At 38.8% G+C, this 72,089-nt stretch overlaps 3 protein-coding genes across 3 annotated transcripts in view; all 3 read left to right on the top strand.

Annotated features, from left to right (window-relative positions):
• The first annotated feature begins 14,401 nt into the window (after nucleotides 1-14,401).
• On the top strand, nucleotides 14,402-16,800 carry LOC125415734 (uncharacterized). Its single transcript, XM_048458229.3, has 2 exons — nucleotides 14,402-15,223; nucleotides 16,640-16,800. The coding sequence occupies exons 1-2, from the start codon at nucleotides 14,668-14,670 to the stop codon at nucleotides 16,642-16,644; spliced, it is 561 nt and encodes a 186-aa protein (XP_048314186.2). The 5' UTR covers nucleotides 14,402-14,667; the 3' UTR covers nucleotides 16,645-16,800.
• Nucleotides 16,801-26,200: 9,400 nt separating this feature from the next.
• LOC146889204 (uncharacterized) lies at nucleotides 26,201-58,218 on the top strand. Its single transcript, XM_087902544.1, has 4 exons — nucleotides 26,201-26,389; nucleotides 48,620-48,824; nucleotides 51,729-51,849; nucleotides 58,099-58,218. The coding sequence occupies exons 1-4, from the start codon at nucleotides 26,201-26,203 to the stop codon at nucleotides 58,133-58,135; spliced, it is 552 nt and encodes a 183-aa protein (XP_087758670.1). The 3' UTR covers nucleotides 58,136-58,218.
• A 10,009-nt stretch (nucleotides 58,219-68,227) lies between these two features.
• Nucleotides 68,228-72,089, top strand: part of Pwwp3b (PWWP domain containing 3B) — a 4,860-nt gene continuing 998 nt past the window's right edge. The window contains exons 1-2 of the mRNA XM_048458043.3: nucleotides 68,228-68,388; nucleotides 69,210-72,089. The exon at nucleotides 69,210-72,089 is cut by the window's right edge and continues 998 nt beyond it. Of these exons, the coding sequence (XP_048314000.2) occupies nucleotides 69,422-71,476 (2,055 nt within the window). The 5' untranslated portion in view covers nucleotides 68,228-68,388; nucleotides 69,210-69,421 and the 3' untranslated portion in view covers nucleotides 71,477-72,089. The remainder of the gene's footprint in view (nucleotides 68,389-69,209) is intronic.

Genomic DNA, 72,089 nt, shown 5'->3' with positions numbered 1-72,089 from the left:
TCTTTGAACTTTTAAACATTGTTGAGACTGTGATAGCCTACTGGAACTTTTGAAGTTGGACTGAATGCAGTTTTACATTACAATATGGCCACCAGTATAGGAGGACCAGGGAGTGGAATGTGTGGTTTGAATAAAAATGGCCCCCCAAAGACTCATAGGGAGTGTCTTGTTGGAAGAAGTGTGTCACCATAGGTGGGCTTTAAGGTTTAATATGCTCAAGCCAGGCACAGTGTCACCCTCTCTCTTCCTATTGTCTTTGGATCTAGATGCTGTGCTCTCAGCTACCTCTCCAGTGTTACATCTGCCTGTGTGCTGCCATGCTTCTGCTATGACGATAATGGACTAAGTCTCTGAACTATAAGCCAGCTGCAATGAAATGTTTTCTTTTATAAGAGTTGCCATGACCAGCAATTGAAACCCTAACTAGGACAGAAGTGGGGGAAACTGTAAGGAAATGGAGAGAAATTAAAACAACATCCCAGAGTTTTCCTATACACATGAATGGCTTTTGTTACTAAAATGTTAAAGCAGCATGGAAAACAAACCTTATATCTGAAAATATGTTACACTTGCTTGTACCAAAACCTGTCATGGATAGATAAAGCAAACCAATAGACCAGGGTATTCTTAACAAGCTAGCCACATTGAACCACTGAGTCCACATAAGAGTAGTCACTTGACCTTAAAATAAGAGATGACACTTTTTCCTAGGTGAAAACTTTACCTGTCCATTCTCAGGGCACAAAGCTCTTCTCTTAATAGAAACTTATTTTACTATCAATGCCCTGCAATCTGTAAAAGGATATGGTCCCAGACTCAGGCCTACTTAGCTACCTATGCTTTTCTGTACACTTCTAGTCCTCCTCTAGTTGCCTTCACTTAGAAGCTGCTTTATTGGAGGCCTTCAACAAAGAGCTGCCTCTGGTACTTCTGCCAAAACATCGTTAAGAAGGATGGAGAGTCTCTACTGTTTCTTAATTCTGGCTCTTTAATCAGTATTTTTATGCAGCTAGCTTTTCTCCCAGACTCCAAGGTCCTAAAATAAGCAGGGACGTTTTTCAGGGCACCATGAACATTGAAAAAAAATTCTCTTGTGTGAACTGATCCATTTGCTTTTTTTTACTCGCACCATTATACAGAGAAAAACAAGAACTGAGGGGAAAGAGCTGGTTCTTTGTTGAATTTGTCCTCTTGCAATAAACAATTAAAGATTCTACAGTTAATTTAATCTTGGCTTAAGCTATTCTTGTAGCTATTCTGATACATTGTAGTTCAATATCCTCTCCACTACAGATAAGCTCCTAACATAGAAATCCTTAAGTAAACCAAAATTCACATAATATCACAAAAGTTCCTAAAACTAAAGAAAAAAAAAGATTACACACAACATACAGAAATCATGGCTAATGGTATACATAAATCCAATAAGATCAATAAGAACATTAAATGTAAAAAGTATTTTGATCACAAAGCAGTAAGTCTTAGATTGGATAAAATGCGCAGTTTAATCATATGTTATATATAAGAGAGTTTACAATTAAAATACACATAGAATTAGAGTAACACAATAGAAGCAGATGAATCACACAAATGGCAACCATAAGAAAGTTGTAAAACCTATACTAGTAAGAGACAAAATAGACCTTCAAAAAAATTTTGACTAGAGAGTATCCCCCTTGGTAAACCCATTCTTATCCTGTTCTATTTACTTTCTCTTTCAGAGTGCCTTTATTTCTGCTCTAATAAATCTAACTTTGCTTCCAAAAAGGTAAATAAATAGAAAATCTTTTATAAAAAATAAAGTATAATTATTGTGAACAAATCAACAATTACATAATGGGCTCTCTGTTCCCTCCAGACCCAACTCTCAGGCTCACCAGATGCAATCAAACACCAACAGCCTCCTTCCCCCTCCCCAGTCCACACATCCCGTGGGTCCAACAGACTATATCACCTGGCCTCCCCTCCCCTCCTGTCGCTGTGTGCAAGCCCCAACTCAGGGAGACTACCCTGACTCAACCATAGGCCACACCTGTTAACAGACAACATAGGCTGCCCTCTGACTTTTCTGCTTCTGTTTGCATAGCAGCAAACCTAAGGGTAGCCCCTATGCAACAAAAGACTATCTCTCCCAGGCCTCCCCTTTCCTCAAACCAGCAATGCTTCTAAAACCAGCAAACATTCCCTATGAACACACCAGCAGAGCAGGGCAGTAAAGTAGGCAACACACAACCAACACACACTCTGAAAATCTAAAACAGAAACAGAAATCAAGGAACAAAACCCCCAACAACAACAAAGATAACAACAAAAAAAGAAATCAGCAACTGGACTTTAATAAACCCCATCCCATAGGCCTAGATGTCAGCCTAAGAACACAACCAATAGCAGCCAGGGTAATATGTCTCCACCAGAGTCCAGCTACCATACCACAGAAGACTCTGAATATTCCAAAATAGTTCAAGTACAAGAAAAATACCTTAAGACAAACTATATGAAGATGACAAAGTTCCTTAAAGAGGAAATGATCGATCTATTAAAGAAATCCGGGAAACACAAAACAATTGGAGGAAATTAATAAATACGTTAAGGAAAGCCAAGAAAAGAAAACAGTTGAAGGAAATAAATAAAACTGTTCAAGACATGAAGGTGGAAATAGAAGCAATAAAGAAAACACAAACAGAGGGAATTCTGGAAACTAAAAATTTAGGAATGCGAACAGGAACTATAGAGGCAAGCTTCACCAAATAACTACAAGAGGAGAAAGAATCTCAAGAATTGAAGACGCAATAAAAGAAATGGATACCACCGTCAAATAAAATGATCCAACTAAAAAATTCCGGACAAAAATCTTCCAGGAAATCTGGAACACTATAAAAAGACCAAACCAATGAGTAAGAGGAATAGAGAAAGAAAAATCCCAGCTCAAAGACCCAGAAAATATTTTTAACAGAATCATAGAAGAAAATGTTCTTAGCCTAAAGAAGGAGAGGCCTCTATAGGTATATGCTGAGAGCTGATGTGGGAGTATACAGCAGGTGACGACTAGTGTTCAACATACTGGTGTTCTCAGTCACAAAGACAGCTAATTTTGGACTTCGGAGCAGACTGAACAGACTGAACAGAACAGACTGGTTGCCCCTGGAGATGAATATCTGTTTGCCCCTTGAGATAAATACACAAGGCCATTTTCCCAGGTGTTTGTTACTGACTCAAGGTCAGAGCTTGAAGTAATTTTAGTAGAAAAACTTTCTCAGCAATTGACTTTTTGCACATAATCTCAGCCTCGTTTTATATTAAAGGTTCAAAGTTCAGTTAACTAATTGTATACTTTCTGTTTGGGAATACTCACCAACTTAGAGCTACATGCATGACCAAGTGTTACTCACTGGTTGGTCAATGTGACCTCTCTATCTTAAGAGAAACTATGTGGCTTATCTTGTGCTATGAGAATGGGTTTGGCCCTGGAAATGTAACAAATAATTGTCCAGAGTTTGGCTGTGTTGAGCTATGTAGGGAGCTGCTGGAAAAAGCTGCACAGGATGTGGATAAGAGGATGCATGTGCTGAAAGGGAGATGCGAGAAGAAATGTGAGGGTATGTAACTATGTGGAGAATGTATGAAGAATATAACTGTGTGGAGATTTGTAACTGTGTAGAGACAAGGAAGATGAAGCAATATAGGAAGTAGATGTTATCTGTGTAAAGAGATGTTTGGCCATCTAGGACACAGATGTATGTATGTAAAGATATGCAGCTATATGTACAGAATATAGTTGTGTGGAGACAGAGAGAATCTCAGAGAGGAATATTTAAGATCAAGTAAAGGAGAAAGTTATCATCAGAAAGCATGTGTTTCCTTATTTACCCCTCAGATAGAAAAGTCTAGCCCTCAGTACATAAAAATGAATACACAGCACACCCAAATTTATGGGACACAATAAAAGTGGAGCTACAGCACGAAGTGTCTACATAAAAAAAAAATCAGAGAAATCTCATACTAGCAACTTGACAGCACACCTGAAATCTCTGCAATAAAAAGAAATGAACACACCCAAGAGGATTAAAAAGCAAAAAAACAGGAAGTGCTGAAATCAACCTAAATAGAAACAAACAGAACAATATGTAAAATCTGCAAAACAGAGAGTTTGTTCTTTGAGAAAACCAACTAAAATCAGGAACAAAACCACACTGTCCACTCCATATATCTACTCAATACAGCACTTAAAAGTTTTAGTTAGAACAAAAAGACAATTGAAGGAGATCAAGGGGATACAAATTAGAAAGTAAAAAGTCAAAAAAGGATCATCATTTGCAGATGATATTATAGTATACATAAGTGACCCTAAAAATTCCACCAAATAACTCCTACAGATTATATACACTTTCAGCAAAGTCACTGCATACAATATCAACTAAAAAAATTAGTATCCTTCCTATATACAAATGACAAATGAACTGAAAAAAGTCAGGGAAGCAACATCCTTCACAATAGCCTCAAATAATATAAAGTATCTTGGGGTAGCTCTAACCAAGCTGGTGAAAAACTTATATTTTAAAAACTTCGAGTCCTTGCAAAAAGAACTGAAGAGAATATCAGAAGATGAAAAAAATCTCGATACTTATGGATCAGTAGGATTAACATAGTCAAAATGGCCATCCTATCAAAAGCAATTTACAGGTTCAATGCAATCCTCATCAGAATTCCAACATAATTCTTTTTTTTAATTTTAATTTATTTATTAAAAATTTCCACCTCCTCCCCTGCTCTCATTTCCCTCTTACTCTTTCCCCTCCCCCTCCCCCTCCCTCTCCAGTCCTAAGAGCAGTCAGGGTGCCCTTCCCTGTGAGAAGTCCAAGGCCCTCCCCCCTCCATCTAGGTCTAGGAAGGTGTGCATCCAAACAGACTAAGGTCTCAAAAAGCCAGTACATACAGTCGAAACAAATCCCAGTGTCATTATCATTGACTGTTCAGTCAGCAGTCAGCCCTCATTCACAGTCACATTCAGAGAGTCCAGTTTGATCACATGCTTGTTCAGTCCCAGTCCAGCTGGCCTTGGTGAGCTCCCATTAGATCAGTCACACCGTCTCAGTGGGTGGACGCACCCCTTGCAGTCCTGACTTCCTTGCTCACGTTTTCCCTCCTTCTGCTCTTCATCTGGACCTTGGGAGATCAGTCCAGTGCTCCAATGTGGGTCTCTGTCTCTATCTCCATCCATAGTCAGACGAAGGTTCCATGGTGATATGCAAGATATTCATCAGTGTGGCTATGGGATAAGGCCAGTTCAGGCACCCTCTCCTCTGCTGCCCAAGGACCTAGCTTGAGACATCTTCTTGTACACCTGGGAACCCTTCTAGAGCCAAGTCTCTTGTCAACCCTAAAATGACTCGCTTAATTAAGATGTCTTTTTCCCTGCTCCCATATCCACCCTTCCTCCATCTCAATCATCCCATCCCCCCAAGTTCTCCCCAAACCTCCCCTTCTCCCTTCTCTCTCCCCATCTCCCATTCCCCCCATCCCACCCCCACCCCCGTGCTCCCAATTTTTGCCTGGTGATCTTGTCTACTTCCAATATCCAGGAGGATAACTATAAGATTTTCTTTGGGTTCACCTTCTTATTTAGCTTCTCTAGGATCACGAATTATAGGCCCAATGTCCCGTTTATGGCTGGAATCCACTTATGAGTGAGTACATACCATATTCATCCTTTTGGGTCTGGTTTTCTCACTCAGTAAAGCCAACACAATTCTTTATACACCTTGAAAGGACAATTCTCAACTTCGTATAGAAAAGTAAAAAATAATCCAGGATAGGTAAAACAATCCTGGACATTAAAAGAACTGCTAGAGGTATCACCATCCCTGATTTCAAGTTTCGCTACAGAGCTAAGTTAATAAAACTGCATGGTGCTGGCATAAAAATAGACATATTGATAAATGGAATCAAATTGAAGACCCAGACATAAATACATACACATATGAATACTTGATCTTTGATAAAGAAGCCAGAAATATACACTGGAAAAAAACAGTATCTTAAACAAATGGTGCTAGCCAAATTAGATGTCAGCATGTAGAAGAATGAAAATAGATCAGTACCTAGCCCCCTGCACAAAACTCAAGTCCAAGTTGATCAAAGACCTAAACATAAAACCAGATACACTGAACCTGATAGAAGAGTAAGTGGGGAATAGCCTTTAATGATTTGTCACACGAGACAACTTTCTGAACAGAACATAAATAGTGCAGGCATTAAGATTGTCAATTAATAAATGAGTGATGTGCGAAGTTTTTCTGTCTATGTATTGCTTTTATTGGTTAATTAATAAAGAAGCTGCTTTCAGCGGATGTCTTAACAGAATATAACCAGGCTGGAAAGATATATAGAGAGAGTAGGCAGAGTCAAGAGAAGCCTTGTAACCCCGCCAGAGACAGACACTAGATGCCGCATGGAACTTTACCCAGTAAGCCACAGGCCCATGGCGATACACAGATTAATGGAGATGGGTTAGTTTAAGAATAAGAGCTAGATAAAACTATGTCTAAGCTATTGGCCAAACAGTGTTGCGAATAATATAGTTTCTGTGTGTTTATTGCAGGAGAGAAAGAATGTGGGTAGAGATAGCTGGGATTGGGAGAAACTGGCATTTAGAGGGCAGCATGAAACCCAGTACAGTGGAAACTCTCTGGAATCTATAAGGATGACCCTAGTGAGGACTCCTAGGAATGGAGGATAAAGAGTCTGAACCAGCCATCTTTTGTAGCTAGGTAAGGCCTCTAGTGGTGGGAATGGGTTGCATTCAGTAGAGTTGTTGGCAGAGGAGTCCAATAGAGATCCTTAAACAAACAAGGCTGATGCTAGGACAGAGGAATGCTCCCAAAAAATTGACAGTGGGGCCCATTGCTGAGGATAATATCCATAAAGCTTATTGAACATGGAGAGGTTGAGCTGGTGCCTGCACAGAGCCTTCACCCCTACATTCCAATCTCTTTGGTGTGGGAAGGTACTCTACAGGCTACAGAAAGACAAACCTGGACACCAATCCAGCAACAAAACCTTCCCACCTACAATCTATCCTGACAGCAAGATATAGTGGGGCAATGGTGGCACGCAACTTGTGGGAGTGGGCAACAAATGGTCCATTTAACTCAAGGCTCATGCCATGAGAGGGAGCCCATGTCCTATAATGCCTGAATGGCCTGGACTAGAGACTGGATAGCTCAGAGACCAAATGGGTCCAGCCAAAATCAACCAACCAAACAAACACATATAAATAATTAATGAAATGACTCTTAATTGTATTCTTCTATAGTCATAGGTTGGTACCTCATCTGGTCATCATCAGAGAGGTTTCTTCCAACAGCAGATGGGAGCAGCTGCAGAGACCCACAGCCAGACATTAGGCAGAGAGAGGGTCTAAGTTGAAAATCTCCATCTGGTCTCTCCCTCCAGATCTCTGGAAACCCCACAGAAGAGGTGGGGGGATATTGTAGGAGTCATAGAGGATGGAGGATACCAGAAGAATATAGCCCATTGAATCAACTAAACAGGGCTCACATAGGTTCACAGAGACTGAAGAGGCAAGCATTGCGGTTTGCGTATGTCTGCACCAGGTCCTCTGCATCTATGTTATGGCTGATAACTTGGTGTTTTTGTGGAACTCCTGACAGTGGGAGTGTCTCTAACTCTTGTCTGCCCTTTGACGTTTTTTCCTCCTATTGGGTTATCTTGTCTAGTCTCGATATGAGGTCTTTTGCCTTGTCTTATTCTCTTAGAGGCCTGCTCTTTCTTGGGGGGAAATGGAGTGGGAGTAGATCTGTGGGAGAGTGGAGGTGGGGAGATGAGAGGAGTGGATGGAAGGGGAACTGTGATCAAGATGTATGAGATGAAAAAGAATACATAAAGCCAATTTTGACAAGAATTAATGGAGAAATAGAAATTTCAATAATAACAGTTGGTGAATTTACTATTTTTAGCATTGGTTAGTACAATTAGGCATAATATTGGTAAGAAGATAAATATTTAGGCAAAAACAGATGAGTCTGGAGAAATGGCTATGGTTAAGAACACTGGCTGCTCTTCCAGAGAAGCCAGGTACAATTATTAGCATCCACATGATAGCTCACAAACTTCTGTAACTCCAGCAAACGTGAAACCTTCTTCTGGCCTTTGTTGTCACCAGGCTTGAATGTGGTGTATAAATAAGCATTTATACACATTAAAAATAAATAAAAAGAAACCAACTAGGTCTAACACATCTGCAAAACACCAAAACCAGAAAATAGTCTTATCAGGTACCTTGAGAGCATTCTATAAGAAAAATCATAAGTAGGCAAAGACTGCTTCTTCATTTCCTGACTTCTCAGACCCAAATAATCACACAGAAACTATATTAATCACAACACTGTTCAGCCTATTAGCTCAGGCTTCTTATTGGATAGCTCTTACATCTTAAATTAACCCATTTCTATTTTTTATATTTTATCATGAGGCTTGTAGTTTGTTACCTCTTGCTTATTGGGTGGCTTCATGGTGTCTGCCTCCTTCAGCAGCTACATGGTATCATTCTGACTCCACCTACTCTCTCTATATATCTCTTCCAGCCTGGCTATATTCTGCCTTGCCATAGGCTGAAACATTTTTGTGCATTAATTAATAAAAACAACACATATACAGAAGAACATTGCACATCAATCATATGATACTATAATACGACTAACCTTAATAAAGTTATAAGAATAAAAATTGCACAAATATGTTATTTTACTATAACATGAAACAAAATTAGGAATAATTAGGAATACTATTCTACCTAAAACAAGTCACAGATGTGTGCAAGATAAACAACACACAAATAATTAATAGTCAAGGAGAAAAGTCAGAAGGAAAATTAAAAAAAACGTTTTAAGATCCATGAAACAAAACATGACATACACAAACATAGCAATTTTAAGTTAAGTGGTGCTTAAAGGAACAATCATTGTAAATGCCTATATTAAAAGATAGACCTCAGAACAATTATTGACCCTTCCATTTTAATATGCTAAAAAATTTAAAGAAAGTTTAAGCTAAAGACAGAAATAAATAAATCATAACTTTTAAAAAAATAGAGTATAAGGCAAAGGATAGCTCAATCAGAAAAGGATTTGTTTTGCAAAGCATGAGAATCCAGAACTCACATAAAAAATACTGAATATACTGGTCTGGATGGCCAGGAAATGAAAGAGCAGTCTTCGTTTGTAGTAAGGAGCTGCGGGCAGGCCTGCTTTCATCCCGCCCGGCTCCCGCATGGCTAGCTTAGCCCCAGAAATAACAACACACAAATTGTATTCATTTAAACACTGCCTGGCCCATTATCTCTAGAGAGTTAGTTACTGACTAACTCTCATATCTTGATATTAACCCATTTCTAATAATCTGTGTAGCACCACGAGGTGGTGGCTTACCGGGAAAGATTCAGCATGTCTGACCTGGTGGCTGGCTCCATGGCGTCTGCCCCATTGCCCTCTTCCCAGCATTCTGTTCTGTTTACTCCGCCCACCTAATTTTCTGTGCTATCAAAGGGCCAAGGCAGTCTCTTTATTGACCAATGAAAATAACACAATAGACAGATAACCCTCCTCCATCATTCGTTTACAATATATGGCCTGTGTTTGTCATCTAGGGTTCACCAGTCAGTCAGTCTAGCCTATTTAGTGAAATATAGGTAAGTAAGAGACCATGTCTCTGAAAACTTGATTGCTCTCTGGGCTCTATATGCATGAGCATACTTAGGGACTGGCAGACACAGACATACATACATACACAAAAACAAACATACACACATTTGCAAAAAAACTGTAAAAACAAGTATCTAAAAAACAAAACAAAAGCAATATAACCAAAGAACTATTATTGAAACAAATTATCTATAAATCAATAAAAAGTAAAGTAAATATAGTAAGGAGAGAGGTAAGGGGAGAGTTGGGGAAGAGAAAGAGAGAGGGAAGAGAGAAAGAGAGATTGAATTATTTCAGTTTTAAAAAGATAAATATTATACTGTTTATTCAAAAATTCAAAGATCTGTCATCAACTTTGGAAAGCAGTTTGGTATATGGTGATACCAACCTACACTCTTTCACTTGAGTTTGATTGTTGGTTACAGTTCATTGCAAACCACAATGATAATGATAGGTTGGTAGAACTATTATGAAGCTAATAGAGGTCTTTTAAAGCAGCAATAGGAGACATTATGCACCATTGAAAATGCTAGCATTGCACTCCACTCGCAATGGCCAACTGCCCATCGAAACATGTTTGGCTATAGGTTGTAGTGATATTTAATTTGTGTTTTAATAAATAAAGCTTGCCTGAAGATCAGAGTGCAAAACAGTCACACTAGTCCGCCATACAGGCCAGGCAGTGGTGGCACAGACCTTTCATCCCAGCAGCCACACTAGTTAGTCATAGAGGCTGGGTAGTGGTGGTGTACAGCTTTAATCCCAGCACTAGAGAGGAATATAAGGCAGGATGAGACTAGAACTCTCGCTCTTTCTGTCTGAAGCTTTCAAAGTGGTAAGAGCTCTCTAGTGGCTTGGTTGCTTTGCTTTTCTGATCTTCTGATTGAACCCCAATATCTGTATAGGGATTTTATTATTTGTTCTACAATAGGTAGTTGAGGGGAGAAGTAATGGTTACCAGATTAGTTCAAAGAGACTATGTAGCTAAGGTGGAGACTAAATAGCTAGGGTTTAGATCTTTACTGAAATTCTATAGAATCATTGTTTCCTGTAGTCTACAGTAAGGAATTTAAGTCACTAGGCATATGCCTCTTCCACAGTATCACTTTTCTTTTTGGCCATACTAAAGTCAACTGATTTCCTCCATTACACATCCTAAACATGATTTAATCTTTCACCACAGGCCCAAAGCAACATGACCAAAACCATGGACTAAAACCATACGTCAAAATAAACTCTCAACCCTTGCTAAATATTTATCTCAAGCATTTTATCACAGGAATGCAAAGCTGACAGACACACTACCATACCACCTGAGGTAGAGATCTGTGAAACACAGGAAGTTTCTAAAATGATGAGAAATAAATGTTTTCTGTTTCTTGGCTCCAATATCCCAGAATTGTTAATCACCCTATGGTTTACTTTAGTTAAGCGGCCAAAGCAAGCATTTGCCACCTTACTGATTTTGTCATTCTTACCTGATTTCTAAGAAAATTCATATGTATCTTCTGATGCCTGAATAGCCTTGGAATATGTCATGCTGGTTATATGGAGTATGTCATGCAGGCTGTATGTTCTGTATCTACATAGGAACAGTGCCTATGCTGATTACCAAACCAATGTAAAGCTGACACAAATCAAATGCAATAATTAATTTCAGGCTAGAGTACCGTTACATTGTGTTACATGCTTGCATATATTGTAGATATAACACAGATGGGCTTTAGGTTGTCAATTTGAATGATGTCTATAACACGAGTCATTTGCAAACTTTCAGACTGACAAGAACAACACCACTAGACAAGCAAACATGGAAGGGGGACATCTCACAGGGCCCCAAGCCTAGGCAAAGAACTACAGGAAACTAAGAAATATTGAGAGAGGAAGACATAGTCTTCCCCTGGGAGGAGCACAGCTTATCCAATAACCAATAATCAGTCCTGGAAAATAAATCATACAAACACAAGTAACTTTATACAGATTAAGAAGGTTGTATTTATAAAATTAGGAATACATAAATTAAAGAAAAAGAGGCCAGAGTCCCTGGATCTGAGAGAGAAAAGAATGGGATACATGGAAGGGGGGCATTGTAGAGAGGAAAGATAAAGGGGAAAGTAATATAATTATACTTTAATTTTAAAAATAAAAATGATTTTAAAAATTCTTTAGAATGAGGCAGTTTTATTTATCTTTCACGTTAATATCAGTATAATTATATCAATGTGTGTTTCTTTTCTTTCTTTTTTCTTTTTTTCTTTTTTTTTTTTTGGTTTTTCAAGACAGGGTTTCTCTATATAACAGCCCTGACTGTCATAGAACTCACTCTATGGATCAGGCTGGCCTCAAACTCACAGAGATCTGTATCTGCATCTTGAATGCTTGGATTAATGGCATGTGCCATCACTACTTGGCATCAATATCTAACCATTTATTCTATTTTTATTCTCATATTGATTCATATTTATATAAAAGATTCTTATTGAACTTAATTTCAGAGCATGCCAAAGGAGACTTGAAGGAGGCATGAGGATTGCACCCAGTTGAAAGGGATCCTTTAGTTTATTCAGGATGCCAAGCAAAGTATCATAGACTGGGTGCTTTTACTCAATAGAAACATACTTCTCAGAGCTCTACAGGCTGAGAATACCAAGTTCAAGAAGCTAAAGGATTTAGTGTCTGAGAGAAAATACTTTCAGGTTCCCATATGGTGGCTTCTCCTTATGTTCTCATGGGGAAGTGGCCACTTCAATACCTCTTTTGGAAGGGCATTGGCTCCATTCATGAGGGTATTTCCACCAGGACCTTATACCATTCCAAAGGATGCAGAATTTACCTTCATCACCTCAAGGAATAGGATCCCAAAATAAGGTTTAGGGGAACACAAACAGAAACAAAAGCAGGGGCTTTGCGCCTGTTTTGTGGAAAGTCTTCACATCTAGTGGCATGTAGGAAGGAAGGTAGCACTCTGAGAAGTAGAGAGATGATATTCCTATTTTCTATGGTGGAAAATGAAATATGTACTAAAGTGATGCATGTATGTGCCACAATTGCAAGGCAAGTCTTTGGCCTCATTTGAAATCTTGAAAACCAACATAAGTCTTTATTTCTATATCCCACTCACTGGTACTCTGTCCTGAGTTTTCCAAATAATTGTTTATTACTTAAAATGAAAATAAAATAACATCATTTCTCCCTTTCCTTTCCGCAATTTCTAATCCCTCCAGTGTATACCCCCATCTTGCTAGCTCTCCTATTCAAGGCTTCTTTTTCTTTAATAGTTATTTGTATCTAACACTAGACAAAGAACTCTGGGCAACTAAGGAGTGCTGAGAATGGGAAGAAAAAGTGTTTTCCAGAAAAGAGCCCTCTACCCTGATATTTTATAGACAAAATAAAATACTTGTGAAAAATCTTTCTGCCATAAACTAATTGAGGTTCAACCATTACCCCTACTGTGATTTTGAAAAGCTCACTCTACAGCATGCTTTTAAACCTCTAACGCTGTCTCTCATCAAAGGTGGAGAAAGATTGGTTAGGCCCACTGAGGGCCATGACCCTTCTTTGTATTTAGCTAATTAACCTTCTACATTTTCTTTGATATTTATGTGTTTTATGAAAAAACCATGTTCTCTTTTTGAAGTGGAAAGAGTATGCCAAATTGTCTTTAACACCTAAATTTTGTGGGAGTGATTAAAGAGGTTGGTGGGTGTCATTTTCCTGAAACAGAACATTTTTATGTTTAAAGATTTTCACTATAAATATGAAAAGGTGTTTGATTTCTTCCTAGTAGAAAAATGCTTTATGCTTTGGAATGCTTTATTCTTGTCTAACTGGGAAGAAGAAAACAGAAAATCTTAGTTTTTCTTAGAACACCTTGGGAAGCCTTTTAATTTCTGACATATTTCCCTCTTTTTGTATGCATGTATGGAAGGACAGATATGAATATGGCAGTGCAAATTAAATACTGTCCAAGTTCTGGTTTGTTTTGTTTGCTTGGGTTTTTTTCCATGTTCAACCCTTTGTTCTGATTGTAATCATTTCAACGTTTCAGTATTTGTCTCTTTTCTGTCTCTATTTTCACCGCTACTGAAATCTGAGCTACACAACAATTGGGTTTTTCAATTTTTTATTTTTATTTTATGTGTGTATAAGAGCATTTTATTGCATGTCTGTGCATCACGTGTTTACAATGCCCAAGAGATTTACAATGCCAAGAGATTCAAAGGCACCAGATCCCCTGAAACTGGAGTTACAAACGGTTCTTAACCACCATGTGGGTGCTGGGAATTGAACCTGGGTCCTCTGGAAGAGTAATAAGTACTCTTCTGAGCCATCTCTCTTGCACCTCTACAACTGTTTTATAACTCTGTCTATATCAGCATTACTTATGAGAAATACAGAACAGTGTGGACAGGCTCATTCATATTGATACACTATCATTTTGCTGGTAATATAAAATTTAAAAGACAAGGTTCCTATCACTTTAAAAGGTATCCTGAGACAATAAGGCCTCAACTGAAAAAGGTGTGATTCTGAGCAGTCCCTAGATTTTAAGGACCTTTGTCGCTCATTGGACACAATGTATGTCAATCACTACAACTCAGCAAATGAGCTTATAGCTCTGGTGACGCATGACAGGGACCATTATTACTCCTCAAGGCCCCGCCCCCTTATACCTGATCCTCAACCATCTTGGTGCCAGGCTCAGGAGGCTGCTCCTCCTGGTGCTATCTAATCCTTCCTTTATAGGTTCTCCACAGGTACCAACTCCATCAACTCACTAGCGGAAAACCTTCACGACTGCTCTCACTGCCTCCAAGGAGGTACTTGCAGCCAATAGCCTCCCTCTATCTACTTCGCGGTAGTCACCCTGACAACGCCTCATCGCAACCAATGCCTTCAAAGCTTGAAGTTTCAATAAGATCTTGACTGGCAAGGATTTTATACAATGTCTGCTATTGTTGAACAGGAACCTGAATTACCTGACCAAGAGCAAGAAGGTGGCAGGATGGAGCGCAACACCAGCCAAATTGTTTTGCATGCGCTGCCGATGGAAGAGGCTGTCGATGACATCAATGAAACCGCAGCATTTCTAGTTTCACAGGCAGTCGTGAGAGCCATTACTGAGGAAGATTGTGGGCAAGAGGAGATACGACCTAAAGTTGAGGAGACCTGGCCTCGTGTGGAAGATGTCTGGTCTCATATGGAGGACATCTGGAGTGATGCCGAGGAGGTCTGGCCAGACATTGGCGAGAACTGGTATATCTGGAACAGTGACCAGGAGAGTGATGACCAGGAGCTTCAGGACGAAGCTGGAGATGACCAGGACTACAATAACGAAGATGAGGAGGAGGAGGAGGAAGAGGAGGAGGAGGAAGAGGAGGAAGATGAGGAAGATGAGAACGACGAGGATGACGACGAGGATGATGACTATGAATACGAAGAGGAGAATGAAGAAGATCAAGATGAGAACCATCAGGGGGAGAAAATTATCCTGCGTGCCTGTGAGTTCACCTAAGGGGGGGGGGTGGTCCCTATAGAGAATCGTGTTTCTCTTAAATACACCATGCCACTAAAGTGTGTATACATGCTCTTAATGGCCACATTCTGCTCCACCCGAGGCAAGATGAGTAAAGTTCAGTCTTTGGAAACCCACAGATTTAGGAAAGGAAAGGACTCTCCAAGAAGTCCGGAACCTGGCAAAGGAAACATAGAATTGGGATGGTGAGTGCCAAATAGAAGGCGCTACCTCCAGGATGTCTGTCTTTTATAACATCCCCAAAGGGATCCCAAGGTACATCACACAACTCAGAGAACTATGAGAACATGTTCTAGTACAGTGAGTTCATGACTAGCACTTCTGTATTCTATCAGATGCTGATCTTTGCAACCAAGGGACAAAGGTCACTGTGCATCAGCAAATTCGTTTACCATTCAGCATCTGTTGGCATTGGTAGCTCACTTGCAGGCCATACTATGAAAACATGGGGTAAAAGTAGAAACCCAATTCTATCAATACCTTGCTATTGGGGAGCTTGAGGGGAGGGACTTGCTTTTTTTGCTATTCTTTTAGATAAGAATACAAATTTGGTGTACAATCCTGCAGTAGATGACTGTTGCTGGTTAAGGAATGTTTAGGAAGAAGCTTTTCAGGAAGGAAGAGACCAGAGGGAAACAACAAGTAAATGATATATATTGCTCTTTTGGATAAAGGTTTTAAAAATGCAATGATCTAATGTAGGACAATCCAAAACAATGAACTGTTATGAGAATACATGAAAACTGTAAAATTCAGATATGAAGAGGTTGGGGAAAACAATGAGATAGATGCACTAGAGAATTTGATTTCAAATATAGCAAATGATTTTTCAATAAAGCTCCAAAATATTTAAAGTTCAACAAGGTGGAAATGATTCTAATTCCTTCCAAAGGACCAGAAATACTGAACAGGACAGGATATTCATGCTATTAGAAGAGGGGGAAATCATGCTAAAGGAAAACATGATGCAGCAGAAATATGAAGTTAATGAAAGTATCTACCTCTGGGATGTTGCCAAGACTATTGGATTTTGTTTGCTTACTTCTTTAAATGGAAGGGCATGGAAATTTTTAAAAATTACGGTTTATTCGAGGACAGAATATTTTAAAATAGAGTTTTATTTGTATCTTTGCAAGGTCATGGAATATCTACAGAAAAGAAAACTAGGCCTTTGTGGTATTAGGGAACCTATCATGGTCAACTAATTGAAGACATTGGATGATAAAAGAGTATCCGGATACACGAGTCTGAGTTTCAAGAAGAAAATATGTTCATTACTTTTGTTAAAAAAGCATGTGACCAACTATTTTCTTAAGATATAAAAATTAGTGGTTCATGTTACTGTTTTATAATTGTTAATTATCTCTTATTCTTCATGCAGATTGAGGGCAAAAGAAGCCATGTATGAAGACAGAATCAGTGAATCAGTTTTTTTGTGGATTTGAGATCATCTAACATTTATTAACATATGAAAAATTATCATCAGTGATTCTGTTCTAAATTTTTTCAACCAAATATATTCACTGAAAACTTTCCCCACTGTTTAAGTGTTCTTTCCATTAAAAATAAAAATAATTTGAAATGAATAAATGGGAGAGTCTTTTTATATCAATAATACTAACTCAAGTCAATTGACATGTTTCTTTTCATTTTAGCCTACCAGTCATTGAAGCAGATCACTTTTAAATGTCTTAAGCCCTCTTACTATACTCTCTATAAATTGTATTAGTAATTTTAAACCATTTATATAAAAACAGATTGAGGTCTAGCACAGTCTGAATCTTACTCACAGGAACGGAAAAGTGATCCAGCTTGTCTGGAAGCAAGACTGGACCCTTGAACACATGGAGCAGCAGCAACAGCAGCAATACCTGGGAATTTGTGAGCAATACCAACTTCTTAGCTGCATTCAAGACGTACTAGATAGCAAATTCTCAAATTGATCTGGCAGAGATTCTGAAGATCTTTAGTTTATTCTTAATATCAGCATAGTTTGAGAACTAATAATTTAGAGTAATGGTTCACTATAATTGGACCAGCATTATATCACTGATTTGAGACCCTTAAAATAAATTGAATAAAACAATAAATACTGGGTGCTGTATGAGGGGTGGTGCAGGAAGATACTACAATTCTTAGAGGTCTAAGACACAGAGAAAGACCTAAAAAGGCAAATATTGGGCAATGTAGTGGAGAAAAATATATAAGGAAAAAAACTAACTTTGTGATGCATTATAACATGCATATAAAGTTTAAAACATAAAACAATAACTACAAGTATATATACACATACAGTAAAGTGAACATGTGTGATCCATATTTATATATCATGCAGAGAATCTTGTATGAGATTGAAAATACTTATTTAGGATTTCTAGATACATTTTTAAGGAAAGAGTATCTAATTGGGAAGGGATACATGGTGAACTTCAACTGCATAATAGTTTATTGCTTAGGTTAGCTCTAGAGTGTATATATGTAGGGACACACTACACCTTCCTGTAGGTTAGCGGCATTTCCTGAAGAAAATGAAAAATATAAAGGGTAAATTAAAATTAAAATGGTTCAACAACTATAATCTCCTTAAAGAAAAAAGTTGGGTGTGACTAGAATAGAGAATCAGAGAAGAAAGGACAGGATCTTTGAGGGTGGGAAGGTATGTGTTTCCAGTATTTAAAGCTTCAAAGGTATTCATTTGCCTTAATTTCTTCTGCTGTGTTGTTCTGTGGGAGCACATCTCATTTTACAACATTAAGTAGCATTATCACATGTTTACCTATCTCATTCTCTAAAGGTCAAGTTTCTAAATTATTAGGATATTACAAATGTTTGAGTTATGTATCTTTCTTAAAGCACTTATCGTTGTGTTTTTCACTTGGTAGGGGCTTGATAAACACTTCTTACCAAAAAGGCTGATTTAATGCACACAGAATTCCATTTTGGGTCACCAATATTGACATTTAAAAACACATGATCAGTGATGAGATAATCAGGACTAAGACACAAATAGACAGAAGAAATTCATTATAGTGTTATATAGCACAAAAGTATAACTATACAGGACTGGAGCTATGGCTCAGAGGTTAAGAACACTGGTTGTTCTTTCATAGGACCCGGGTTCAATTCCCACATGGAAGTTAACAACTGTCTGCAACTCTTGTTCCAGGGGAACACCTTCATACAGACACACATGCAGGTGAAAACACCAATGCACATAAAATAAATAATTTTAAAATGTAATAAAAATGTAATTTAAAAAGTGTAACTATAGTTTAAAATAATTTATTCTATATTTTTAAGAACTGGAGGAGGAAGGCTTTAAGGTGTCTGATACAGAAATGCAAATGTTTGATAAGAGTGTAGATTACCTTGACTTCATCATGAAACATTGTACATAAATATATGTGCCCTATCACAATAAATGCAACTAAATATTCATTAAAACTAAAGTAAAGATAATATACTCTACATAGTGCATATTATCAGAAATTTGACATATTTATGTCAAGCAGATGGTACAGAGACATACTGTAAGTCCTTTATCACACTTAGAGTGGAGAGTCCCAATAGCAATTTATCTTAGTGTCATTGAAGAGCTGTCCATTGATTTTAATTGTTTGGTTGGAATTTCTGCTAATATGACTTAAGACTAACTTATAAATATTCTATGAGTTATATTGACAGTCTTTCCATTCTACAGGAAATATAGTCACAAATCTTTTGGTCTCTTCTGAGATTACTTAGGGACAGACCTTCCATTTAGGCAATCAAGTATTTTTTTTAAGTTTATCCTTTGGTAACTTCATAAATGTATACGATGCATTTACATTATATCTACACCCCACTCTTCATTTCTACCTTCTTCCAGGATCCCCAACATGCCTCTGCTAACTCCAAGTCCTCTATTTTTATAATCTGCAGAATCATGATTGTGGGGCCACCTATTGCAGGCCACACCCTAAGGAAAACAACTGTTCCTCCCCTAATGGTCATCAACTGCCAGTAACAAATCAGTTAGAAGTCGGGGCTGGGAGGCCCTCCACAATCCCTGCTGGAATGTTGACTGTCTTAATTCTGTGCATGTCTTATGAAGGCAACCACAACTGCTTTGGGTCCATGTGTGCAATGACTTTGTCATGTCTACAAGACATTATTTTGAAGCAGTCCTCCCTAATTTCTAGCTCTTACAAACTTTCTGCCCCTCTTCCATTATATACTCTGAGCTTTGGGTGGGGAAGAGAACAGGATATAATTCTCCCATTTAGGGATGGCCACTCCACTGTCACTACTTCTCTGAACTTTGACCTGTTGTAAATCTCTGTGGTATTCTCTATCCACTACAAAAAGAAGCTTCTCGGATACAGGGTAAGAAGTATACTGATCTATGGGTGTAAAAATAAGTATTTAGGAGGTGATTTGATACTCTTCCATTTAGCAAAGTAATAGTGTAGGTTTACCCCTAGGCCCTATGACCTCCCTAGCCATGGATTCTTGGCCAGACATAAGCCCTTCTGTGAATTGGGTTTTTAATTCCAATTAGTTGTGGGTTACCACCATAACATTCATGGCACTCTGCACCAATGAACATTTCTAGCTAGGACAGTCATTATGGTAGATCACAAGGTTCACAGCTGGGTAAGGTTCCTGGTAACTTTTCTCCCCTGGAAACCTACATAGCCCTTTCTAGCACTGTGTAAGTTAGCCAATTGAGGGGAGAGGGAGCTTCCAGGTCAATATTACCGTGGGTTTTGTTTCGTTTGTTTGTTTTGACTTGTGTCCTATGACCAAAGTGTGTGAAGTCTTCAACATTAGGAACTTACCTTTATGTTCTGATGAGTGACCAATAGCAATGGCAATCGGCTGAGCTGACTGAGGAGTTTCTGTGATGTCTATGACCACAAATGGTAGTGTTTATCTCACACTTGACACTGGGCTTTTTGATTGATACCCTATGGTTTCTCAAAGCAGCATTATTCCCTAACATAGGGCAACCCCAATTAAAATTATTTTTCGCATACATATATTAGGAAGCTTTTAAAATAGTAGGTTTCTATAGGACCCTTTACAGCTTTCTTACTGATAGCTATCCCTTCAGCTATGCCAACCTGTGCCCTATTCTTCCATCCATCCCCTCCCAACTTAAACCTCCCCCATTATTCTCTTTTTCCCTTCATGTGAACTTGTACCCCATAACCACCTGCCTTAATCTTTTTCTCACCCCACCCCAAGGCCTCTCTTTCTAGTTTCATGGCTTTTATGGGATTTCCAAGTTAAACACACAAATCTGAAACTCTGATGCTAGGAGCCACATATAAGAGACAACATACAACATTTGCTCCTTCTGGACCTGGCTTGCCTTCCTCAGTACACGTTTTCCAGCTTCATCCATTTCCCTGGAAATTTTATAGTTTCATTTTTATTTACAGATGAATAAAATTACGTTGTATGGAGGTACCACATTTTCATTATCCAGTCATAAGTTGAGGGATATTTAGTCTGTTTCCATTTCTTGGATATTGTGTATAGAGCAGCAATTATAGATGGCCAAGTATCTCTGTCGCTGGATATACAGTATGCCCGGGAAGACGAGAGCTTGTCCACATGTCAAATCTCTTTCTAAGAGCCCACACTGATGTCGTCCAGTGTGTCTGCATTGTTTTCCAGGCCCTAACAGAGAATAAGGGTTGCTCCCCCCCACAGCCTCACCAGCGTTTGATGTCATTTGATTTGCAATCAGTTCTTAAGCCTTTTTAACTAGAGTTAGAGAATTAAAAAAACAAGATTTTTTTAAAAAAATTACATTTCTCTGATTTCTAAGATGTTGAACACTTTTTAGTATATTTCTTAACATTCTGAATTTATTCTTTCGAGAATGCTGTTAAGAGTTAAAGCCCACCCTTTCACTGAGTTGTTTGTTTTCTTGATGCTTTATTTTTTGATTTTGTTTATTCTAGATATTAATCCTGTAACAGATGTATGTCTGGAGAGGATTTCTTTCCCAGCTCTATGGGCTCCCTCTTCCCTCAACTGTCCATATTTTTTGCTGTATAGAGATTTTTACACTCCAGAAGGTCACATTTGTCAATCAGCATTAATGTCTGAGTGAATTCAAAGTTTTTAATGTAGTGGTTTTTATATCTTTGATTAGGCTTATTCTATTGGCATCCTAAGACTATTATGAATGGAATTGTGTCCCCGATTTCTTGGCTAGGGTTTGTTATTGGTATATAAAAAGGCTACTAGTAGTTTTTTGTAACTTTATTTTGAATATATGTTATTCCTTCTCCTGTTTTAGCAAGAACATAAAACACTGTTTTGAACAGGAATGGAGACAGTAGACAGTCCTATCTTGTCTGATTTTAATAGACTTTTCTCAAGTTTTTTCTTTTCATTTAGGATGATGTTGGCTATGGATTTGTCATATATAAATTTTTCTATGCTTAAATACATTCTCTTGGGCCTATTTCTCTAGGAAATTTAGCAAAATATGATGCTCATTTTTTATCAAATGTATCTATTGAGAAGACCTATGAATTTGGTCTTTAAGTTCATTTGGATGATTTATTATATTTACCAAAATGTTTATATTATCATACCTGCATCGCTGGGACAGCAACAACTTGATCATGGTGGATGGCCTGTTCTATATTTGTCTCAGAATTTTTGCATCTATGTTCATAAGTGATAGTGATCTATTGGTCTCTTTTTGTGTATGTGTTCATCTGGATTTAGTGTTAGAGTTTTATAGAAGAAGTTTGGAAGTGTTCCTTATATTTCTATCCTTTTTAATAAGGGGGAATACTTCTTGCAGTTCTTTAATGGTGTGGTAAATTTTTGTTCCACATCCATCTGGGCCCAGGATGGTTTATTTATTTATTTTTAAGTCAGAGGACTTTTGTTACTGTTTAAATCTCACTTTTGCTGTTGAGCTCTTTAAATACTGATTGTCTTCTTTGTTTTAAGTTGATGGTTAAGATTTATTTAGAAACTAATCCATTTCTTTTCAGTTCTCCAGCTTGTTTTTGGTCTGAATGACCTGTCCACTGGTGAAATCAGGGTACTGAAGTCACATATGTATTTAGGTTAATAAAGTCGTTAATATCTCCTAGTGCTTCTTTAATGAACTTGGACATACATAAGTTTTGTATATATGAGGCAATAATTGTAATCTCCCCTTGGTGGACTAGTCTCTTGAAGAGAATTAAGTGATCATCTTTTAATTAGTTTTAGGTTGAAGTCTAGCAAGTATGGGAATCAGCATGGTAGTTCCTTCTGAAGGTAGGAATAGATCTACCTCAAGATCCAGCCACACCACTTATAGGACTCTACATCTTATTACAGAGATAATTGCTCATCCATGTTCATGGTTACTCTATTCATAATAGCCAGACATTAGAAACAGCCCAGATGTCCATCAGTGGATAAATGGATGCAAACAATGTGCCACATTTACACAATGAAATATTATTGAGCTGTTTAAAGAATGAAATCCTCAGAAAAACCCTCATCTTGAGTGAAATAATCCAGACCTCAAAAGACAAACATGGCATGTATTAGCTTATATGTGGATGTTAGTATTCAATAAGCAGGCTTCAACCCATATAACCACAGAGGTTAGTGATAAGAGTAATAAACTAGGGAAAATGAAAGGATCTCCATAGGAAGGGTAAGTAAAATATATAGTTATGGATGGGTGGAGGTGTATGGGGGAAGACTGGAATAGGAAGACAAAGTAGGAGGAAGCACATATGGGGCAGAATAAGGGTAGGGACAGCTGGAACCAGTTGGCATTTCATGGATATTAGAGACCCCTAATACAGTAGAAGCTACTTAAAATATATACATATATAAAATAAATCTAAATGGAATCACCAAATAGGAGAGGGAAAGTCTCAATTAGACATCTCTTGCCACCAAATGAAACCTTCAGTGCTGGGGATGGGTTATATCTAATTTGGCAATGTTGGCCAAAGGAAACTCATGGATACTCCAAACAACCTAGCCTTTGCTAAAACTATTGGTCACTCTCCGCAAACTGAGGGTAAAGCCCTCTTCCTGAGGATACTGCCTACAGACTCATTGAACACAGAGAGGTTGAGCTGCTGCCTACCTGGAGCCTTCATCTCTACTGACTGGTGTTCACAGTCCTGAAACGAACTCTGATTACTGCTAGAGGCCTTCTAGATACAACGGAACTGATACGCAAAGGAACTCACTGAGACTTTAGGAGCATGCACAGGGCCTTCACAGGTCTAAGCCAGATGGGGTTCCAGCACAGAGAGGGTAAGTGAAGACAAGGTCCCATCCTTAACCCAGAAGCTAATTCTAATTAATAACCACTCACATATGAAAAATAAGTTTTCTCCAACAGAGTCTTACTAGGTATATGAACCACACTTAATTAAGGACAGGCCCCATGCCCAGAAGTAGGTAGCCAACACAAAACAAACCCAATGGTATGGAAGGGTCGTTGTCTCATAATGCTTTGTCTGGACATTTTTTTATCTTGCTTGTCTTTTGCTTATATATTATGGTTTTTGTCTGGTCTCATGCTTTAATGGGATTTCTGTGTGTGCAAATATGGGTTTCTCTGTGTCTGTGCGTATTTTTGTGCTTTTTCTTTGCCTCTTTTATTCTGTTTGTTTTGTTTTATTCTGGTTTGTTTGTTTTTATTTTATCTTATTTTACTTTTTGAGATGTCTTTTTTTTTTAAAAAAAATAAGATGAAGAAAGGATGTGAATTTGAGTGGGCTCAGCAGTGGGAAGGATCTAGGAGGAGTGGGAGGATGAGAACCCATATTTAAAATATATCATATGAAAAAATTTATCTTCAAAAAAATGAAATAAATAAATAAAGCATCTATTTTGTCAGATATTGGAATAGCGATACCTGCCTGCTTCCTGGTTTCAATTGCTTGGAGTATGCTTCTCAATCTCTTCACTCTAAGATAGTAACTTTCCTTGAATTTGAGGTAAGCATTTTGTAGACAGCAAAAAGATGGTTCCTGTTTTCTGATCCATTGGGTCATTTGGCATCTTTTGATTGGGGAAATTGTCCATTAATATTCAGAATTATTATAGCAAGGTCTATATTCATTTATGCCATTTTCTCGATTTTGTGGTCTTTGCTTCCTTATTCCTAATTTAAATAATTGCTTTCCTGGCATTATTTGTTTTCCACCCATAGACCCTTCTTTGTGACTATCCTTATTTTCAGTCCAAAACAGCCCATCTGGTAGTCTTAGTAGTAATGAGTTAGTGCTCATAAATTCCTTTTAGTCTGCTTCTCTTTGGGAAAGCTTCTTTCACCCTTCCATTTTGATGGACAATTCTGCCAACTAACATAGTTTAGGTTGACATGTATGCTCTTTTGGAACTGCTCTAAGCTCTTCCGGTCTTTAGAGTTTCTGTTGAGAGATTAGTTGCTATGATGCGCCTGCCTTGATATGTTACTGGAGCCTTCTCTCTTGCTTCTCTTAATACCCTTTCCTTGTCCTATTTATTTGTACTTTAACTATACTATAAGGACTATAAAATGAGGACTTTCTTTTTTAGTCCTGTTTGATGCTATGTGTGCCTACCGTAGTGAATAGGCTTCTCTTTCCCTAGATTTGGGAAGATTTTTTGGCTATGACTTCGTTGAGGCTTTGTTCTATGTCTATGCCTTGAAATTATCCCTCTATATTTATAATTCATAGGTGTGGCCTTTTGTGCTGTGTAAAATTTCCTACATATTGTTTACATTAATTTTTTAATTCATAATTTTCTTGGATGGAATGATACAATGTAGGAATGGAGGAAGCATAGCTAAACAAAATTTTAAATGGAGAAAAAGTTAAAGTTGTCTCACAAAAATCAAAACCATAATAGGGATGACCAGTATTTCCACCCCTATTTAAAATGGTGCTTGAAGATCTAGCTAGAGCAATGGAAGAAATAAATAAAAGGTATGCGAATATGAAAAGAACATGTCAAATGATCCAATTGTCTACTGTGTCTTCATGCTTTTATATTCTATTTTCTACGTGGTGAGGGTTTTCATTGGATTTTATTAGCTTTATTGAGGTCACCGTTTCCAGATAAACCTCAGTTTTGTCTGTCTTAAGTATTTCCATCTATTGAAGTCAATGTTCAGATCCTGAATTGTCCCTATAATTTTATTTATCTATATTTGTTTGTGGAATTTTTTGTACTTCAACTGTGAATTTATTCTTCCCTATTAAAGCTCATGCCAATATTTGTGCCCACTTTTAATTTTTTGAACTCTTGTACATATTTATTTATTCTTTGGAACTCTATGCCTTGAGTTTATTCTTGGGATGTTCTTCTTAGGGGCATTTACTACAGGCGTGAGTGATTTTTGTGGGAGAAACATAGCCTTGATTTTTCATGTTGGTTGTGTTTTGTGATGGGACCTGGGAATCTGGGGTTTTGTTGTTTTTTGTGTCTTCTAATAAGAAGTTGTGGCCTTCCAGTCCACAGTCTTCACATATGGTGTTAGACTTGGAACTTTGAGAGAGTTCCAAAGAAAAAGAGCTGGAGGAAGCTGGTCTCTTGCCTTGAGGATAGTGTATGCACATAGGTTTCAGGGTAGAATAACTTGCAAAATTTCCAAGGGGGCAAAGCTTGAGGGAGCAAGATGCTTACTAGGAAGCCTGGGTGTCTTAACAGTGTAGTGAGGTCTGAGTAGCCTTGGAGAGTCATAGGGGTGGGGTTCAAAAGAGTGCTTCTCTTGTCAGGGTTGGTCAAGTAGGTTGGGACTTGTAGAGGCTCTCAGTTAGGTGGGGCTCTAATTTAGGAGTGCAGCTAGGTCAGCTATCTTAAATAAGTCTTGCCCCATGTGTGGACAGTGTCTGAAGAGCCTTTGAATCTTTGGGATGGGGTCTAGGTAAGGGTAGATGGGTTTTTATGATCTAGGAAATATGAGAGAGATGTACCCAACATGCATGTTCAGCTAGAAGTCCCAGGGAATGCAGGCAGGGAGTTTAAGAAGAAATGGGACTTAGCAGACGGTGGTTGGTGTAAGGTCTCTGGGAGAAGTGGGCATGTGGCATCTGTTGGAGGCCTAAAAATGGAGGGGAGTGAATCAGGAAGCTGGGTAGCTTATGGGGAAGAAGGAATGGGGCCTACGGTACCTAAGTGCTGAGTTCTGCTTTGGTTTTTGGTTTTTGTTTGCTTGTTTAGTTGTTTGTTTTTGTTTTGCTATTAATTTGTTAGTTGTTTTTTTTTTTTTTTTGAGACTTGTTCTCACGGATCCCAGGCTAGTCTTAAGTTCACAGTGCAGCTGATAATGGCCTTGAATTTCTGACCCTCCAGCCTCCACCTCTCAAATGCTGGGGTTACTGTCATTCCCCTTCACATCTGACTGAGAAAGCTGTTTACTGATTACTTCTAGAAGAGAGAGATCCTTTGTATTTTGTTATGCAACAATAGAAAATTAATGCACGGGGCTTACCAGAAGGGGCAGCCTTGGAGCTTTCAGGTTTCTATGTGAATAGATTAAACTATTCAACCACCTCTGATATGTACCTGTTAATGAAAGTCTCATGGTTTTAGTAAGCTAAATAAGAAAAATAGCCTTACAGCCCAGATTTTAATGTTTATATATGTATCCATGTAGGCAGGTGTGAACCATGGATATAATCCTTGAAACTTGAACAGATCCCAAAAGGAGAGGTGGGGCCATGTGATGAGAAGAGGGTCGAGGACAATAGAACACATGTGGCAGTAAAGTAAGGAGACTTCTGAGGTACATGGGCACAAGAGGGTACAGCGGGGCAGGGAGGGGTTGGGAGGAACAAAAGAAAATTCTGCTTTAAAACACAATAATACAACTCAATAGTGCTTGCTAATTTTAAAATTAGTTAATTAATTGAAAATAAACACGTATTCTAAGTTGAAACCTACCTAGTCTTTCAGATTGAGAAGTCATATTCTTCATAATAAAGGAAAGGCGTTTTACGTAACACTTAATTTAATCCTTTCAAAAGCTTTTTATATAACACAAATAAACTCTCACTGTTTATATGTTACTCTTTATAAGTTGTTCAAGTTGTAGTTGGTTCAGTTTAGATATTTGGTTTATTATCCTTGCTCCTTCCTCTTTTCCTGTCATACTTTGCCACCTAAGCACGGAAACAGCACTGCCCTTTGGCTTGGAAAGCAAACCTTCACCTTGGCCTCACATTCCGTTTTTCTTTAGGTCTTGAACCTACAGACCTAGTGAGGGCAAGGCTAAGATCAACCATCCTGCTCCTCCACACACTCCTAACTACATCCATCCTCCCTAACACATAACTTACTTTTTGGCACACATTTTATGTAGTTTCTTGGACTTAAGGATTGATTCTTTTCTTTCCCCACATGAAAATAGTTACACGGAGGCTGCTTCCCATCAGCTAAATCAGGCATACCTATGTGGAGTCCCCTAGGATCATCACAAACTTTTCAAATGATATTTTGCTTCTCTGATTGCCCTCATGTCTGATCTATTACTATCCTATTTACTTTCTCTCCTGTTATACACAGCCTGAAATGAGATTAAAAAAAAAGCAATTTGTGGCTTTGGAATTTAATTTCTCATAGAAGAAAGACTAAGGAAACTAGAAATTTGTCTAAATGTGCCTGTTGGTATCTAGAGACATTGTCAAGCTCTTCATTGACAAACAAGTGAACAAAAGACAGAGGCTAGGTATGGTGACAGATGCTTACAATTCTAGCACTTGGGAGACTGGCAAGACTGTGAGTTCAAAGTCAACCTGGTCAAGATAGTGAGCAACAGTGCTTGTTGCAAAGCCTGATCACTTATGTTTGATCAGGAGGAAGAGAATCTAATTCCACAAATTGTCCTCTGACCTATATCCCCTAGCACACTAGTGTCCCCATACATATGCATACACAGAAAATAAATAAAAAGTGATTTAAATATTTTGAAAACAGTGTCAATCAAAACTACAGTATTTTCCAGAAACAATAAAAATATTTTTAAAGAAAATATACAACCATATAGATCCATCACCTACAGAGCTTTTGAAATGCTACACACAAAATGCTAATTTGCTCATCACTGCCACCGCTGCTAGATCTGCTGGGCCACAATGACCAAATGACACAGAATATTACATGATTATCTGAAGCTATTATGAGGTATTTTCTTGCTCCGGGACACATTTGAAAGTAGAAGATTTTTGGATTACTCAAAAGAGGGTATGCTTTGGAATCTCAAATACATATATGCTTCTTTCACACTAAAAATAAGTCCAGGAGATGTCATAGCCTGGTAGTGGGGACCAGATGCAACTTCCATATCCCCTTAGAAGAAAAATTTCAACATTACTTAGACCTCTGATTACCTAGACAATGTTTTAAAGACACAAGTCCCTAAATTTCTGTGGGCCTTACTTACCCTGTAGTGCAAATGTGTCTTAGCAATACAGACAGTGTGGTCAGTAAAACTTGCTCATCAGCTACGGTCCACAGCAACCAGCAACAAGTGACACTGGCTGGAAGTCTGATGGACTAGCGTGCATGATTCTTCCTAACACTGGGGCTTTTCCACAGGCTCCATCTTCAGTGACTTGGCTGGAGGTGGGGCCATGAGCTGTTGCCTGGCGCTACATTTTCCAAGTCTTAAACTAAGTTCCACCACAAGGTCCCATGCTTAATACCCTGCTCTCCTCCTAATGAATACAACCCACAATATACACAATAGAATAATATCCAGCTATATTAAGAAGAAAATGAAACCATAGCTTCTATGGCAACATGGATGAGGTTGAAAATCATTATGTTAAATTAAATAACTCAGACACAGAAAGACATGTACCACATGATCACATCCACACGTGGAATATAAAAACATCAATTTTAAAGAAAATGAGACTACAGTGTTGGTAATCAGAGGCCTTGGGGAATAAGGAGTGGGATACAAAGAGGTTGGACAGTGAGTATTATGATATTCTTAGATGAGGATAATAAATTCTGATGTGCTATTGCTCTGTAGAATAACTATAGATAATGATAATGTATTGTGTATTACAAAAGGGAAAGGATTTGAATATTTTCACCATAAGAAATGATTCTTGAGAAGCTAGATATGTTTACCCTGACATAAACGTTGCACAATTTGGGCATATTGAAATACCACATGCCCCTCCTGAGTCTGTAGTTTTGTATATTCACTACAAAGTAAAATTTAAGTAAAAATCACAGGGAAATTATGTCAGTCAAATATTTCAGAAAAAAGTTTGCAAATGGCAAATAAACATATAAGATAAACAAGCATCTATAAAATACATAAAACCATTAGTAATTAAGGAAGTACAAATCAGAATGTGTATATTTAATAGCATAGGATCATATCATGTATCAACTCTTGGTAAAGGTATGAATGACTAACTCGTGTACTTCTCATGAGAATTCAATGTGCAATTACTTAATTACAATTTCTTAAAATGTTACATATACAATTGCCAGATGATTCATTCATTCTACTCCTAGATATTTATCCAAAAGAAAGAAAAATTGTGTTCATATATCACAGACCTTGTCATGAATTTATGCAACAGCATTATTTATAACTCCCAAATCCAAAATCAAAACATAAATGTATGAAACACTCTGGCATATTCATTTAACATAATATTTCATAGTAACAAAAGAATGTACTATTGATACATATAATAACAGTCATAGATCTCAAATAATCATTATGAGTAAAGAAAAGTGCTGAAAATTGGTCACTGTACAAATGCATTTATGTAAAGCTCAGGTGGGGGCATTTGTGTAGCAACAAAAAGTAAATCAATGATTGGAGATGAGAACTCAAGAGAGAAGTATTATAAAATGATGTGGGGAAAGTACATTATCTGGGTTGTGGTGGTCATTTAAATCATTTATATGTCAGAATTTATGGCATTATAACTCATAAGCATATGCAGCTTATATTCTGCATGCTAATTGTACTTCAATAAAGCTATTTTAAAAAAACAAGCAATGCAACACTGGTATTATTTCCTAGTCTTAACCTGAAGCTATCGCAGGAATCCTTAGGCTGGTAATTTCTAGATAATGTAAATTTTGTTCTCACAATTCTGATCAAAACACCAGCAAGCTCAGCTGGTAGAGTACTTACTTAGCATGCAGGTAGCCCTGAGTTTAATTCTCAACATCTCATAAAAACAGGTACATGACTGTAATTCCAGCACTCAGGAGGCAGAGGCAGGAGAAGACATTTAAAGCAATCTGGGCTACATCAAAACATCTCAAAACAAAAAAAGACTTTACCAAACATACTGGCATATGCCTTTAGTCACAGCACGTGGGAGGCAGAGACAAGTGGATCTCTGTGAATTCAAGGACAGCCTGGTCTCTATTGCGAGTTCCAGAACAACCAGGACTACATACTAAGATTCTGCCTCAAAACAAAATAAGATAAAGGCCTACTATCTAGTGAGGGCTTGCATCTTCTCATTACATTCTTATATGGAAGAAGCAAATGCTATATGTTGGTACAACAACAGGGATTTTTGGTCCAGCAACAGAGATTGACAAGTCAAGCACCTCTGTGAAACCTGCTTGGGTTTTTCTTTTTTCTTTTTCAATTTTTACTTTGGTTTGAATTTTATTTAATTTTTTTTTAGTTTTTTTTTTTAGTTTTGACAACTCAACACCTCCCAACCATTAAATATGAATAGTCATTTAGGGGGGCAATGGTCTTATGGACTGCTCCCCATCCATGATGAAGTGCTGACAATACAATCCTGTGCAGGGTCTTATGAAAATAAGCACAGCTCAGTGAATTCATGAGTGTAATGGTGAAGTCATGTCCAGAAGACATCTTCTTGCTGCCCATCTCACCATTCTCTGCCTCTTATATTTTTTCTGTCCCTCTTCTCTTTAAGATTTATTTTATTTTACTTTATCTTATTTGTGTGGGCTTTGCCTGCACGCATGGCTGTGCACCATGTGCACACAGTGCCCAAGGAGACGAGAAGAGGGCAGCAGATCCCCTAGAGCTGGAGTTTGAGAGTTGTGAGCTGCCATGCAGGTGTTGGGAACAGAACCCAGATCCTCTGGAAGAGCAGCACGCTCTCTTAAGCGCTAAACCCTCTCTCCAGCAATCCATCCATCCTCTTGGACGTTTTCTCAGCCTGGGAAAGTGTGATATACCTGTATCATTTAGGGCTGAGCATTCTACCATCATTTAATCTCTCTACATTAGCTGGTTATGGATTTCTGCATTAACTGCTGCCTGCTGTGGCAAGAAGCATTTCTGATGAAGGCTATGGGTAGCACTAATCTCAAAATTCAAACAGGACTTTCAGCCAAATTATCATGGGACCTCTTTTGTAAAAGCATTAACACCATTTGCAAGATAAATGCTTCTGAGTTATTCAATTCCCCAAAGACCTGTCCTCTCTCTATTATCACATGGGGGCTTAAATTCAAACAAACAAATTTGGGAGAAACATGTACATCTACACAATTACAAATGGTCTATCCATAAGAGATGACAATATATTATTGCTAAATAATGTTTATTTATTTGAAGTTATGTAAAAACTTGTCAAAGTGGGTGTTTGCGGTCAAAATCAAATTGATGGTTCCATCAATCTTATTGTTCTATTTTTTAAAAAAAAATGAATAAATTTAATCAATATGTTAAAAGAATGGAAAATACCAGAAATTAACAGAGAATATTTGGGGGAAATAGGTAAAGATTGGATTGGGAATAGTAGAAATATGGTAATGTGCCAATATATATTGTGAAAGCTAGTTTAATGTCATCTTGAGAGAAGCCATAGTCATCTGAAAGGAGGGAACCTCAATTGAGAAAATATCTCCAGAATATATAGCTGTAGGCAGACTATCCAATAGTTCATTCACTTCATTAGTGATTAATGTGGGAGGGCCTAGCCCACAGTGAGTGGGGACACCCTTGGCCTGGTGGTTCTGAGTTCTATAAGAAAGCAGGTTGAACAAGGCAGTAAACAGCACCCCTCCATGGCCTCTGTATAGTTCCTTCCTTCAGGTTCTTGCCCTGTTTGAGTTCCTGTCCTGACCTCCTTCAATGATGAATGGTGATGTGGAAGTGTAGGCCTAATGAATCCATTTTTCTCCCTAAGCTGCTTTTGATCTTGGTGTTTTATCACAGCAATAGTAACTCTAACTGAGATACATATATTATGCAATTATGTAATTCCTTCACTCTAAATGGCTACCAGAAAAATCAGGCACTTGCCTAGGAAGATATCTCAGTGCTTAAGGCATTTGCAGCACACTTGATGGATTTAGAAACAGTGTGGCTATACATTTTTCTTTGGGTATATTTAAAAAGGTGCTGCCAGAAATGCTAAACCAAAAAGATGCCCAGAATGTGTGCAGAATCATCCTATGGACTGAAAAAGTGAGATGAGCAGTCTACTTACAGAATGTGGAAACAGTGAGGCCAGCAGATCCAGGGGCCTCCTGTCATGACTTCTCCACTAAGATGCACTAGATTCCCTCAGACTCTAGGTTAAATAAAGTCTACTCCATAATTTGACTCTTCTCCGGTCTTTTGGCTATGGTAAAGAGAAAAGTCACTAATATAGAAAATCAGTACTAAGAAAAAGGATCTTGCTTTGAAAACACAGCCAGGTAGCTATTAGGCCATTAGAATTGCTTCATGGGAGGAATATAGAACATTCTGAAACTTAGAACTAGAAAATCACTAGAACACATCAAGCTAAGTTTAATGACGCATTCTTGTGAGAATTAGGAAAACCAAATGTTGAGAGGCATACAGATACTGCAGGCCTAGTTTATGCTATTTCAGGGAATACTGACTCTCACTGAAGTTGAGCTAGAAGATATTCATCTGATGTTCTAGCAGAGAATGTATCTGTTTTCTGCCTGTGTCCTGAGATCTTAAAATCAAAAGTAATAAACTAATTTATTTGGCATAGGAAACCTCAAGAGCAGATAACATTCAGGCTGTGACACAACACTGTTCACCTCTCTTATCCAGGTCAACAGTGAGCAAGAGCAGCAAGTGGAGAAAGATAAGAAAAAAAATGTCTAGTTTTTTCAAAGAAGGGGGTGTGGAAGGGCTTAAAATTGTAGACAAGGTGAACAGAAATGCAGAGGTAATTGTTAAAGTGACTAGTTCCATTAAATCATGTGATAATAGGAAAGATACTTTGGGAATAAGGCCTCACTTTTTAAAGGTTCCTACTTGTGTAAAGAGGAATTCATTTGAAAGGAGAAACCAAAACAGATGGTGCTGAAGGAACAAAGATTTAGCTGGACAGGCTCAATCTCAGATTAGCAGGGTAACTTGTTAGCATCATCCACGTTATACTTGTTTTATTGAATGAGAGATGCTAAGAGTAAGTGTAATGGATTATTAAAAAATGCTGCAGGATCCCCAGTGGCGGCAGGCAGCAGAAACAAACGCTGCAGGTCCCCATGTGGCAGCAGGCAGGGGTCAGCGGTTCCGAGAGCAGCCAGTCCCAGGCAAGGATGGTGCACGAAACCACGCCGGCGGACAAGACTGACAGATAGGAACACCATGCAGAGTGAGGTTGAATATTTATTTAGTGATTATGGAGGGAGAGGGGGAAAGAAGAAGAGGAGAAAAGCAGAGAGGGGGAGAGAGAGAGAGAGAGAGAGAGAGAGAGAGAGAGAGAGAGAGAGAGAGAGAGAGAGAGACCAAAACTGCCTCTCCAAGAGGGAGCCTGAAAAGAGAGAGAGAATGCAGGCTGGAAGCTGAAGATCAGCTTGCCTCAGTGGACGAGGGAGGGAGTGGGCGTGGCTTGACTCTTAAAGAGACAGAACAATCATTACATTAAGGGAATCAATGTTCCTGATGGCTATGGAGGCAAGGCAATGTGTGGCAGGGCTGGAGCTCCTACAAAGATGTCCCAAGAGGCCGTTGTGTAAAGTTATGAAAGTGAATCTTGTGTAACAGTGGAGATGCCAAAGAAGCCGGGACTATGAAACAACCACCAAAGGCAACTCTAGGAATGAAGTCAAGTGGGTCCAAGAGAGAGTTGATGTGTACTTCAGGTAGCAGATCTCTAAGAATGGAGCTAATAAGCTTGGTGGAGCTCAGATGTTTGTATCACATCTTATAGATGCTGGACATGTAGATTCAAGGTTCGGTGTTTGGTCTTCCCTTGGTCCTATCTTTCCTTGCCATATTCCTCCTTTTTCAGAATGGGGATGTTTACTGTGTACTGTTGTATATTTGAAATATGTAATTACTTTAAATTTTGTAGGAGCTCACAAATAGAAGACTACCTTGTGTTTCAGAAAAGGCTGGGACATTGGACTTTTAAACAGTGTTAGAACTGGTAAAGACTAAGAGGACTTTTAGGGACAGAGTAAATACATTTTTCATCATGAAATGAGCATGAGATTTTGGAAGTAAGAAGTGGAATGCTGTTATGTAAAAACATGGTTATCGATTGGAAAAGAGGTTGACTTATGATGATTAGTCTTGATTGTTACCTTGATGAGGTTTTTAATAGTGATAAAACACACCTATAAGACGTTGAAAGTGTTTCCAGAAAAGTTTACCTAGAGAGAGAGGCTTTCGACCTTTAATGTAGATAGTTCCATGGGCCTAGGTCCCAGACTGAATAAAAAGGAAAAAGTGATCCTAACACTAGCATTCGTGTTTCTGTTTCCTGTGCATGCAATGTCACCAGTCGCTTCCCATGGCTTCCCTACCAGAACGAACTGTAACCGTGTCCTCTAGAATTATGAGCTAAAAATAAAGCCTTCTACCTTGAAGTTGTTTCTTACCAGGTATTTCAGTCTCAGCAGTGGGAAAAGTAATTCATACAGAAGACCGTAAAGAGCCAAGGATTAAAAACTATGGTGCCTGATCTCTGGAAGAATTCCTAGGAGTGGCCAAGCGTTACAGACCACAGAGCTGAGACACTGGAGGCTTACGAGTGCAATACTAGTCACTATAAGACAGAGGTTCTGAGCCTGTGGGTTGTAACCCCGGGGGGGGGGGAGGTCACATATCAGATATCATGCATATTGGATATTTACACTACGATTCACGTAGCAAAATTACAGTTATGAAGTAGCAGAAAAATAATTTTATGGCCAGGGGGTCAGCACCACATGAGGAACCATATTAAAGGGTCGCAGCATTAGGAAGGTTGAAAACCACTGCTCTAAGGGGTGAAGTTCCAATATCAGACCCGCTTAGGAGCTATAATCATAGCAAGCACTGTTTGCTGCTTTCTATTGCTGCTACTGGCTCGCTGCTGCTAGAACTTGAGGATTAAAACTGTTGCCAAATGCTAGGGTTCCTGTGGTTAAAGTCCAGGGCAATAAACCTCCAACCCTCTTGCCTAGAGCCATAATCCTCTGCCTGCTAAAACCTAGGACAACAGGGCGCTGGATCTCCTTGCTTGGAGCTGTAAGTAATTAGACCTTGGGTACACAAAGGCCTGGGATTGCCAACACTGGAAGAGCTTGTCCTCACCTACTCATGATTTCTCTCAGAGCTGAGCGGAAGGACTCCAGCCAGCTGACTGTGCAAATTCCATTGTTTCTGACGCTTCCCATTTTGTCTTCTATGTTAAAAATGACAGACTGTCTTGCCGAGATTTCTTTGCCAGCTCTATGTTAGATCGTTTCGAAGGAAGATTCAATCTTTAAGAGATCAGAAGGTGTCAGAAAGGGAATGATCACATTTCTGGTTTACTCCAATCCTTCTTGCCCCGTCTCTCTCAGTCTGCCTCTCTCTGTCTCTATTCACCTCTTCTTTCAATGATTTTAAGAACTGTGGCGGCAGAGGCCAGAGAGAATTGGCTCTTGAGCAAAAGTCTGATTTCCTCGGTAGAAACATGATCTTCCGCGTTCCTGCTCAGGGAGAAAGGCACTAGCTGTGGTGGGAAGTCATAAATGCTCTGGCAGATGAGCAGTGTGCACACTCCCGACTCTGACTCCCAGGGAAGCAGTGGAAGTTCATGTTTGCATTCCCACAGCTTCACGACTCTTGTGTGCTTTCCTTCTGAGGACAGCAGCGTCTCTTTCCTCACACATATGAGTGTAGATGCACAAACTTGTATTTTGAAACAGACTACCAATGAGGAGCCTATATTGATTTGAGGGTGTTAGGCTACACCTCTCAGAGCTCATTATTTAACCAGTCTAAGTAGGGGCTTCTTCTGTAAAATCCCATTCTTTTCTATTTCTTCTCACTAGTTCTGCATGCTCACCGACCTTTCCCTTCGCAGACATACACCACCGCTTTGTGGGTTCTTCCTTTGTGCCTTGTCCTTACTCTAATGTCTTTAAGTAGTGCTCATTGAAAATGTCATGTTTTAGGAGGAAAAGATGAGATAATTAAAGATGAGATAATAAGTAGTGCATAACCCAAAAGGCCTTATAAAAAAATACTGCTTTCATAGAGAATAAGGAACTAGAAACAAATGGAGGCTGTAAGGATTTCAGCAGGTTTTGGAGAATCCATGCTAGATTTCTAGTCTATATACACCAGTGAGCCACAAATAATAGCAAACTCCCTTATTTCTTTCGGCTTAATTTTCCTTTCCTCCCATCTGTCCTCTGCCTTCATTTGCTCCTTGCCCATACCTACATAAGTTAGTGCCATACATACTTTTTATACTGCCTTTAAGCATGATTTCATATATCATAGTATTAGTTTTCCTTACACTTCTTTTGCAGAAGTTTCCTTGAAATTCATACACAACTGATTTTTATATAAACAATAGTATTGATTTCATTGCTTCTATCAAAAATAAGAAATAGGTATTAGGATGAGTCATATGTTAAAGAAGACAAAACAAGTCTGGAAGAATCACAGAACTTAAGATGACACATTTAGGGATAGAGTGGGAAGTAAGTTGTAACTATCAGATCATGGGTCGTAAGGAGGACAACATGTATGTCACAACGTAAGCTGAAGACCTTGGGAACAGGTTCCCTGTATATCCTCACTAGAAAATGATCTATTCAAATTCAATAAAGGAAATAGCTGATGTAGCCGGGTCCTTCTGTGATGAGTCCTCCAGGGAATATCATATCGAATCGAATCCCCAAGATGCACAACACAGGATGCTCAGAGTATGGCTAAAGCTAGGACTTTGGTTTGTCAATTATTATATGCACTGTGATCTTGCAGTTGTTAGGTGCTCAGCAATGTTAATTACACTTAAAATTCAATCCGTGTACAATAGTGCCATGGAGCAGCCTAACTCAGGAGCATTACCCGCTAGCAACCTATGAGTCTTGGTATCAATGTAGAACAACACAATTAGCATATGTGAGAAATTCAAAGTGCATCCCAATGAAACAGGTGCTGGAGGATTCACTTGGGAACTCAATTGTCCTCACTGGGAACCCTATTCCCTTCTCCCCTGGTCACACATATTAGACAGAGATTTATTGGCCCCATTTGACTCTGGAAGTGACACATGGACCAATTGAATTTTCTTGTTTTCCAGGAGCTCAACAGCATATTTCTCCTTGTTCTTGTAGTTAAGGTGGACTCATATTTAGCCAATGTGCACTCTTATGGTCCTACTCTTTGTTTAGAGCCTGTCTTGGCTATTGGTTGAGTCCTGTGACTTATGGTTTGTTATAAAACCTGAGAAAATTCTGCTTTCGATAAATTTACCTCCAACAGTGTCCTATTTTATTATTTCAGTTGCACAGGAATGCACGCACACATGCAAAATCTCAAAGAGTAATCCAGAACAGAATGAACACTGACATATCAAAATAGGATGTCTAGAAATTTGGAGACTAGGAATGCTTCCCATAACACACACATACACAGTTCAGAGTATTCCAGAACAGGAAGGATCCTGAAGCAGAGGGACTAGAAACTTGGAGACTAGGGAAGCTTACATTAAAAGGTAAATTTTTGTAGTAATTAAGAAATCATCTGTTCACAAGGTCTTGAACACATAATGTTCTTGGCAGCCCAACTGAAGGAGATTGGGCAGTACAGTACATGCTGACTATCAGATAAAAACAGTGCAGTCAAGTAGCAAATGGTAAGGCTTGAGATAAAAAGTTTTCATCCCCAAGAGTGCTGTGTAACTGGAACACCTAAGAAGAAAGCATGAAAGTGAGTTCATGGAGATTAGAAGCAGAGCAGGGTCGGGGGATTATTTTCAGAGATGCAGAAGACGAGGTATGCACATTCCTTAGTTTAGCCCCATTTTTGGTCTCTTTCCCTCAGAAGCATTTTAAGTTGTTGTTTGATTGATCATTTAAGAATTAAATATAAGGGGCTTCTTTGACATGGGCTTATTTGTATTGTTATTAGAGCTATTACCACCGGCAAAGTTTATCCTTACTCACTTCATATGATTGTTTTTACATTGTCCCTCGGTGTTCAACACCTAGAACAAATTTCCAAGTAAAATTATAAGTAGATAAATCCTGCTTAAAACAAGGTCTCTCTATAATACCCAGGCTGCCCTAGAACTAGAACTCTTTGTTGACAAGGGTAGTCTCCCTCCCCATCTCCCTTTCTGTGTGTGTGTGTGTGTGTGTGTGTGTGTGTGTGTGTGAGTGCACACTGAGTAGTATTTTGCTATATAGCTCAGTGTGATCTGGGAACTTGCTATGAAGCCCTTGTCCTGGAACTCAACATACTCCTACTTTAGCCTCCCAAATAATGATATTAGAAATGTACCACTATAGCCAACTAGTAAATCAATCTCACTGCTAACACGTAATTTGTCTGTTAATCTAGACATTTAGAGTATGATTTTTTCCTATATACCCTGGATGAAATACATAATATCATGTATCAAATATATACAAATCTTATTATAACATTACTAAACCTCTTTCTATGATTAAACCACCACACCCTGATACTACTGCTTGTATTTTTGTTTTAAAATTTCTTTTTAATTGTTGTATATAGTAAGATACTATTTCATTTTAGCTGATTCCCCCTCCATTCTTCTCCCCGTATCCCTGTGACTCCTGTCTCCATTTGTACCGTTCTACCCCTAATACTCCCTCTTCCACTTTTATTCTCATGTATTCTGATACCCTCTCCATCCCCACTTAACACCTCTTGGTTTCCCTTTCATGAGTCTGTTCCAGTTCCCTGACCTCTATTCACATTCACTTCCACGTAAATGAACATATGCAATATTACAAGTTAGAATGTGTATATGTAAAAAAACATGCCGTACTTGACTTTCTGAGTCCTTGTTGGTATTGGTAGGCATATAAACAGATACAGCACATGGAAATCAATGTAGAAGCTTCTCCAAAAAATGAAAATAGGGTTGTCATAGATTCTAGCTCTACCACTCCTAAGTATATACATAAAAGACTGTGTATCTTGACACAGGTGTACTAGTACATGCATTTTTATTGGTGCTCTACTAACAACAACAAAGAAATGGAATCAGCTTAGAGGCCCATCAACTGATGAAAGGATATTGAAAACGTGGCACTGGACTGAGCTCCCAAAGTCCAGTTGAAGAGTGGGAGGAGTAAGAATATGAGCAAAGAGGTCAAGACCATGATGGGTACACCCATTGATACAGTCTACCTGAGCTAATGGGAACTCACAAACTCCAACCAGATTAGGAAGGAACAAGTATAGGACCAAACTAGTCCCTCTGAGTGTGGTTGACAGGTGCATGGCTGGAGCAGACTGAGGAGCCACTGACAATGGCACCAGGATTTATCCCTACTGCATGTACTGGCTTTTGGGAACCTAGTCTCTTTGGAGGGATACCTTGCTCAGCCTAGATATAGTAGAGGGCCTTGGACCTTCCCCAAAGCAATGTGCCTTACCCTCTCTGAGGATTGGATGGGGGTAGGGTGGGACAGTATGTGGAGGGAATGGGAGGAGGGGAGAGAGTGGGAACTTGGATTGATATGTATAATGAAAAAAAGATTGTTTTCTTTTAAAAAATAAATAAATAAAAAGAAAACATTGTAAATAGACAGGATGGGACTGTATCTAGCCAAAATAAATTATTTTAAAAGAATGATCTTTTCAGGATCATTGATGGAGCTGATAAAATACCTTACTAAGTGAAGTAATATTTATGAGGGAGCGGATCTCATATAGCCCAGGCTGGCATCAAACTTGTCATGTATCTAAGAGAGGACTTGAACATCTGATCCTTCTGCCTTAATCTCTCCAGGGCTTGGAATTCAGGTGTGTGCCATAAAGCCCTCATGTCAATAACTTTTCTAGAAAGGTTGTGAAAATCATTCAGATCTCTGTTTTAAATGATCCTTATTATTCCAGACATGTGCTGTGTGGTTTTTATTAGCATTTCCTCCTCCAAGGCAATAAACACACATCAGGCCATTGACTTCCATTTGCTTTCTGTGCCCATTACTATGGCATGCAATCCCCATAGTTTTTTAAGCTTTCATGGTCTTCTCATCTTCCAGATATGAGACATTTGGCATGGAGGGAGGGAAGACAAGGTCTCCTTCTGTAGGCCAGGTTGGTCTGCATCACAGCAGGTAGCCCTGGCTGGCCTTAAACTCACAATTCTTGTCTTTGCCTCCTGAATGCTGAAGTTGCAGAAGAGAGCAACCCACTGGTTTAAGAGACACACTTTGACTACCAAAAACAGAGACTTCTTGGTAAATAGGCCAAAATAAGTTTCCTAGAAATCCTTTAAAAAAACTTATCAACTACAGTTCTTATATGGGTAGTAGGTATGTCAATTTAGACTAAGTAACTTTACCTTTATGTGTAGCCTTTCTATTTTTTGTTCAGCCAGAAGTATTTATTGACTTCCTGGTATGCATTAAATATGGCATTTATTACAAAGGGTGTCCCTTTTTTTCCTGGACTTATAGTCTAAGAAAAAATAAGACAGACATCAAATAATCACATCAACTTAAAATTGCAATTAGTGGAATCAAGACACCACATGGGCCACAGCCTGACAAAGGATTATTACCTATAATATATAAGGAATTCCTACACATGAGCCAATAAAAACACTGACAACTACCAATGGCCAACTTAAAACAAGAGTAAAACCAAATGTCCAATAAACAATGTATGTTCCTATCTCCCTCATTTGACATTTGACCTTTGCAGAAAATTGCAAATTGAAGCACTGAAATGCCATTTCACAGCCATTGTTTTGGTAGCAACTTTCAAGTTTGACATTAGCAAGGGTTGAGGCTATGGAACATGGGGTACTTTCACATATACATGGAAACTGTGAATTGGTACAATCTCTTTGAAAACTCATTGAGCCATATTCAGCAATGCTGCCAGATGCCATATTCTGAACCCAACAATTTTGCACCTGAGTATCGACTCCAAAGTCTGCTTTCATACCAGGGAATCAGTTTTATTATTTTTCTTTAAGATCTCATCGTGTTCCATTCATTTTTCCCTTTTATTGAAAAGAGATTCTTTTCTCATATAATGTATCCTAATTATGGCTTTCCCTCCCTCTACTCCTTCCAGTTCCTCCTCACATCCCGTTCAAATCTATCTCCTTTGTATCTCTCACTAGAAAACAAACAACTTCTGAGGGATTATAATATATAATATAATGTATCCTGATTATGTTTTATCTTCCCTCTAATCCTCCCAGTTGCTCCCCACTTCTCCTCCTGTCTTGATCCACCCCCTTTCTGTCTCTCAATCGAAAACAAACAGGCATGACTGAGACCCATGCCACGAGAGTGAGCCCACTCCTGACACTGCCTGGAGCGCCAGGACCCAGAGGCTGGGTGGCCCGGAGACCTAGGATAGAGTCAAACATGAGTGGAGAAAAAAATGTCAGTGTAATAATGCTTAATGATATTCTGTTGTACTCATAGACTAGCACCTACCTTAATCATCATCAGAGAGCCTTCATCCAGTAACTGAGGGAAACCGATGCAAAGATCCACAACCAAACATTAGCCAAACCTGAGGATCCTGCTGAAGAGAGGGAGGAAGGAGCCTGAGGGAGTAAAGAACCACAAGAAAATCCACAGAATTGACTAACCTAGCCTCATTATTAAGTTTTCTATTCTCCTGAAAATTTATATTTAAAATTATTTCTTACATTAAAAGTTATTAATGTAAGAAAAGGCAATTTGGGTTCTGGATTCTGATAGATGGATAATAGCATAATACCTGGTATATCTTCATATTTGGCAGCATGTGTCATACAATATTCTTTCCATAGACTTTTGGGTAACGACTTGAATTTCAGACAGCTTAAAAGAGTGAGATTTTTCTGTTCTATGTGATTATTGAGAGCTAGAATAAAAAATGTGAGAGGAGATGTTTTTAAGATAAAACTTGTATAGGATCACGATTATTTAGCTATCCACCAGGAGGTAGGAAATAGACAAGAGTCCCAGGTAACCTCGGGTGCATGGGGGGGTGGGAGGGTCGATGGAAGGGGAGAGGGTTAGAGAGAAGGGAGTAGGGGAGGAACGGGGAAAGCTTGGTGGCCGGGGATGGGGGGGGGGGGGAGGAAGGATGAATATGGGATCAGGGAAGAATATATTTCAACTAAGGGAGCCATTTTAGGGTTTACAGGAGACTTGATTATATATGGGATCCCAGGTCCAAGGAGAGATCCCCCAGATTGCTCTCTGGACAGAGGAGAGGGTGCCTGAATCGGCCATGGCCCATGACCATACTGATGTATATTTTGCTTATCACCATAGATCCTTCATCTGGCGAAGGACGGCGATACAGTCGGAGACCCACATTGGAGCACCGGACTGAGCCCCCAGAGGTCCAAATGAGGAGCAGAAGGAGGAAGAACATGAAAAACGAAATCAGTACTGCGAGGGATGCTATCACCCACTGATACAAGGGAACGGATCTGATGAGAGTTTACCAAGGCCAGTTGGACTGGGACTGAACGAGGACGTGATCTAACCAGATTCTCGGAATTTGGCCGGATTCTCTGACTGTGGCTGGCCCGAAGTCTTTCTGAAAAGCCATTGACTATGACACTGGGACCTGTTTCCTCTACATATACTGGATTTTGGGGATCCAGTCTGTTTGGACACTCACCTTCCTGGACCTGGAGGGAGGGGGAAGGAACTGGAACTTCCCACAGGGCAGGAAACCCTGACTGCCCTGGGGGACGAAGAGGGAGGAGGAGGGGGAGTGGGGGGAGTGGGAGGGTGTTGGGAGGGGGGGGCGGAAATGGAAACTTTTATAATTTAATAAAATTTACTTTAAAAAAAAGAAAATAAAAGCTGGTGAAATAGAAAAAAAAAAACTTGTATAGGAACGTCAGAATAGAGATACCAAGTACAAAATGCAAAACATCCCAGGATGACCAATCAGAATTACATTTTTATCATTCCTTTCATTTGACTCTCCCTTAGTCTCAAGTAACTAATTCTTGTTCCATTTATCTTGAATGTAACAACTGATTCCTTTGCAAAAGTCTGGGAAAATCTGAATCACAGATACTTTGTTTAATATGTTTTATTGTGGCTCTAAGACTTTTTAATGTCTTTTTCAGTAACCCCAGCCCTTGTCCTGCAGATTGTGACAGGTACCCCAAAACTACATAGATAGATGCAAGACAGGCACAGATTAACTTATTAAAGTGATTAAGTATATGAAAATGGAGAATTGCCTTTCATGCTGGATATAAGGCATAAACATATGGGCCTAGTCATGACCTTTTACTGAAGAACTAGGCAATAATTGTCATAATTAAACATCAGAATGTTTTATGGATTCAGCTAACAAATCACTAAGAATTTTTAATATTATCATAAAGTATAATCATGATTATAATTACCAATCAAAGAATAATATTTCCTTGAATTGGAATCATATATATTTGTAAAACATTATGGTACCTTTCTGTGTACATGAATTAGAAAATGTCTTTATCTATCACTGAAGCATATGTATACCAATAACCCTTTAGCTATACAAATTAATTTAGGGTAGACTAATTTACTCCTCTTGATAGGATATTTTTCTCCAATGTATAAAAATACAGATAGTAGCTTTTTAATACTTTGAATCTAATTATAAATATGGAAGACACAAAGCATGCTGAAGTATATCTTTCATCTTTCTTTTTATAAGGTGAGAAAGAGACTTTTATATTAATTTCTAGCCATCTGGAAACTGATAAAGATGATTTTAATGTAAGAAACACCTTGACAGTTTTATTATTCTAAATTTAAAGTCAAATTCAGAAGAAGAAAATAAAAGAGACTGTTAGGGAAAGACGGCTGCTCAAATAAAATTGGAACATAGATACCATAGAGAACAGAACAGTTATCTATGGTCATATCACCTTGAACGTGCCTGACCCAGAAAGCTAAACAGTGTAGCTCCTAGTTAGTAATTATATGGGAGCAAGAAACAGTTCTAGCCATGAACTGCAATGACAATATGATACTTAAAATAAACAGGGCACAAGAACAAAATCAAGCACAAAAACAAATAAAATTTATCTTTTTGTCAAATGAAGAATCTATTTACATGAGTCAGAATTAAAGGACATAAATTAAATTTGGTACACTGAAAAAAATTATTCTTTTCTTTCCTATTTTTTTTGAGACAGGGTTTCTCTGCCTAACAGCCTTGGCTGCTTTATAGACAAGTCTGGCCTTGAACTCACAGAAATCAGCCGGCCTCTGCCTCCAGAGTGTTGAGATTAAAGGTATTCACCACCATACCCTGCAAAGCACATTGAAGACTTAAGCACATATAGGATGTCAAATATTTCACTACTATGATGGGAATAGAAAAATAAACAATAAATTTATTCTCATTATGAGAATAAATTATATATTTTAAGATTATTTTTCACTTTATTTTTACCTCCTCTATCCTATTGTTTTTGAAATACATAATACATTAATACATTGTATGTGTGTATTGAAACATACAGACACATGCAACCATAGATACACTTAAATACATATTAAAGAATAGTTTATGGATAACTTTTTAATTAACTAATTTTTATAGGTATGGGTGTTTTGCCTGCATGTATGTCTGTACATTACAGGTATGTCTAGTACCTGTGGAGGCCAGAAGAGAGCATCAGATCTCATGTGATTGGAGTTACAGATGAGCCACCATGTGGGTGCTGTGAACTGAATCCAGGTACTCTGGAGGAACAACAGGTGTACTTAACTGCTGAACCACCACTCTAGCCCCTAAATATAAATTTTAAATTATTGTTAATCACTTAATATATTAAAAAATGATTCATACACAATATTGATCTTACTGTTTTAACTTAAGCTTCTAAAAAGAAGTGCTGTTAATAAGAATGTAGATAAGATTGCTTTTTATGAAACTTGATAAGTTTGATGCTGTGTTTTTATCGGTTTTTACACTGTTTGGAATTTCCTAGATACAAAAATTCTCACTTTTTATTCAAAGTCTTAAATTTACTTGAAGACCTCAGGAATTAAATTTAGACTGGTAATAAAGAAAAACAAAATCAAGGCTAAAACCTGGGCCTTATAATATTAAAGTACACATAGAATGACTGACTTTATGGCTATATACCTTCTTGTAGTGTTTGAAATTTTTAAGGAACAATTTTTTGCCAAGACTTGGAATGTTGTGGTTTGATTTATTCTTACCTTGAATACTTGAATTTGTCAGCCTTTCTGATCAGTGAGCCCAGTATATAGGAAACTGAGGTTGTTCTTTTTGTAATGACAAATCCCAAACCTTGCAAATCTAGGAGAAGACAATTAAGAAGACTATGTGGACTCTAAGGCCTATGTTTCCATACATTTACTTGACACCAATCTAAAGAATTTTGACACTCATCCTCAAATAATTTGACTTCTGTCAAATATATAATTTTATAAATATAGTAGTAATATTTTATCATATGTTTTTAAACACTTGTAAATTGAACTTTATAAAACAAATAAAATTCAAAGAAAATGAACACAGAACGTTTACTTCCTATGCTCCATGGAATCGGCTTATGTTCTCTCTTGAGCCCCACAAGCTTTAGCGGAAGTCATTTCCCCACGATCATGTACAAATGTCTGTTTTCTTCTGAAAGCTTTAACTGTTTTTGGTTTGTCTCTCTGATGCTTTGTTTTTGACAGTGATGTCCAAACATTTTCAGAAATGTTGGTCACAACTTACGTATGAACCTGACATTTTTTTCCTTACCCATATTCGTATTTACAGTATTATATATTTTGTCATATTTTTTGTTTGCTTAGTTTTTAAAAATTATTTAATAAATAAAGCTTGCATGGGGATCAGAAAAGTAAAACAGCCACACCGGCCAGTCTTACAGACCAGGCAGAAATGACAGACATTTGTAATCCCAGTAGCCATACTAGTTTGCCATAGAAACCAAGCGGTAATGGTGCACGCCCTTAGTCCCAGTCCTAGAAAGGATTATAAAATGGGAGGAGACAGCTCTTAGTCACAGTCTCATTCTGAGATTCCTAGAGGGAGAATCTCCATTTTGGACTGAGGTAGAGATAAGAGAGAGTGGTTGGCTGTTTTACTTTTCTGACCTGCAGGTTGAACCCCAGTATCTATCTCTGAGTTTTTATTAGTTGTGCTTCAGTCAACAGTGCACATTTTCATTTATAAGATTAATAGACTCTAGTGACTTAATGGACAGTATACTTACTGTGGCATAATGAATATTTGAAGCTTACTATGGTAGAGGATCTTAAGTGTCTTACCATACACAAAATGGAATTTGTGGTTGGCAAGTTATCTGGTAAATGTGCTTGCTTAGAAAACAAATCCGAGAACTGAGATGGCTTCTCTTGTGATGAAGGGCATCTATGGAAAATCCATGGTTAACATTATTTGCAATGGTAGAAGACTAAAATCTTTTCAAGATTATAAATCAGACGGGAGCCCAGAGTGGTCCAGTGGGTTCCTGCTGAAGCCTAATGACCTGTGCTCAGTTTCTAGATTACACAGCAGGAGAAGAAAACTGACTCCCTGTAGAAAGTTGTCCTCATGTGAGCCATGAAAAGGATACACACACACACACACACACACACACACACACACACACACACACACACACAATAAATGTTAAAAGTGAATTGAAAATATTTTACCCATATGATTGTGTGTGTGTGTGTGTGTGTGTGTGTGTGTGTGTGTGTGTGTGTCACAGCCCTATGTGTAGTAGGGTCAGAAGACAACTTTGTGAAGTCAGTTCTCTCTTTCTGCCTTTACGTGGCTTCTAGGGTTAAATTCAAGTTGTAGCTCTTGTGTCACAAGCAAATTTACCCCCGGGCCATTTCCCTGGCGCTCTAGATATTTCTATTGGTTTCTAATTAGTACATACCTTAAGATAGCTTAGTAGGTACATGAAAGTCCAATCGATGAATTGTGATATCAGTAAGTGGGATCAAAGACTGAAGGGAAGGAGCAGAGGGGAAGGGAAACTGCAGAATCTTCTTTGCTGTGGGACAGTGACATAGGACAAATGCAACTCATGGTAAAGCAGAAGTGTCCATCAGTCTAACGACTTGTCTCTTCAGACTAGAAAATGGCGACAGAGCTGAATTGTGGACATTTTCTTCACAGGGCTTAATCATCAGGAGGGAGGGAGAATGTTGGGAATTGTCTGGGTATCTCCCAGGCCACCTATTCTACTCCGCTGTGAACTTTTTTCTTAAGGAAATGTAAAGACAAGTTTAGTAGTATTTTTGTTCATCTGATGATTTGCATTGGAAAGCACATCTCCATTTCTGGGTGATTGTTGAATTTGGCTTCTTGTTTGCTCTTTTGAAAGCGTTTCACTGCACAGCCATGGTGGGCTTCTCTAATGAAAGGATTGATTACAAAATATATACTACCATATCTCAGGAAGTCTTATTAGTTTTATGTATTTTATTGAAAATAATTTTTTCATACACTACACTCTCCTCATGGTTTCAGTAACCACATTGGCGCGACTGAGGCAGGGAGATGATGCATTTAAGATGGGTTTGTGCAGCATCGAGAGTTGTATGCTCTTACAAGAGAAAAATAAGGGGAGAGAAAGGGAGGATGGAAAAAAGACGAAGAAGGTGAAGAGAAGCAAGTACAAGAGATGGACACCAAAAAGAAAAAAAAAATCCAAAACAAAGCACAAAAAGAAACAAGCAGAAACCCAGTGAGGACTGGGTCATTATTGTTATTCTATGAAAATAACAGCTGCCTCTTCCCCTTTTCTCTCCCTTCAGGGGTCACTCATCTCCTGTGTTTGAATGGAAAGCAAAGATATGTCCCTGGCCCCAACACTTCAAAGTTCTTTAAAAGAAGATTTTCTTCTCTTGAGCTGTGCATTGGTTTTTACTTGTGTACTTTTCTCTCAGGGCTTGAGGTTTTTTTTCCACCCCTCCATCACGGTTGGGGGCGGAGTATCCTTGGGCCGAGGGGTAGGCGGGGAAACCCCTGGAGTCTGAGGGAGGAGCTGCTCTTCTGCTGGCTTCGGAGGCTTGGGCCCACCACTCGCTGGCTGCTTGCGGGGGAGAAACTGCGGAGTGCCTAAGGTGGTGGTTGGCAGAGGCTGAGCATTCGGGCCATGGCCTTGGCTGTCTGCAAAGTTGTTGTTTCCCGAGATCTGAAGAATATTTGAGTGTTAAAGGTGAGAAAAAGTCGCGGCTGCCGGTTTAAAGTCACGGAAAAGGAGTGTCGCTTTGTGCCAGTCGTTTCTAGGAGAGAAATGATAACTGAGCTTTGTATGCCAGGGTTTTGAAAAGTCCACCGGGAGAACTGTGGGGATCAGATTACACCTGTAGAAAATAATTCTCCAGGAGGTTGCAAACAATAACTTTTGAATGGATCATTTGGTATTTCAGCCCCAAAGCAGTGGTAGCTATGGTAAATGTTTAGAAAAATCTTAGCAAATTAATCTTTCTTATTTTGAAAAAGAATTTTGATATCATCAATGAACATTTAAAGTGTTCAGGATGCTGGCTTTCATTTTACCTTCTGTGTGTCAGTTACATTACCCACAGATGTTCTGGTGACATTTTTATAATAGTATACAGCAAAGTATAATTTGAGATTTTGGTGCCTCAGTGAGCTGGAAATTTAGTTGTCAATTCCGTGTTGTTGTTGTTGTTTTTAAAGCAAATTTTAAATACTTGCTAATAAACACAAAGATGATCTTTTTCTACATCTGCTTACATATGAAGGGGATGAGTCCCGAAAGGTATTAAAATTTAAAGAAGGTAAGAGTGAGAGACTGGCATGGGGGTGCGAAGAACCTGGAAACCCAGTGCTTGGGAGGAGGGACGCAATGATCAGGAGTTAAAAGCCAGTGTCCAATACTTAGGCCAGGCTACACTAAGCCTTTTCTCAAAGTCAAAAGCTGAGAGATCATAAAGCAGTAAAAGTATCATTATCCTAAACAGAATCAACAACGTATCTGATAATAAAGGATGTCTCATATTAAAGGCCATTGAAGGGAATGTTCAATGTATTTCCATGTTCCCTGAGCATGCAGTACCTACATCAGCATAAATGAACTGAGATGAGAATTTAAAGTCAGAGGGGAAAAGCTACTTGGGAACTATGTATGAAGATTGAATAAATGTAATTTCAAGAAGCGCATTCAAGTGTACATGGGGTGGAATAATAAAATCAAAGTTGTAAACAGCTCAGGCGGCGCATACTGAAGATGTGTGGTTTTTGGTTTAGACTTTATGAACTTTTACACTCAGGAATAAAGGCGGAGCTGAAAAGAGAAGAAATTGTTTTGTTACAGGTGCTTGAGCAGATGCCCACACAGTTCCATTGTCTTAAGCTGCAGCTCTGAGAAGGCTGCTTACCCAATTCCTTATGTTTGCTTAAAATTCAGATAGTCAAGCTACAGTCCAGACTGGTTCAAACAGAAGATATTTATATAGCCTTGAGAAAGAATGTAGAAAATGTTCCAACACATATTGAAGAGCCCTATGTGGGAGATAATGTGCGGGCAAGCAAAATCGTATCGTTGAATACTACTTAGTTGTGAAAAGAATGACGTAGCTACGGGCTGGCAGGACGCTGAGAAACGTGCTTGCTGCGCAAGGCTGTATGTCTGCTTTCCATCTCCAGAACCCGGGGAAAGGTGGATGGAGAGAACCGGCTATCTGGAATTCCTCTGGTCTCCACATGCAAGCCAGGGCATGCGGACGCAGGCAGCCGCTCCCCACCCCCTCACGCACACACACTCGATTAATGAAAGAAATTAAAGAATAAAATAACACTAAATGCCATGCTAAGAGAATAGGTTTAAGGTGCATTCTAAAATTAAGCAACTCCCAGAAACTTCTGCATAATATAATATCAACTCTTTTACAAAAATGAATGCTGTACATTAATAGAATGAATGGAAGAGAAAAATGAATACGTAAATGGCAATTTGAAAATGGGAATGTAGGTAAAGTTGGAGAGAAAAAACTTATTTCAACTTAGGTATTACGTCTCTTCAGTTTTAAAAAATAGCATATTTGAGTTCTATTTATTAGAAGAAAATTTCAAATTTAGAGATATGGAAAAATCTTTAAAATGGTTCACAAAATAATAATGTGAAAACTATTGATATGGAAAAATAACAAATTTATTATTGAAGGGATAAACAGTATAATTTCAAAAACATTCAAATTATAAGTACATAAGTGTACTTTATATATTACATATATTATACATAAATGTACATTAATATATGAAGAAAACTATCATATTTTGATCACTATTGTATTTAGAATCCAAACCTGAATAGAAAATTAACATTACATATTTTATCGTCCAAACCCTAAAATGATGGTTTATTATCCCGTTTTTTTGTTTGTTTTGTTTTCATAACACACAGAGGGGAGAGAGAGAGAGAGAGAGAGAGAGAGAGAGAGAGAGAGAGAGAGAGAGACTGGGCAAGCAATTCTGGAAACTTGAGAAAGCTACTCTACAGGGTCCTTGTTCCCCCCCCCCCGCGCCCCCCCCCCCCCGCAACTGATTGCAGTTCTGCTTTTGGTCAAAAGATGGCACTTACCAGGTTTACTAAATGTTTTCCAGGCAATCATTTTTATAAAGTAGACACACAATAAATTATATTTTGCTTTAGCAGGTTGGGAGCATTCACATAGGGTGTGACTGAATATGCCTGTTGTATAAAACTGGAAAACTCCACACAAAGACAGTGAGTGCTATGCGGATTCATCAACAGAGTACCAAAGAACAAACAAGCAGGCAAACAAACAAAAAACCAAGGTGGTTTGCCAGAACTTGGCCCGGAGAGCACACAAGGAAATGATTGGGTCCCTTCTTTTATGTCTCAACCTCTTAACTTTCTGAATGGAGATGATTTCAGCATGAAACACAAGAGCTGTCCTAAAAATGACTTTGACCTATCTGAGAAAGAGGGAAAATCAGGGTGTCATGCGGTTATCGGGGATGTGATTTCTCCTCATGTTTGTGCCTCGGAACAGCTGGAGTCTGGCTAGGCAGTTTCTCCACATTTGTTTTTCATTTTATTGATTTGATTTTCTATCGTCCTTTTGCCCAGCCTCAGTTGATATCAGACTTGCAGGTGACGTGGGCAAGTCATCCTGTGAGACTACTGCGGCTGAAGTGGCCATCAAAACAGCTGGATCACAGTGCCAGACTGCCACAGTCCATGTGAGCAAGTAAGGCTCTTCTGATTTCAACAAGCTTCTTCTGCTTAGAGACATTTGGGGGTCACAGAGGTTACTGTATTTTGCGTCTGTGGCGTCTTAAATGTAAACCTCCCCTTTGTAGTAAAGCTGCTTTCAGTTGGAAATTTGCAGGTACAGATTATATATAATCCCTGTTCTGAATCCAGAAGAAATGGAATTAAAGGTCACAGTTTTGTGAAAGTCCTTCTTGTTTTAAATAGAAGCCATGCTAGTGGCCATCCAGAGCTGTGAAGCGGACTTCCAAGTCCTTGAGAACGTCTCTAGGTTGTCATCACATAGCGCAGTTATTAAGGTTTCTTAAGACTTGCTTAAGAAACCTTCAAGGCTTAAGAAACCTTCAAGGCCACAAGGCTTTCCTTAGAAGGAAATTTGTGTGCTTTCTTGCATAGTATTCATACCCGTTCAACCCATTCACCTCTCCTCCAGCAACTGTCTCAAATCTCTGACTCCAAAGTTTATGCTGTGCTGTTGAAGTTGAGCCCTCTGTCCTTTGTCCATGAGATTTTCTTCAGTTATCTTGGGTAAACAGGGCAGCAGTTGCAGCTCAGAAAACATTAAAACCCAGCATTCCCTAGAACAACCAGAGAAGCCTAAAAGTATCCAGTCATTTGGGAACACAAATAATATCCCTCACACTGCCAAAGACCCTCCTACGTATATTTCTTTCTTCTTTTACAACAGAAAAAAAATAAAGATAAGGTATCCTGTTTGTGTTATCTTAGTACGTCTCTGGTTTTGTCCACCCTGCCTTCTGCCTGCTTCTGTTTGTTTTCCTGACCTGTACCTTGTCTGCCCTCTTCATTGTCCATCTACCTTTGCACTTGGCAAAGTAAACTTTTTATCTAGCCCCCTTTCTTTGGGGCCATGTTTTAATTTAACCGAGTTATCACTCATTGAAAATATTTTTTTTTCAAGCTACCCCGTGAATTTTCAGGGGATTAAAAAGAAGCTACCGGGAGGTAAGAACCATTTAGTGTCTTTTTCACCTAGCATAAGTCTTCTTGGAAAACACTGCAGGGGTCTGCAATTTTTTATTATCACATCATGAAATGTAGTTACTATTGGATATTGAACAACCTAGGTTAACATTAGAGATTTGTGTGATGCATTAATCTTCATTTAATGGGCTGTCTGGGATGTGGAGATGACAACCTAAATTTGGGTGAAGAATTGGAAACTGTTTCCACAAAGGTAATAAAGATTTCAAACTCAGAAGTGTCTGACTTCCTATTTGAAAACTATAACCATAATGCCTTTACTACAGCACTGTAAATTCTGACATTGGATCCTACCCACAGAGACCCACACCTCACCAACAAGCCTTGGATGCTCTTTTCAGGCTAGGTACAGAATCATTTTGAACTTGCCCGACCCTTCTGCTTAGGATCCCTGGAAGAACTCTTCTTTTTGTAGAGTTTCGATTGCAAGCCTTTTTTGTCCCTACCAATTTGTTATTGCAGGAAGAGCTTTGCTAATAGTCCAAGCTCAGTTTCTTTATTCTTGGTTGTTAAAATGAGTAAGAGATTCATGTTACCTGTTCACTGTGTTAATTAATGGGGTTGTTCAACATTTTACATTTTTGGGGGGGTTTTAAACTTATCATAACATTATCTTAAGAGATATAAAGCTCAGAATTGTTATCCACAGGCAGCCTGTAAACTACAGCTCCCCCAAGGAAGCAACAAGTCAGGGTTAAAGAAAAAGAAAATTCTAAATTTTAGTCTTAACTTCTTGGATGTTTTGGAATTAAAAAATAGAAGCGTAACAAAGGAAGACAGCAACACAGCTTTCCCATCTGGATCTGGCTGTTAAATGCAGAGCACAGGAACAAAGGATGGCTAATCATTAATAAAGTGGAGAGAAATGAACACTTGGCTGCATGAGATCACGACATTCGGCCACGCCATTACCAGAGCAGGCGAAGCTGGAAGGGAACTGACCACTAGGCTTCAGCAGCAGAGAAAGACTAAGGCCGAGGAGATGCCACCGTGCAGATTATGGGCAGCACAGAGATATAGTGCAGCAATCTGTAAGAGGGAGAGTACATGGAGAAGTATAGGGATTACTGAGCATGACAGCAACACCCCTGACTTCCTCAGTTACAGTCAGAGTAAATGACCTCAACCTGCAGACTAGCAAACACAGGGATCTAAGCCCTGAGGCAATGGATGCACTGGGGAGAAGTCACTAGGGAGGAAGGAGTCAGACAGTCTTACTTTGGCCGTTTTTTTCTTGTCCCTTACCTGGGTTTGCAGCAGGCGTGCGTTTCTGTATCCTTGTAATCTTGCCGACTGTTTATCTAATAGTTTCCTTGCTGTGTTTCAGTCCAACTGGCCTAAAAGAGAAAAGCAAAGTCTAGTGCTCCTTACTTTCGCATTATTTTGATTATTAAAGTCAGTGGTTATCTTTCATGTGGTGCTCTGCTTTCCATTTTGAATATTTGGGTGTTAAGGAGCTCCAATAAAGATGATTTGCCTTTCTCCGTTGAATAAATTGGTATACAACAGTTGTGCGGAGGGGTTAAAGTGTAGGCTTTAGTCCAATGGTAAGTTGCAGAACACTGAAGTCAAGTGGGCCTTACGACCCAGCACCAAATTCAAGTAAATACTGCCAAACAGGTTTGAGAACCGAGACACTCAGATTTGTGCTGCATGAGGCTACTTAAAAGGAAGCAGAGTGTTCCCTTAGAATTTCATGAACTATTCATGTCCTCCTGTCCTTTGTCCATTTATTTTTATTTTGCTGTTTGTTTCTAATTAATATGTAAGAGCTACTTTAGGCTGCTCTTGACATTGTATTGTTTTTATGGGGGGGGTTATTAGTTTTTGAGATAGGTTCTCACTCTGCCTCCCTTCAGCCACCCCTCCCAAGCTTCCTGTCTCAGTTTCCTCAGTGCTTGATTTCCAGATGGAAGGCCCCACAGCTGCCTAAGAGCTACTTTAGAGATGTTTTCGCATTGAAACAATCGTGCCAAGTTTGTTGAGTTTTCCGCCTTAGCTTATGGTATGTTTTACTACAAGGCTTTCCTCGCTAACTTCAGTCTTAGACACACACATTTCTTTAAAGAATTTTAATTCATGTTTCATATTTAGAAGTGACTAAAATGTGCGAAAGTTTCTGAAGGATGAATAAGAAGACCTGATTTAAACACACACACACACACACACACACACATACACACGGGGTTGGACAGAGAACACAGATGCAAGTGGGGGAAGGCCCATATCTCAGGACCAGGAACATTAATCTTGCAAAAGTTTAATTCTCCCCCCAAATAAGGTATTATTAATTCATCCCCAGTCACAAATGAGGACCTGGCAAGACCCTTTTTTATACATTTTGAGCAGCTGGACCTTAATAGAGTTTGCAGAAATAATATTGTTGGAGAGGCAAAAAAAAAAAAAAAAGGGAGAAGAAAGAAAAAGAAAAAACAACTATGTATGAAGCAAAAAGATATGGTCTAGGTCTTTAATATATGATAAAGGTACTTCTGCATTTTCTGAGGAGGGGTGGCATCCACCCTGGTGCTTTGAATGCAAACCAAGGGACACATGTTGCCATTCTGCTTTGGAGGTTTCTTTTTTTTTAATTTTTTTTCCCCAGACAGAAACAAGTCTGGGTTTGAGTTGGAGGCTTTCGTCCATCCCAGAGGGGCGCTCGCTCCCCTGCAGCCCCCTCAGGAGAAGGGGAGGAGCCTCTGCCAGCTTGTGGGAAGCTGTGGGAAGCTCGCGCGCTGTGGCGCCTGTCCTGGGGGAGGGGCTGCACTTCTCCCGGCGGTGGCAGCAGACAGGGAGCCAGGAGGTAATGGCTGTCTTAAAGCCCGTTATTTTCTGGCAATTTCTTCGCGCTTTGGGGGGAAAGGTGGGAAAAGAAAATAGAAATTAGTGCCTGGGAAGAGGTGGGGATGGAACGATGTTTGGATAGATTTGTCGTTACTCGGGTGAAATTAATTCTCTGGAATTTGGGGTTTTCGGATAATTTGAAAGTCCGTAGTGTGGGGAGAGGTGATCGGATTGCAGCTTCTAAATTAAGACTTCAGTGAAGCATGCCGTTCACGTTCATTTTCTTATGTGGCATTCTATGTTTTTGTCTCTGGTACAGTTTTGTTTTTGTTTTTTTAATAAGATTTTGTTTTAAACATTTGCATTCTGCCAAAAAAATTACTGTCAGAAAACGCAGTCATAAAATGAATGACACAGAAAGGTGCATGGGCTTGGAACAAGATTTAGATACGCTGTTGAGTGATATCACTTGTAAAACAAAATGCGCGTTTTCCTGACTGCGGGCGGGGGCGAGAAACTAGACTCATTGCGTCTCTGAGTGTTTTGGGTATACTTGGTTGGTGGCGAGGTGAGACGTAATCTATTTAAAAAAAAAAAAAAAAGAAATGCTTTCAGTATTTTCAGAATTGCTTTATTCCCTGATAATTTTTATAATTAGACAAGCAAAATGATGCTGAGACAGCATACCTATTTCACTTCAAACATACACGCGCGTGAACACACACAAGTACACACAGAGATAAGTGCTCTCAGAATCCATTTCTTTGGCTGAGAGAGGTTTTTTTTTTCTTTCTTTCTGGACCCAGTCAAGCAAGGAATCAAGTTGTGTACACTACAGCCCTGCGTGCATCCTGCTTGGGAGGGCTCCTGTCAGGCCACAGGTACAGCAGCAATGAGCAAGAAGCATTATTTTCTCAGCAGTATCTCAGTTCAAACGTGAGCTAGGGGACTGGGTCCTGTACAGCATGCTGCTTCAGTGCTATGGACCGTTGTACATAGCTGGCAAATAAAAGTATGAAGCTTTGGTGATTTGAGAAGCTGGCTGCAAAGTAGAAATAGTGAAAAAAAAGTAAGTTTAGAATGACAAGCAGCGTTTTAAGTTATTTAAGGAGAAACAATACAATTAACAAAATGTATAATCAAATCAGAAAAAAAGGGGATCAGCCTAGTACTAATGGAATTTTTATGTAGTGGAGATAGAAGTGGTCTTACTGTTTTAAAATAGCCTCCTTGTTGTTGTTGTTGTTGTTGTTGTTGTTGTTGTTGAAGACAGACTCTCTATAGACCAGGCTCACTGGGAACTAAGTGGCTTCAGGCTGTCTTTGTGGCGATCTTCATACCTCGGTCCATTGAATAATGGGAATATAGGCTTAAGCAAACAGGCTGGATTTAAAATAATCTTTAATCTATATTTAATCATTTTATAATGATATCAGAAACTAAACCTTTCAATAAAAGGCTTCAAAGTTGGGGAAAAATAGAATTTGAAACAACTACACTGGCTGCAAGGCATGGTGTTTTACATCTGTAATCTGAGCATTCAAGAGTCTAAGGCAGGAGGATGGCCTTGCATTTCCAAGTTAGCTAGGCACTGCATAGTGATTTCCAGATCAGCCTGGACTGCACAACAAATGAAAGAACCAAAACCCAGAATCAAAATCAAATGAAAAATTAAAAACAATTGGCTTGTGATAGTATGAGTTCGTGAGTACATGTAAAATATATAAGGCATATAGATAATTAATTATTAGTAGAGTTATCTTTCTAACATTATAATTTTTGTAGCTTTCTCATATTTTCAATAGGCATGAAATTTATTTTACAGTCCAGAACTTTGGGGGTGAGGACATTTGGATTCCGTCTTTTGTACAATGCATAGCAAAGCTCTGATTTTCAGTCTGGTATATTCTAGAAGCCTGAGAAAGCTGCAGGCTGGGAAGATGTAGTTCCCACCTTTCTCCAAGGACATGCTAGTGACAGTTCTGCTTCTGGACACAAGATGGCGCTTGCCAGATAGCCTTATTTTTCTCCAAACAAGCGTTTTTTATAAAATGAGCAAACCAAACCATGAAACCTATTTTGTGTTAGGAAAGTCTAAGACAGCATGTAGTATATAGTTGAAATTCATTTGAAAAGCTGTTGTTTAAGGATGACAAAGCCCCATTCAAGACGGCTGTGAGGACTCTAAACATTTCAAAATTGTAGTTCAAAAGGTTTGGTCCAAAGTAGACAGAAAGCTCCGGCTGCTTCTGTCTCTTCAGTCTCTATCTGTAACCAAGACGGCATGCCTACAAGAGTTTCGTTAGGGGAATTCATTTACACTTTTTAAAGACCAGCTTTATTGGTTTGCTTCTCTGTTCCTTTTTGGAGTAGCCTCAGTTCATATCCCACTTGTAAGTGATGTGGGCAGTTTACCTGTGATCCATTTGCATCCTAGAAAGGCGAAGCAGCTGCAGGACTGTCCAGCAGAGTAAAGGCTCTGTTGGGAAAGCGGCTGGGGTGAGACTCAAGACAGCCGGATCGCAGGACCAGAGCACCACAGTTCACGTGGCTGAGGGTAAGAATCTTCCCTTTTCATAAAGCATTTCATGTTAAGAACATATGAGGTTGGAGATCTGGGGTACAGCTTCTTTCTGGTTTGGTAGTCGTGGCATATCAAATTACAAGCCGCTCTTCCTAAGGCCGGGAAAGAGATAAGTACAGATGGTTCGCCCTGGTGCTGCTTTGATTTGTGTCTCTTCAACCTTACTATGCTGCAGACTCCACTGGCCTTCAGGATAAGTCATGCTTTGCTTTTGCATGTTTTCCTAGATGGGTAGTGCCACTCAGCTGCCTCAATCCTGGGTAAGAGCAGAGCGCCCCGGCTTCCCAGTCAGCCCTTTTGATGCAGCCTCAAAGTTCCTATCACATTCGCAAGTGGGCAGTTGACCTGTGATCCCTCTGAGCCCTCGAAAGGCAATACAGCTGCAGAGGTGTCCAGCAGAAGTATCCGAAAAGCTTTGCTGGGAACACAGCTGGAGGGAGAATCAAGATAGCTTTTAGTCAGTCATGTGGTGATGACAGGAAACACATAAAACTGTTTGGTTCAGTGCACTATTGCCAGTGTTCTTTGTTTGCTTGCTAGCTTGTTTATTTTGTGTGTACAGGCATACGAGGTATGTCTGTGCAACACTTGTGTGCAATACCCTTAAAGACCAAAGAAAGGTGGTGGACCCCTGGTTGATGCTCTGTCACAAGGTTACAGAGGGTGTGTGCACCACCACATGGCGGCTGGCTTTCAAGCTCAGGGCCTCTGAAAGAAAAGTCAGTACTCTTAATACTGAGCCATCCCTTCAGTCGCCTGTGGTTTGACTTTTAGAGATAAGGTCTCACTTATCTCTAAAGAGTACAGGCTGGCCTGATACTGGCTATATAGACCAGATCAGCCTAGAATTTGCAGCTATTTTCTTGTCTCTGCCTCCCTAGTGCTGGAAAAATAGTTATTAACAACCATAGCCAGCTCTACCTGTGATTCTGGTGTGTGCGTGTCTGTCTGTCTGTCTGTCTGTGTATCCAAGTGTATCCATAGATTACCTAAAATGCAGTTTAACTGATATTTTCAAGCTATGAGTTTATTTGAGAATGACTCTATTATAATTTGAGGGAAAATGTATGTGCTAAAGCTTTATAATCAAATTAGGCAAATGTTCACAATGATAGCTACTTTTGGAAAACGGCCATGTCCAAGCCAAACTATATGACTCACAAGAGACCCTTGGAAAGAATCCTGTCAGTAAGTAGCCATGTCAGTCATTCCAAACCTCTGACTGGCATCCTCTTAATGATAGGTTATTATGTTATCTGGGTCACTATAAGAGACACAGACCCTGAATTCTGTCTGGCTGATACGGGTAGATAAAAACAGGACTGACAAATTAGGTAAGTTCAAAGAAGAGTCCTTAGGATAAACTTTGAAAGATCCCAGAGTACCCCCTCAATGGAAGTGGTACCCCTGGTGTTCTCCCTGCTCTCCTTGCCCATCTCTCATTTGTCACCAGCACACATACTGATTCTTTTTACATTGACTACGATAAGAACTGTATACTGGGACATTATAAAAGGACCATTTTAAAATGATTTAAGTAATTCTCCTAATCACAATCTTATGTCTTGACCTGGTGGCAAGTAATTTTGTCCTTTTTCAAGATATATGTGTGCTCTCGCGCGCGTGCGTGTGCACCTGTGTGGAGACCTATGGAGGCCAAAAACAAAAGGGTGTTAGATCTTGGAGGCAGTTGTGAGTCACCTGATGTTATGGCTAGGAACTGAACTCAAGTCCTCTGAAAGAGCAGCAGGCACTATAAACTACCGAACCATTCCACTGACCCCCATCTCTCTTTTTAAATGACTATTTTCTGGTGTCTTGCATTCAAATTATTTATTCAAGCTTTTTTCTCTTATTGAATTGTATATGTTCATGGTGGGGGTGTCACATGCTTGTGTGCGCATTTATGTACGCGAAGGCCAGAGGTATTCACTGGGTGTCTCCCTCAATCACTCTTCATGTTTTTGATATCAGGTATCTTATTGAATCTGGATTTTCCTTGACTTGCCTAGATGAGTGACCAGTTCGTGGGATCCTCCTGTCTCCCTTCACAGACTGGGATGTCAGGCACAAGCCACTGTATCTGACTTTTACTTGGGATAAACTCAGGTCTTTACAATGTGAAATCACACTGGCTCCTCTACGTCCCGTGCTTTTCCAACTCATTTTTATTAAAGTTACAGTGACTATAGATATGTATGAGAGGTGTTACACCCTAAAATTCGTGTTTCTGTCAATTCACATGGTATTTAGTCTTATTTATTTAGATCTTTAATTATTTGCATGAGCATGTTAAAGTTTTCAACATACTAATCTTGCATTTAGTTTTTCTGTTTTTGTTTTGATTTTTTTTTTGAGATGAAGTCTCTCCTCGACCCAAAACTTGCCAAATAGGTAAGTGTGGCTGGCCAGCAAGCCCTGGGGAATCCATCTGTCTCCACCATCCAAGTACTGGATTACAAGCACAAACCACAACACCTGGCTTTTTCAATATGGGCCATAGGGAACCAATTCAGATCTTTGTGCTTGCAATGCAAACACGTCACCAACTAAGCTGTCTCCCAGTCCTGTTTCTTGTATTTTTTTTTTAAATAAAACTATACATGGAGTTTAAGAACTTTAACCTTAAATCTTTGTTGTAGAGAAACACAGTCAACTCTAGATTAATTGATTCATTAGGATTCTCTTTATAGATCATTCATGTCATTGACAAAGGCAGTTTTACTTTTTCTTTCCAGGACATATATAATTAATTTATTTTTTCAGGCCACATTGTATTCACTGGGGCCTCCAGCCCAATGTTGACTAGAAATGCTCAAAGCAGATACTTTTACTATGTTTTTGTTTACGCAGAAGGGCATGCCACGTATCACCACTATGTATAATAGTAACGGTAGGGCTTTTGTAAATATTGGTGATCTGATTGAAGAAGATCCATTTGTTTTGTAATGTACTCAGTGTTGTTATCCTGAATGTTTGTGGAATGTTGTTAGATTCTTTGTCTGCCTCAGTTACCATGATTTTCCACCATTTTTGGTATTCTAGTATGGTCCATTGAACTGGTGGGTTTGGGGATGTTGAACAATCCTTCCATTCCCAAGAATGAGTTTCATTTGATCTTGATAGGTCTTTTATAACTGCCATTGCTTCAAGCAGTAGCATTCGGTGAGGATTTTTGCTTTTATGTTTATAAGAGATACTAGTCTGTAATTTTCAGTACTTTTTATTGTGTTGTTGGTATCGGGTAGATACTGGTTTCATAAAAATTTGTTTGATGTTGTTCCCTGTATTTTATCACCTTATTCTTACTAGTTTGCAGTATTGGTTTTTCAAGTAGAGGCTGGTGCACTACAAGATTTTCTTTTCTTTTCTTTTCTTTTTGAGACAGGGTTTCTCTGTAGTTTTTGGTGCCTGTCCTGGAACTAGCTCTTGTAGACCAGGCTGGCCTCGAACTCACAGAGATCCGCCTGCCTCTGCCTCCCGAGTGCTGGGGTTAAAGGCATGCGCCACCACCGCCCGGCCGCACTACAAGAGTTTGGTCCTCAATTCCTTACCCTAAATTTTCATCAGCCCCTATATACCTGCACTACCAGAAGGGGATCTCTCTATCTTCATGTTCTTCCCATTTTGCCCACTAGTATTGAGTACTAGGTTCCCAATGAGGCAGCAAGTGTTAGACAGGGTAGTCTCAATGTTTGGGGGTGCCTTTGGGCCTGGACCTTGAAAGTTAGAGCTTTCTCAGTAGTCTTCCCTCTCCTAGAGGCAGGTAACCTCCCATTTGAATCTCTGAGTGAACTTTGGAAGGCAGCTATTGCTCACCAACTACCACACACACACACACACACACACACACACACACACATACACACACACACACACACACACACACACACACACAGAGAGAGAGAGAGAGAGAGAGAGAGAGAAAGAGAGAGAGAGAGAACCTCAAAGCCCATCCCTAGGGAAACAGTTCCTCCAACAAGGCCATACCTCCTAATCCTTCCCAAACAGTTCTACTCCCTAATGACTAAGCATTCGTATATATGAGCCTAGGAGTCTATTCTTATTCATGCTACCACAAAGTTCATCAGCTTTTGATACTTAATTTAACATAGTTCTATGATGATAGACTGAGGGATAGCTAGGGCCTTATAATCTATCTAGAGAGTTGTCATTGTTAAGTTTGTTAAATTGCTAATGGCATTTTCTTATGCTTTTTAATATCTTAAGAGAAAGTACTTCTGGTGCTTTTTAGTAATGTATGCATGTGTTATTCTTGCTATTTATATTAAACACATCCTAGAAACAGGTGGCTCCTGAAGTGTATTTATAGAGTTGATTTTTGTATGCCAGTTATTATTATGTTGTGTTTACATTTTTGTTCTTTGTATTATTATAGATTAAAACTGTATTTTAAAGCAGCATGTATTATACTTGAGCTTTAACATATATTCTGGTTCTTATAACCACCACTACAGTCGAAAGTCAGTATTGCATCATCCCCATGATTTCCTTGTGCTGCCCCTTTAAAGCTACACCCTCTCCCATCTGGAACACCAGCAACGGTGATCTTTTCACTATTATTACCCTTCTATTATTTTGAAAATGTCATGCATATTAAATCATGTGGTGCTGTGGTGGACAGATTCTAAGTAGCTCAATCCATTGCAGAGCCCTGGTGTGCAGGCTACACCTCATTTGCAATTAGCGTAAACTCTGGCAAAGATGATAGGATGTCACTCACTGCCATGATTGTATGAGAATGTCTTAGCCAAGTGGAGGAGAAATAAAAGAGGATGGGAGAGGAGCAAGGAGGGAGGCAAGCTAAATGCAGAATCAGGTGCAACATTCTCTTTTATGTACCAGTGACTCAGCACATAATGCTTTAAGATTAATTATTTTGCTCAGCTATTCATCCCACGCACAGGTATAGAACATTTTTTATTTGCAACAAAGGATTTTCAATGTGTCTTAGTGATTACAAACATTAACTCTGGAGTCAGAGTACCTAGGTCCAAATGTCCTGTGCCAAATACACTGTGGACTTTCTTGTAAACATTCCTTAATCTTTCTAATACCTCATTTACAAAATGAGAATGCTAAAAATTCTCACTGCTGTAGTCCATTTGCACTGTTATAACAGAGTACTTGAGACCAGAAAATTTCTTCACAATGGGCATATATTTGGCTCACAGTTGTGCAGGCTGAAATAACCAAAAACTGAGAGACCATCTCTGCCAGGGACCTTTGTAAGGTCACAAAAGTAGCATATAGTACAAGAGGAAATGAGAAAAAGAGAGAGGGACCCAAGTCCATCGTTTTCTCTGGACCCCATTCCCACAATGAATAAACCACTGCTGCAAGGCTGCAGTAATAGGTTCACTGAGGTTTTAACCAACACATAAAGGTCTCTCACCTCTTAGCACTTACACATTGAGGATGTACATTTCCAAAACATGAACTTTGAGGGATATATTCAAACTTTAGAGCCTTTCCAACAATATTTTGTAATATACGTGGATGGCTTAATAGACATCCTGACATGTAGCAATAAATCACTGGCATCTATCCTCAACACTAATACTAATAATATTTATGTAGAATGAAATAAATTATCTGGTTTTTAGTGAGTTACCAGTCAAATACTAATACTATTGCTTGGCATGTAAAAGTTATAGGTATTATATATGATTTTTGTGTCATCTACTTCATAATAATAACACTAGTATAATTTTAAGCATTTATTAGTATTTATCATTCTTTACAGTCTTCTACAAAACAGTAAAATAAAAATATATCCATGGAATTGGTACAATATTGACTGAGTTGTGCATAGACAAGAAAGTATAGTTTTAAAGTGTAATAACTATTTATATGCACTTGGGCATGCAAATTAATAGGCAGAAAAATGTTATAAAGTGTATAATCAAATAACCCCCTTCATTTAAATAAAATCATATATAATACATTAGCCAAGTAATCCTCTTTAGGTTAAATAATAATGTTTAGTATTCTGTAAAAGTGATTTGTTTTTGGTTAGCATTCTAAGATCAAATATTTTTGTGCTGCTATTCAAAGGACAGACAGGTAAATCCAGGGACATAGCTAAGACACAAGTCCACTGTTTTATAAGTTGATAGCAGAATGTGTAATTCTGCTAGGGGCTTAAGATCTTCCATCTCAAGTGAGTTACATCATTCTTTTTAGTTCCGAATAGCTTTCCAAACTGTATCTGTCTATCGTGGTCAATTTATAGTGAACATGAAAAGTAGCGAAAGTGAGGCAGAAAGCCCAGGCTAGCAGTATCTGCTTGTGGTAGCATTGCCTTCAGAATCTTCCCAGCTACGCAGTTAGACACATAAAAGACATCAGTAAAAATGAAAAGAAAAAAACCTTTATGTGGCAAAGAGTGCTACGTGTTCAAATTCTTCACTTTCCTTCTCAATCAGAAGGAAACGACATTCTCCAGGCTCTGCTGTAGTCTGCCTTCCACTCCTGCGTTCCGGTTAGAGAACAGCAGTGATATTTGCCAGACACAGCCCTGAAAACTGTCCACAAGACTGTCCATCTTCACCCTTTCTTAGATACCAGCATGGTTTTCAGTTCGCCTGTAAATATGTTTAATTTATAAGTATTTTTTTGAGGAATTTTGCATCGATGTTCTTCTGGGAATGTGGCATATCGTTTTTTTCTTCTGTTGTATTCTTATTCTAAGTAGAGTATGCACAGTATGAGTCGGGGGTGCCACAGGAAGGAGGAAAGGGACCATTCAGAGTGGGAAGTGGGAGCAAAAAAGGGCAACAAGGAATAGATAAAGAGCAAAGCACATAATAGGCATATATGGCAAAGTTCATAATGAAGCCCTTCATTTTGAGATGAAGACATACTAATTTTTTAAAAAAAAAGAAAAGAATCACCCATAGACATAGGATGCCAGAGAAGGCTAGTTAAAATCCATAAGAATATTTAAACTGGGGTTTTCTTGTAACATAAAGTGTTTCTGCTACCTCCTCAAGACATCATCCACCCTCAGTCTTTGAATGAAACTTAGACAGACTCTTGTTGCTCTTGCACTGGAGAGTTCTGTAAAGGGAGACATTTCCACTTTCCACGTCTCCACACTTCAGCAGTTTTTCTTGGCAACTGTCTCTCCTGTAATTCAGGGAGTGGCCTTCTGCTCGGCGTCATTGCGGAGGCGGAGCCTTCTTGGAGCAGTGCCTGGGAGTTCTGCTCTGCCAGCCTTGGGGGAGGAGCCGCATTTTACCAGGCTGCAGCTGACAAGAAGCGTCAAGGTAATGTCTGACTTAAATTTATTTTCTAGTGACTTCTCAGAGCTCTGGGGTCAAAAATGAGAAAATAGGAAGGATGAGCTTGGAGTGGAAGGAACACTGTGTGATTTTTTAAAAGAATTGCTGGCATTTTGACGACATTAATCCTCTGGAACTTTTGTGTCTTCCAAGGTTTTTTAAGTCCACAGAGGGGAAAGGGGTGATCAGATTACAGCCTCTAAATTAAGGCTTCAGGGCATCATGGCCGTTCATACTAATTTCCTAACTTGGCAGACCCTGTTGATATTACAAGGCGTTCTGTTATTCTATGAAGTTTCAAACATTTATTCATTACACAGAACTAAAACTGACAAAAGTATTCAACAACAGTGTATTCATGCGTCTGCTAATTGGAATACACAGAAAAGTGTGTATATGTTCCATTCATAGGAATATAGGAAGGGGATCAAATGTACAGTTGCGTGAAGACATGGGCACATAATCTAAGCATGTATATATGTGTGGTTGGAAAAAAGCGACAGAAACTCCTGTGTTAGCATTCAGCATTTCTGGGTAGTCAGGCTGCTGTTCTATTTGTAATAAGTTTATCCCATTTCAGTACCATTAGAGTGTAGATTGTCTTACGGTTATTTGTATGATTGTGAAAGAAAAATGAATCTCAAACAGCATACTCATTTTGTTTCAGGCACACACACACATTTATAAACATACATAAATGCTTCTAAAACCATACTTATTTTTTTCCAGGAGTGGAAGTTTCCCTACATCTGGTCAAATGAGTGGCTTAGTTGCTGTTCTGATTATAACTAACTCTGTGTGTGTCCTCCTTGCACTTCATTGTTTCAGGTCACGTGGTGAACCTTGGTTGCCAAAAATCATTTTTCTGCATCATCTCAGTGTATGGACAAAATGACACATTTGGTTTATTCCTATAAGCCATTTCAATAATATTTTATTATACATGCAAACTCTGTAGTACATAGCTGGTAAATAGAAAGCAGAAGCCTCCAAAGTTTCTGAGAAATATAGTACTTGATAATTAGAGAAAACTGTGGAACAGTAACTACATTTGCTATCTCAACATATGTATGTTACTATAATGGATGTAATTAAATATCAAAATTTTATCTTTAACAAAAATATACATTATCTATATAGAGAATCAGAGCTACCTTTACCATTCTGTGTATTTAAAATAGTAACCCATATATATTTGAGCTTTTTTTTACATCTTCAGTGAAATATTGAAATAAAATATTACAGACTTGGTACAAGGCTCATTTAATAAGTTATGTAAAATCATGTGGAAAAAACTTATTTATATAGAATCATATTGAAATCAAACTCTTGAAAGGGGTTCCTGAACCTGGTTTGAAATGGACATTTATTCTCTGGCGTATAAATTTTCTAGAAAGAGGATATTCATTGTGGATATTAGTGTCAAGTTGTACTTGGCTTTTATTTTTATATGTATTTGGTATCATTTCAATTTTAAGTGAGCTTCTGGATCATCGGAATAACTGTGCTGAAAATATTACCCTATTTCTATCCTGACTACAAACTCTTCAATGTACTTTATTTAATGTTTCTAAATGTGGTACAGGGAATGGAACCCCGGACCTTATAGATGCCAGGCAAACAATCTAACACTGAGCCACATCCTCAGCCCTTAAATCCTTATCCTTAGCATAAAGGATTCTAAAAACCCAAGAAGGCTCCTGACGGTTAGCACAGTTTCTAACCTTCTCCCATAAAAAGGATCTTATGTTAAGGCCCTACCTATATCACCAACAGACTACATGTCTGGTTCTGGTCATAACATGGCATATGTGCCAGAAAGCCTGAATTTTCTTCAGGCAATCATTGTTATAAAGCAGGGAAACAAAGCAGAGAAACTATTTTTTAAATTAATTAGACTATGAGGCAGAGTGTGCCATATAACTCTGATTCTGTTGAAGACAATTGCAAGTTTAAATAAATCCACTTGATAACTAAGGTGAAGATTCAATCAGAAAGTCTAAACTGTGATTCATAGTAGACACAAGATAATTTATCACCTCCCTTCCCTCGTGCCTCACCTCCTACTTTTCTAGAATGAGATCATTTCAGCATGAATGGTAAGGAATATTTCATCTTGTAAGGATACAAGGGAAAACAAATATGACATTGTAGTGATATTCCATCTGTATTTCATAAATAAAGCTTGCCTCTAGATCAGGGAGTAAAACAGCCCCATGATCAGCCTTACTGACCAGGCAGTGGTGACACACCCCTTTAATCCCAATAGACACACTAGTTGCCATAGAAACCAAGTGGTAGTGGTGCGTGTCCTTTAATCCCAGCCCTAGAAAGGATTATAAAACGGGAGGAGACAGCTCTCACACACAGTCTCATTCTGAGATTCCTGGAGGCAGGAGCGCCATTTCGGACTGAGGTAGAGGCAAGAGCCGGTAGCTGGTTGCTTTGCTTTTCTGACCTTTAGGTAAGTTTTATTTATTACAATACAAATGAAATATCACTACATGACAGTCACATTAATGATGAGATTTTCTCTCATGCCTGTGTTTCACAGCGGCATGCCAATGAGTTTAGGTAGACAGGTTGTTGTTCTTTTTTTTTTTTTACCACTTCCCTTTTACTTATTTGATTCCCTGTCTTCCCTTTGTCCAGCCTCGGCTGATGTCAGAGGCTCATGAGCTGTGGGAACTCTGCATGTGATTCGACTTGAGCCCAGAAAGGCAGTGTGACTACATATGTGCTCCCAACGGTGAAAGGGCTGCCTGGAAATCAACTGGCTTGAGAGTCAAGACAGTTGGATCACATTGCAAGACAGTCACTGTCCATGTGACAGAGGGTAAGATTTGTCCCATTTCAGGAGATGCTTCACATTTGAAAATATGATGAGATCTTAAAGGATACTTGACTTTGCTTCCTGTTTTCTGTCTGAAACATTACAACTTAAAAGCAACTTTTGTATAAACATAAGTCAGTTGAAAATTTGAAGCAAAGCCTTGTGCTTAGCTAAAACACTGCCGTGTAGTGCTAATGAAGTATTGGAATCATTTTAGAACTTTGTAGAATTGTAATTTTTAAGCTCATTCTAGAAATTCTGAATAAGACTTTACAAATAGAGCCTAACGCCAGGCAGTGGTGGCGCACGCCTTTAATCCCAGCACTCGGGAGGCAGAGGCAGGCAAATCTCTGTGAGTTCGAGGTCAGTCTGGTCTACAAGAGCTAGTTCCAGGACAGGCTCCAAAGCCACAGAGAAACCCTGTCTCGAAAACCCAAAAAAGAATGGAAGCTAACATTCTGTGAGGCCCTCCATATGATCCTCATGGTTGCTAAATCTGAAGTTTCACTACCACAGAAGTAATTCTAGGAATACAAAAAACTCAAAGTATTGGATGACATGAATAGATTCCGTAGCATACAATTACAAGTACTTCTAGCTATAATTAAGCATATTCTTTAACAAAAATGTAAGGGTTCTTGAATTGGGATTATCCCACAAGCTGATTTCCCACTGTTACCTCCTGTCCATTAGGCTGCTGTTTTTTTTCTGTCTGGTCTCTCAATGAACACAATTCTTTTTATTTTATCTCTTTTGTTTGTTCTTGCTCACATACTACTTTGGCAAGATAGTTTTATTTATTAATAGTGTTTTCCCTATTTCAGTATCTTCCAGAGTTCTTATTCAAACAACATGTTCAAGTATCCTGGGGACATATTTGTGGAAGAAAACAGTGCACATAAACCATAAACTCTTTGTGGCTCTAAACCAAAAGAAACTTTAATAAGACTGTTGTTTTGATAGCACTTGTATTTTCAGACACAAGGTCAACCAATCTTTGTAATACTAACTACTTGGCACACTAATCTAAATCATAATGGATGATGACTATGTCCTATGTTATTGGAAAGAACAGTTATGGCCAGCAAAAGTCTTATATAGGTCTGAAACTTCGTCAACTAGTAAAAGAGAAAACGCATTTTCTCTGGAAGTTCAAATACTTTCACTAGGTGAGAAAATTACGGTGGACAGCAGAGACACAAAAGTCCTAAGTAAATCCGAGGTGGAAGAAATTGTGTCCTCACTAGCAGTACAGTCAGAGGTCAGAGTTCTACCTAGGGAAGAGACAGCCTATGAAAGATCACTGAAAATGGCGCTGGAAATGGTGAAAGAGATAACAAATCAGAGCCAGGAAAGCATGCCAGGTGAAGAAGACACCACTAGAGCATCTGAAAGTGAACCACCGGAGCTGTCTGATTCACCTCCCCCTAAAAAGTATCGGAAACTGGAAAGCAGCCCCCAAGAAGACTCAGCCTCCATTTTACTGTGCTCAGAGAGTGATGATTCCCTAGCTGACGATAAGCTGCAGGTGTACACAGTTCACGAGGGTATTCCAAATGAAGAGGATTCAAAGCCACCCCAAGCCTTCAGCTGGTACCCAGTTTACCCTTCGTTTATAAACAATGATGATGATGATGATAAAAAAGAAGAAAAGAAAAAGATTGACATCTCAGCAATTATGTCTGTGAATTTATCATTCAAAGATGAAAGTGAAGACAATAAAGAAGAAAAGTTCATTCTGTCAGCAGACGATCTGGTTGTAGCCAAAGAAGAGTCCCAAGGCATCCATCCAGAAGCCCCAGCAGGTTCACCTGAATGCTCCACCTTCCCAGAGGATTATATGGAAGATCCTGGAGAGGGCCCATCATATCTGATTCCATGCTTCTATGGCAGCCAGAATCAGTCTTATGTGGAATCAGAAATGGGTGCTGAGACCTCCCCTGCAGGCTGCTCAGGGGACTCTCAGGTTTCACTTCCTGCCTGTAGTAATCCAGTCAACAATGACCTACTACTTCAGAGACTGAATTTCCAAGATCTTGAGGAAGAAGCTCGAGCTTCTGGCAAGCTACAGTCTCTAAATCCTGTTAGTGCAGCTGCAATAGACAATGATGATGAGGACGATGATGAAGACCTTCCCCGCTTCATTCTCTGCTACGAGACGCGTGCATTTGAACCCGGAATGATAGTGTGGTTTAAATATCAAAAATACCCATTTTGGCCAGCAGTGATAAAAAGCATTAGGCGAAAAGAGAGGAAAGCAAGTGTGCTTTTTGTTGAGGCAAACATGAATCCTCAAAAGAAAGGTGTTAGAGTCTCTTTGAGAAGATTAAAAAAATACGACTGTAAAGAGAAGCAGGCACTAGTGGAGAAAGCTAGGGAGGAGTACGGTGAAAGCATCGATTGGTGTGTGTCACTGATTTGCGACTACAGAGTTAGACTAGGTTGTGGATCTTTTACAGGCTCATTCTTTGAGTACTATGCTGCTGACATCAGTTACCCAGTCAGGAAAATCATCAAGCAAGACACCTTCAGAAATATCTTTCCAAAGCTACCTAATGAAGACACAGGGGAGCAAATGACTGTGACTTCCCATGCCAAGAGAATATCTTTCCAGAAAATCCTCCCTGACCGGATGAAGCCTGCTCGGGACCGTGCTAACAAGAACCTGGTCGATTTCATTGTCAATGCAAAAGGTGCAGAGAGCCATCTCCTGGGCATTTTAAAGGGCACAAAAAAATCCAGATGGCTGAAATCATTTTTGAATGCCAAGAGTTTCACACCCTGTATCGAAACATACTTTGAAGATGAAGATCAACTAGATGAGGTGGTGAAATATCTACAAGAAATTTATAAACAAATCGATCAGAAGATGCTCACTCTGATAAAAGATGACAAAATTAAGTTTATCTTGGAAGTTCTTCTACCAGAAGCAATTATTTGCTCAATTTCTGCTGTTGATGGCTTAGATTATGAGGCAGCTGAGGCAAAGTATCTCAAAGGACCGTCCCTTGGCTATAGGGAGAGAGAATTATATGATTCCAAAATCATATTTGAAAAGAGACGGAGGTCGTTAGCAAACGAAGCTCAGTAATTATGCCAAGAGTTTAAACCATAAGGGAAGATAGAGGAAACTTTGGAAAAGTTATCATCTAGAATTTCCAACATGTAAATATTGGCGAAAATATGTGCAGGGGAGGGTCTTTGAATCACAAGTTCTTTTATTTTTTGAAGATCTGTGTGATCTGCAGATACCACTACATCCATCTTTATTTTCTTGCACTTTTTCAGAATCAGCTTTGTCAATATATTTTTAGCAGTTTAATTTTTTAATACATTTTAGAATACATAATTCTTAAGCAATTTAAGGGAAACTACTATTTTGTTCTATGATATTTTGTGTCTTTGCTGTATAGGTAAATGCAGTATGCACATTCAGTTTGATAAAATTGCACTGGTATTAGATTTTAAGCAAGAGAATTAGAAAAGATGTCGAAAACTAATATCAGTTATATATTTTTTGCTCAATTTTTTAAATAAAATACCGAGTTTTCTCTTAAGATAGCTGAATTATTTTTCCTGTCATGCCTATTTATTTTTTGGAAAATTATCTCTAAATCATAGAACCAAAGATAGACTAAATGTTGCTACATGTCATAACTAACCACAATTGCTTTTGCCAGGAAACAATCTAAAATTAAAAAGTA

This window comes from Myodes glareolus, chromosome X (assembly GCF_982192425.1).
Source record: "Myodes glareolus chromosome X, mMyoGla1.1, whole genome shotgun sequence".
Taxonomy (NCBI): Eukaryota; Metazoa; Chordata; class Mammalia; order Rodentia; family Cricetidae; genus Myodes; species Myodes glareolus.
The sequence above is the reverse complement of the archived record's forward strand: the minus strand, read 5'-3'. Positions and strand labels throughout refer to the sequence as shown.

Coding starts and splice junctions, on each gene's coding strand:
- LOC125415734 (XM_048458229.3), top strand. CDS start 14,668: ATGTCTGCTATTGTTGAACAGGAACCTGAATTACCTGACCAAGAGCAA.
- LOC146889204 (XM_087902544.1), top strand. CDS start 26,201: ATGCATGTTCAGCTAGAAGTCCCAGGGAATGCAGGCAGGGAGTTTAAG. Junction 26,390..48,619: donor AAGAAGGAATGGGGCCTACG/GTACCTAAGTGC, acceptor GCCGAGGGGTAG/GCGGGGAAACCCCTGGAGTC. Junction 48,825..51,728: donor AGAATATTTGAGTGTTAAAG/GTGAGAAAAAGT, acceptor CCTTTTGCCCAG/CCTCAGTTGATATCAGACTT.